This window comes from Hetaerina americana, unplaced genomic scaffold (assembly GCF_022747635.1).
Source record: "Hetaerina americana unplaced genomic scaffold, ioHetAmer1.1.p SCAF_9, whole genome shotgun sequence".
Taxonomy (NCBI): Eukaryota; Metazoa; Arthropoda; class Insecta; order Odonata; family Calopterygidae; genus Hetaerina; species Hetaerina americana.
The window spans coordinates 47483713-47544660 of record NW_027287538.1 but is presented as its reverse complement, the minus strand read 5'-3'; the positions used below and the strand labels follow the sequence as shown (position 1 = coordinate 47544660).

At 37.2% G+C, this 60948-nt stretch overlaps 2 protein-coding genes across 2 annotated transcripts in view; both read right to left on the bottom strand.

Annotated features, from left to right (window-relative positions):
• Positions 1-913: 913 nt before the first annotated feature.
• Positions 914-27669, bottom strand: LOC139699066 (P2X purinoceptor 4a-like). The gene is made up of 6 exons (XM_071598066.1): positions 27577-27669; positions 9702-9842; positions 7120-7248; positions 2911-3044; positions 2390-2537; positions 914-1066 (listed from the first exon to the last, which is right to left on the bottom strand). Exons 1-6 carry the CDS (start codon positions 27667-27669, stop codon positions 914-916), a joined length of 798 nt encoding a protein of 265 aa, XP_071454167.1.
• An 8122-nt stretch (positions 27670-35791) lies between these two features.
• Syt14 (Synaptotagmin 14) overlaps positions 35792-60948 on the bottom strand; it is a 494521-nt gene continuing 469364 nt past the window's right edge. The window contains exons 5-9 of the mRNA XM_071598065.1: positions 51661-51769; positions 50367-50524; positions 47080-47243; positions 40573-40714; positions 35792-39292 (exon numbers count right to left, since the gene is read on the bottom strand). Coding sequence (XP_071454166.1) covers positions 39095-39292; positions 40573-40714; positions 47080-47243; positions 50367-50524; positions 51661-51769 — 771 coding nt within the window. The 3' untranslated portion in view covers positions 35792-39094. The remainder of the gene's footprint in view (positions 39293-40572; positions 40715-47079; positions 47244-50366; positions 50525-51660; positions 51770-60948) is intronic.

The following is a 60948-nucleotide window of genomic DNA, read 5'->3' as shown; positions in this document are numbered from 1 at the left end:
TTTTGCCCTCTGTAACTTTTTTTTGATTTTCAAATTTGAAAAAAAACTCAGTGGAAAATGATTCATGTTAAATGAAGAAGTCATCACCAAGATAGATGCCTATTATGAGAACACTCCGAAAATCCTACCATAAGGATGGGTTTAAAAATGGGAAAATTGCTTGGAAAAAGGATATTGAGCTAAAGGGAAACTATATTGAAAAATAAAAACAAATTACCCAAAAAATATTTTTTTTCTATGGGCTTATTGAATGACCTAAGTATTTAAATACATATGCAATGCAAACAAATATACAATGGTCACCAGTTGAGTGATGAGATTATGTGTGTGAAAATTATGACAACTCTTCTTGGTGCCTTGAAAATTCTCAGACCATTTGCAGATGCAACCAAAAAGGATAAAAGATATGACAATTCAAGCTGTCTGTATTTGTACATTTTCTATTCTTCTTTCAATCTCTCCATTCAATACTTTTATTTTAAGTACACAGGCAATGGATAGATGGCTAATTTTAATGCATTAATTTTCACCCAATAAAATTGTGAAAGCTTTTATTGTATAAGGGGGTATGGTAAACTTGGTAAACTCATAAAAAACATTAAAAATAATTGGCATAGAAACTTAATATTTATTTGTTATTCTTTTGACTTCTCTACATAGTCACTATCCAGAGTTATACATTTCTCCCAGTGTTTCTTGGTCTTTCAAAGGCCATCATTGTAGGACTCAGCAGACTGTGTCAAAAATTTCTTGTTCCACCTCTTGAATGGCATCATTTGTGTTGTCAATTCTCCAACCCTACAATGGTTTTCTGAGTTCTGAGAAAAGAAAAGGTCACTTGGGGGAGATCGGGAGATTAGGGTGGATGTGGCAAAATTTCAAAAACACAACGTTTTGATTCCTCAACCACACCTCAAGATGAGTGAGCAGGTGCATTGTCGGCAAGTGGACAAATGCCTTTGATGATCCTACCGTGCCATTTATTTTTTAGAGCATCACACAGTTTGTTCAATAGTGTACAGTAGTAGGCACCAGTGATGGCCTGACCTTTTTCCAGACCCTGACACTGTTAAGATGACACCATGACAGTCCCAAAAAACAGACAGCAAGACCTTCCCTGTAGACTTTGGCACCTTATACTTCTTGGGGAGAGGTGAATCGCTGTGTTTTCACTCCCTCCTCATCTCTTTGGTCTCTGCATCATATTGATAGATTCAAGATTCATCCATTGTAACCAGGCAACCAAAAATATCCTCTTCATCTTGCTCCAAAAGATTCAACATCTCCCTTGACAAGTCACGTCGTGTTTGCTTCTGAAAAGGAGTCAGTAGTCATGGAACCCCAGGTGCTGACACCTTTGACATGTTCAGTTCTTCATGAATAATTTTGTAAACGCTATTATAGCTAAGATAAGCCTCGTTCATGATCATTTGGATGGTTGCTCTTCTGTCTAATAGGATTAAATCCTCCATATTACCCCACTGTGGTAGCATCGTCCATAAGTGATAGTCTTCCACTTCTTTGACCATCTGTGGGCAGTGGGCTATGTGGGCAGTTTGAAAATTTCTTTCCCACTTCACAATTCGATCATATGGCAGGCTATCATTTCCATATGCAGCCATCATTTCATCGTGTATATGCCAGGCACTGTGACCTTTCAAATAAAAGAACTTAATCACATTGTGTGCTTCTGCCTTCTCCATACTGCAAGCTAGTTCAATCTGTGCCTTTCTTCAACTAAACAAATCAACCTTAATAACTGTAATTCACAATATTATATACTTAAGTATCTATTAATATGCAGGATAAATTTTATCCAGACATCTTGGTAATTTCTTAGTTATAATTACTTAAAAACGATTCACCCACGGGTATAAATTTTGCATTCTTTTAATGTACTAGCGAGACTTTAAGGTGAGGACTATTGATGGCAGGAAGGGTTGTCTGTGGCTCTTCATGTTTCATTTTGCTCATATATATATTAATTTTATGTTGGTACTTATCAAACATTTTGTAGGAGCCTTTGTAGTTTTTGACATATACCTTAATGAAATCATTAGTTACCCCTGATATATATATATATATATATTGCTTACCAAAGAGTTATCAATTTCTTCAACACTCAAGTATTTTTTGCTTTTGAAAAAATTTTTTGATTTGACGACATATAATAATATTATGTCACTGAGATATGAAGCCTGAAATGCAAAAAAAGATCAAAATCATTATTCTTTCTTACTTTCAGGAAAGATGGGGATATTATTTGTTGCTCTCCATTAAATTACTTTGGAGGAAGGTATAGAAAACATATCAGAAAGATGCAATAAGAAATGCATAAGAAATGAATGCTAATTTAAAGGTAACTCATCATATAAATTTTTTTACTCACCAGCCCCATTAGTGCCAATCCGGTTCCGATGTTTATCATTGTTGGGAGAAATGAAAATCTTTGACCCATGGCATTAACTTCAACTGTAAATTTAACTCCATACACCTTTAGCAAGGTTCTCCGGTCAAGTTCATGCTGATATGCATACCTGACACAATGATGACATTAATGATTCAAATCAATGGAAATAGTGGCACATTTAGTCTTCCATTATGTTTGTGCATTTATTAATTTGAAAAATTCAACCCTTTGTATATTAATTGAGACAGATCAGAATTTGTTTAAATATGGAGATGTTTCACAAGAATACTTGTATTTTATTAATATATGTTAAAATAATACTATTCGGTTCATTCAGTGTGCATTAAATGGTATATATTTATAATCTTATCAAATTTACAAATCCTTGGGGGTTTAACATCATATATCACTTTTGAGCTTTCGGCAGACATAAACTAATTAGAGTAAAAATATTTATTTCATCATGAATAGGTGGTAAAAAAATTAAAATTAAAAATTACCTAAAATTCCAGCCTTCAAAGTCATTTAGGTTTGCTTTATCAAGCCTTCGAATGGTATATTTTGGAATGCAATATTCATCGAAATCATAATTAAGGTTGCAGTCCCAGTTGATTTTAAATGTCATTATGGCACCCTATGAGATAAAAAAAATTCATTATTAGCAATAAGATGCAGTCAGAGAAACATTCCGTAGAATTCTGCCCTCAATGCTTTTATATCGATTATGCTAACTCTAATTTGAGATTTCTACTGCTTTGTGATGATTATGAATTGCACATCTTGTGAGGATGTGTGAAGGACTTGGATTTTGTGATCTCACATTGTGACGCTTACGAGGGCGGTTCAATAAGTACCCGTGTTTGATAACAAAGGGCATTTCTGAGGGAAGTTTATGTTATCATTATGTGCTGTCATCTATCAAACGATGGTGAAACAAATTTCAGACTGATTGAAAGGTTAGTTTGGATTTGGCAGCCATTCGAGTAAGACGTGTTTCGTGATTTTCGCTAGGATGGAAAAAGAGCAGTATCGATCAGTAATTCGCTTTTTGTTTTTGGATGGGAAGAAATGCGAGGAGATAAAAGAAAAGTTGGATGCTGTTTATGGGGACACTTCGCCATCTATGACCACAGTTAGATGTTGGTTCAAAGAATTTAAACGTGGGCAAACATCTGTTTTTGATGACGAGCGACCAGGACGCCCGGCAGCTGTGGTTACCGAGGAAATAATTCAAAAAGTCCACGCCATGATTCTCGCTGATTGACGAACGAAAGTACACAAAGAAGCAGAGGCCGTGGGTGTGTCGACCGGAACGGCAATTAATATTTTACATGATAAGTTGGCGATGAAAAAATAGTCGGCCCGATGGGTGCCGCGATTGCTCACGGTGGACAACAACCTGATCTACATCTACATAATACCCCGCAAGCCGCCGCAAGGGCGTGTGGCGGGGGCTGATCCGGAGTTGTCGCCGCCAAACTGCATGAACTACGTCATGAATTGCTGCCACACCCCCTGTATTCACCTGATCTGGCTCTCTGCGACTTTTTCTTATTCCCTAACATGAAGAAATGGCCTGCGGGAAAAAAAGTTAGCTCAAATGAGGGAGTTATCGCCAAGATAGAGGCGTATTTTGGAGAGTTCAACAAATCCTATTTTTTGGAGGGGTTAAAAAAATGGCCTTAACCTTGGGAGAAGTGTATCTTTCTAAAAGGGGACTATGTTGAAAAATGAAAAAAATGTTTTAGAAAAAAATGGTTTCTTCATTTCTAGCCCGGGTACTTATTGAACTGCCCTCGTATGAAGCAGAAATATTGAAGTTAGTGCCTTATTTGAGGGCATATTACTTTATTATTATCTACTGGTTAAAGTATATATTAATAAATAATTATCTTGTCTCTCCTAACAAGACGCAAACCAAATCCTACTCTACAACTAGCCCTCTCTTCATCTCCTAGTTTTTGCCCTCCTATTTTAATGATAAACTTAGCTTTTCTCCTTCTGGAAAACATCAAAACCTTTCTTTTATTTACATTTATTCTCATCCCATATCTATCACATTGAATTTCCAATTCACTCTGCAATGATCAAGTTTGAGATGGAAGTATAGAATTTATTACCATTTTGAATTAAATGGCAGTATTTATTGCTCGTGAGGTTTTTCATGCAGATGCTGTTTTAATTTACCTTGCTGGATACATCAGAAAAGCTTTCACCAGCTTTATCAAGCAAATATTTCAGCGTAAATATGGGGCATAGTGGATCAGTTATTTCATCATATCGACATGTCTTTAAATAGCTTGCATTTGAATGTGAGAGAATGTTATTCCTGGAATAAAGAAAAGAAAAGAGATATATATATATATATATATATATATATATATATATATATATATATATATATATATATATATATATATATATATATATATATATATATATATATATATATATATATATATATATATATATATATATATATATATATATATATATATATGCATTGATGGATGTTACAATCTGTAAAATATTCTGTACAAATGGATGTCCTTCATTTAGTGAACAAAATAAATGATTTTATTTTCCATTATAATGCCAATACCTTCGATATTCTGGTCCAAATTCACGGAAATAAATGCTATTTCTGATGAAAACAGTGAAATTTTCAGCTCCTTTGATCACTGGCTCATTGTTTTTCCTGTTGAAACAAGAAGGGAGGAATCTAGTAGTGGTTCAAATGCAGACATATATTTAGTAGGCGTTAACTCTATAGCAATGCAATTGTGATCATACTATCCTTTATCATAGCATGCACCACTTAATAGTCCCAGACGCTCAATAATGTTCTATATATTACCAGTGGGACAATGGTCTTGCTAAGTTAGGATTAATTTCCGATGAATTAATGAAGAAATTGCTATAAAGCAGTTGATCCATCATTTAAAACAATACATACTTGAGCATGGCAAGAATTTTAATTATTGGGGTGATAAAAAATATAATATTATTGTCATGACTGTGGTTATAAATAGTGAGAGGTTAATTCCTATTTTTTTTAGACTTTATAAATACAGAATGGCTTTGCAAGTAGAAATATTTGTTAATCAGCTGTCTTAAAACAATTTTTTACTGCACTGGTCAATTACAAGAATTTTTTGATCATATCATGTCTCTAAGGTAGCGAACATGTACTGAAATATTTCTATGTAATCGACACTGGTGTGGAAAATGAACTAGTCTTGAAATTTACCAAAGTTCACTATGTGTGGCGAAAACTTCAGTAATTTTCACTTTAGTTATAACCATGAAAAAGTTATTTGCTGTAAAGAAAGCTTTCAAAATTTTGATGAATACTTCCCTGTATACTAAAATTATGATTGATACCAAATTTTACCATAATCCACTAATTGTACCTAGGTAATTGGAGTGTTAACATCAATCTCCTTAGTTGGACTATGGTGATTGTTAGTGAGTTCACTTTGCCAATGTAGATATTTTGAAAATTAATCAATTTTGTAACATTCAACACTTTTTGTGGAATGCATACTTCTATGCTAAACTCATAGTGCAATTTTATCCTGACATTTTGGGTATTAAGGTGCCTAACAAACAGTTTTCAAATCAGTTACTCTAGATCAGAGGTAGCCAATCACTTGGTATCACAGATAACCCTTGAAACACTATTTGAATAATGTGAAATGCTCAAATGAATTTCTGAATTGGATAATAGAATTTTGAATTGAAATATATTTTTAAAATTTGATTGTCACTTTTTTTTGGGTGTGTTCAAGAGCAATCAAGGCCAGTCTAGACCCATTGAATTCCAATGGTTTCACAAACTCTGTAAACTGAAGAGTGTTTTTATTTATATATATATATATATATACACACACACACACACACTGCATATATGTACACTGCATATTCATGTGTGAGTGTTAATAGATAACTAAGCATGGATATACAATGTATGTCCATTACCTATTCTCTTATGGATTGGATACTTGGTGTATGTTGAGGGGTGTCTATTGGACAACCATTGGATATTTTCTGCTGTGTGGGAATGGAGGGATGAAAGTGCAATCACAATAGTGCAACGAACATAAAAAACAAGACCAGAAGTTACCAAAAGAATAATCATCCACTGAATACCAAGGTAAAAATCCCAAGAATCTATCACGTTTTGATATAAGTGTAGTTAGCCATATTTTGCTGATAATGGTTGATGATTAATTGATCTCATTCCAATACTCTCTAAGGACTCTCTTGATTTTGCTGCGGTGAATTGGTTCACTGATAAAAGATTTGGTCTTGCATTTTGATCATGAATTGTACATCTCGTGAGGATTTGTGAAGGACTTGGATTTTGTGATGTCGCGTTGTGACTCTTAATGAAGAAAGTAATTAATTTTTTTTCATTTTAACTTCTGGTGCTCACAAATCCAGAGATAATTCTAATCCTTTTTCGATTCATGATGGATTAAATTGATTAATGTTGTAATAATAATAATAATAATAATCTTTATTTGCCCAGAAGACACTGACACAGTGTAATAGATACATCATATAAGTGTATAGGAGCATAATGCAAAAAATAATTATGAATTCAACCTGCTTTCGAGAAGGAAAGATTGACACATTGAGTGAAGTGATACTTACAAGGGTAGAACATTGTATTCAACTGGACACCATCCTTCGACCTCACATACTTTGATGCCTGGTTCATTACTGCTTTCAACACACTGTCCAGTGTTCGCTCCATGACCTGTATTTATAAAAGCTCCAGGCTCACAAGGTGGTAGATGATCACCACAGTGTGCTTCTTTTATGTGTGGATCCTTTTGGGGAGAAACATTAAAAATGTAAGTCATTAAACACACACATTATGGAAATGTTGAAGTTGAACAGGGCATGTTTTTAGTTTCCAACTTAATTCTTATTCCACAAGACCATGACATAGAATTGGGTTTTGAAATAATTCAGTTTTACCTATTTAATTCATCTCTTACTAACTGATTGGGCTGTTTATTATGTAATGCTCAATTGAACAGAATATTCCTTAATTTGATTTTCATTTAAATTTAGGTCATTTTGTTTTTTTTGCAATGATAAATTTATGAGAAAAACATAATTTGCACTTTTCCATAGATTTATTTGATAAATCTATGGATATGGATTTGATAAGTCCAGGGGGTAGAGCATTGGACTGCTGATCTGAGGGGCCCGGGTTCGATTCCTGGGCAAGGCACTCTGGGCACCTGCACCTACACCCAAGCGAAAGTGATTTGTTGGGTACCAGGCCTTCCTGGGAAACCATAACCGGCACAGGGAAAGGAACCGGCCCCCCTACCCTGATGTGTGAATTTCACACGCCGTATAGGGCTTAGTACTGGGTGAACTCTGCCATCACCTACCAAACCGACCTTCGGGTTGATTACTGTGTTTCTGGTTTTTTTTATAAGGAAAATGTGAATTAATGGTTGATGTTAATATGAAACTATTGCAATTTGTATCATTACTTTTGAATAATGTATATTGTTATATAATGTGTATGGTTCTCTAGGATTTGTATGGTATCTCTGGAGAAACACAGACTGGGTAATGTTTTGATCAGTTTAAGTGAGTCCAGTTGATGAGGATTATACAAGTGCATTGTACATTATTTGATTAATACATGTAAATTGAATAATGAAGAAACATCCTTTTCTTCTAAAACAGTGTGCCAAGGGAAAGGGCTTCATCAGGTAGCATCTAATCTCCCTTGCATGCTGAGCTATTCCGAAGACTTATTGAGATAGAAATTGAATGAATGTGTGAGTACTGCATTACAATTCTTATAGTTTTAATATCAGATAATATCATTTTAAAGGAATACTATTTATTACTGATGATAAGAGGCTTAAAACCAAGTTGATGTATTTGGACATGAAAACCAAAGGACATATTACCTTGTTATAAAATCTCAACTTGTAATTATTATTTTGAGGTAGTCTACACAATTCAAGGTAGGTTTTGTATGACATGGATTGGACAGTGATACCTTTCTTAGTCTCTTTGAATGAACTGAAACATAACATCCAACATTTCAATTATCAATTCAATTATTCTTCTCTTATGCACGCTTCCTTCCACCCTTCATTCAATCCAACAGTCATATCCTTTTCATTGCCCTTCCTTGCCTGCGTTATGTGGAGTCATCGTAGTCTTAGAAAATTCAGTTTCAATCAAAATACTCTTCTCCACTTCCCTATCTCAAAAACCTCTGGTATACCCCTGTCATCTTGTTTCAGTTACCATTTTATCACCCTGTAAAAAACCACATTTTAAGTCAATGCTTTCATTGATCTTTTCCTAACTTCCTTATTCACAGTCCCTGTTGTCAACTCCCTCCAACTTATGACCGCTCTTCCCCAAAGCAGTTTTTATTCTAATTCTCCTATAATTATTATTATTATCCGTAAAACTTTGACCATCTTGATCCACAAATGCCAAATTAAGTAGACCTACACCTTCTAGATTATGAGCTCCTATTTTACAAATAAATTAACCATTCCCTTTTCTGAATACCTCATAACGTTTGTTTTGCTTACATTGATTCTTATCCCATATCTACAGGTATTATCGCACTGATATTTAAATGCAATCAACAAGAAGTGTAACTTTATGGGTGACTGGATTACTAAAAGGTTTGTCATTTGCAAACCTAATTGATTATGCCAATTCAACACTTACCCGACATTTCTATATCCCATTCTTCCTGTGTCTCTTACTTTTTTCTCCACATATCTAAGTTCTGAAATTTGAAAAGCTTGAGTGATAATGGATACACCACTATTACCTAGGTTACCTCTCTTCAAAAACTGCCCATGTCAAGTCTTAAATCCCCCATTGAAACCTTAGCTGTCTGAAACATATACATGTTGAAATTTCATTAAAATAATATACTTTTCGAAAAGATGATTTTGCTCTTCAGGCCATGGAAGTGGCTCAGGAAATGATGATGATTTGACAAAATGTATTTTACCTCTGAAAAACATTTATATCCTTAGGGTATTCAAAATATAATACGCCAGGGAATCTGATTGGCATTTCCAATTTACATATTTTTATACGTGTGGCGGCTAACTTCTAAAAGTAAGAATTTTGTAGAGATGCCAATTTTATTGGTTGGAGATAAACTGATTTCATTCCATGAACCAAAAAAATTGTGTGTGGCATTACTGTATAGATTTATGATTCATGCATTAAAATTTTAATTGGCGAGTGAAAGTTGAAAAAAAATGCTGCTTACCTCATCACATTTTGTTAATGTTTGATTTGGTGTTATCAAAATGTTTGTCATAAAAAAGAAACTTTCCCCTGACAGCGGGACAATGTTTTGATTTGCTTGATCCCAAAGTCGATTGTATAGGTGGGTGTAAGACTCTTTTATCTGAAAGGCAAATGGTGAACAAATTATAAGAGTTGGACAATTTTAAATTTATGAAATGAATAATATTAGGCATGATATTTTAGCAGATTGCATACTAGTGAAATAAGTTGAATACTGAATCACATAGTTTTGTAAACATTTTCTTAAAGAGACAGGTTTTCATTTCCGTTTCCATCTGAAATATTGGCTAAGGAACAGGGGCGTATTTACCATTACACCTACTACGCCATGGCATAGGGCGGCAGCTCCCAGGGGGCGGCACAAGTCCCGGAATTTCATCAGTTTTTTCAATTTTTTTTTATGCTAACATATCGATTCAAAATCCCACACGTTTTCTTTTTTAGTAAAAAGGTTCCACCATAGGCCGCCAGGAGCGATGTTTACATTAGTCATTGTCTTGCGAATGATCACGCTATTCCTTTTTTTGCAAGTTCCCGTTGTTAGGTGCGAGGACTTTGTGGACACATTGAATTTGGTTCGCATAATTGAACATTGATACATTCTTTTTATTAACGTGAAAATGTAGAAAATTAATTCCTTAAGGGGGCGGCAGATATTGACTATGACGTAGGGTGGCAAACGGGGTTAATACGCCCCTGCTAAGGAAAAATGTATGCATTATTGAAATAGAAAGAAAGACTCGTACTCGTACGAAAAATGTATGCTTTACAAGATACGAGATTTCTCAGCATTTTATTGTTTCATAATCAGATTATGAAAACATGGGAAAAGTAACTGTTGACAGGATACACCAGGCTTGAACCATGATAAAATGAGTTACCAATGATTTGAGAAGAACAATAAAATGGCCATAATAATGCTTTTGAATAGTCCATTCCCTATTGAAATAGGGCAAATTTGCTGTATATAATATTCTTCAACGACCTTCACGTCAACCAATCATGTGAGACAAGGTCGGTTGTCATGAGTCTCAATGATAACCAACCTTGTGAAATAGGTAAAATTACCAAATTTGCATTTGCATTCATCGGTAAAAAAACATCAAGTCAGAGGAAAAAAATGTGGAAAATATAAGAAGGAATATAATTGAAGGTGTTTTTTGGGAAGGTAATTTGAGAATTATTTCTCCTGCGGTGCCCTTACTTCCATTTTTCATAGAATATAAAATTGTTTGAAAACACATGTTACTTAAAGTGGTTCAAACCTTCTTCACTTTTCATTTGGCATTATCATTGTATGCCAGCTGGGAAGTTTCCATATCGCTCATAGGAAGAGAAATAATCAGGGAGTTTCATTTCTTTACAGTTGGGTTCGAAATCTTGATATGTTTTCTTGTTCTGTGTTTATGTTCTCACATCAATATGTATCTGACCAGATCGAGCTCCTTCCGGAAGACCTAAGCAGTTATTGTGCATTTGAAATGCTTCAAAATGAGCCAGGAAGCCATCAAAAAAGCCAGATTAATTGCCCATCATATGATAATCTAGTAATAAAAACTTCATTGCAATTTTCCACAGTTAACTATGGAAAATTGCAACGAAGTTTTTATTATGTCTCGATTCCACAACATCACGCCTGACTCTTCACTTTTCATATGATAATCCATCACAATATAAGTAACTGATCAATCTCAGAAGCTCTTGCCAGTGATTTCACCTATATTTATGCTAGTACTGGAGTTAAATTTCGATAAAATCTGAGGAAATGAACGAAAGAATGAAATTCTTGCATCAGGAATCTTTACACCTATAGACCTGAGTTGTTTTCAGACCCAGTAAAATACCTTGGATCACAAAATCATCAGATCTAAGGTGGAGAAAACACATTAAGAACGCCTGATGTGCCACGTTAAGGTATCTGGGGATCTCCAAACGAATACTGGCCTGAATTAATCTTTTGGAAATTTTAAGGAAAGGATTTATGTTGTGTTGGCTCGACCTTCAATGTATGTGTCGAGTATTTGGGACTAGTTGTATAATGACTTAATTTCAGAATTAAAGAGGATATTAACCCGTTTTGTGAAGAACTGTAATGAACAAACTGTGAGAGTGGCATAGAAATGGTAAGGAATTGGTTGTGAGACATTAGAAGCTCAAAAGATTACAGCTGGAATTACAGCTGATGATGACGTTCAACGTCGAAACCTGGGTCGTGTGTTTTTAAATAAAGTGTGTGGAATTACAAAGTCAATTATTTCATTACATTTCAATATGTTATGCAAATTCCACAAAGTTACGCCTGAGACAACAAATTTTATTACAGCTGGAACTTAAACTTTAGGAAAAGTGAAAATCATTTGAGTTTAATTCTGCTATGGAAGGAATGACCTTAGGAATGACATTGCTTTGGTAAGTGAGAGCTCAGAAATATGTTAAGGAAAATAAACCATGGAAGGAATCGATGCCACAGAATATTTTTTCCCTCACACATGCCTGGACAAGAACAGTAGCAAACACATGAGTCAAAATTTTTCTGTTATGGCTCATGGCCCAACGTTGCCTGCCACATGCCCTTCTGAGAGTTCAGAAGGGCATGTGGCAGGCAACATTCATTCAGTTCATTTTTCAGTTTGAAGTAAACATTTTCATCAATGTCACTGTTTGAGAGTACTGGCAATACACCTATGCAAGTTTTTTTGTGTGATTCGAGAAAAAATATGCGGGTTTTACTTGGAAACAAATAAATTCAGGAAATAATTGTAGATGAAAGCGGATTGCTTTGTTTTCTTAAATCATTTTTTCAGTTTATTTTCTAGCAAAGAAAATGTGGCTCTAAAGCCTGTAACAATTTAAATCGCTAAGCATGCTTTACAAGGTTCATCAATTATCAAAATTTTATGTCAGTTTCATCAATCTTAGGTAGTACGAGGTATATAGGTACGAGGTTATTACATATATAGGTAATCCTATGATCCTAGCAGTAGTTCATCCATCGGATGTAGTAGTCCAGGGATAGAGCTTTAGACTACTGACTGGGTTTAATTCTTGGGCATGCCTCTGGCCAGTCCCAGCTCCACCAGAGCTTTGTGATTTTTCCGGCACCAGAACTTCCTGAGAAACCTTAGGGGCACAGGGAAAGGATCTGACCCCTCTACCCTGCATGAATTTCACTTGCTGTTGGGTTTACTACTGGGAGAACTCTACCATCATCTATCAAACCAACCTTTGAGTTGATAACTATGTATATGGTTTAGTGGTGTGGCCATTTTTGAAGTCATGACACCATTGTCTAACCTTTCCTTTGCTCAATCCTGTATGTCAGTAAACTAGACTTAGCACCAGATGACTTTTAGCAGGTGATGATCCTTATGAACACAAAAATCAAAGCATGGCAAGCACTTCATAAAAGATTGGAACAACTATTTTCACAGACATTGTTATCTGCATTCATCAACAGGCAAATGACCACTGAATCAAAGCAATTACCTCAGTGTTTTTGAAAACAATCAATAAATACATGCAACTATGTAACTGACCCGCCAATATTTAAATATAAGAAAATGGATCTTACTTTTTGAATAACCTCATTGATCTGATTAGAAAAAGTCATCTGCAGAATGATCAGAAGTTGTTACATTTGGTCTTTTGCCATTCTTTAGCCAGTACTCACAAATGCTAGTAACATCCGGTTTATGAAACAGAATCATTTTATCCAGACATAATATCTTATTTCCGAGCCACTGAGCATTTGAGTACTCTACCTTGAGAAATATAGTGGATAAAAGATTACCACCTCGTGGTCAAGGGAGGAGAATAGGTTGGCAGTGTAGGATTGGGTGACATGGTCTCCTTCACACTATGAAGAGGAAGGGGACTGCTTAAGGAAGGACTAGTAGAATGATGCTTTGTGACTATCTCCGAGGATGACTGCATAATGACTGAGCCTTCTAGCTGTAATCATGAGGGTTTAATATGAAACTCTTGACCATCACCATATTGTGGCTCTACATGGCATTGGCATCGTTTTATACCACGCCCAAACTCTTGACCAAGAAAAAGCCAGGGGACATGGCAGTCATTGAACGGATGATGAGAAAAAATATGAGAGAAATTGGGAGAGGGAACTGTGAGTGAATTTGAAGAGAGCATAGAAGCAGAAGTACTCCCCACAAAGGGTAGATGTAACATTTTTAAATCAAGTAGAATTTTCGATAACTTTGAAATGAAGCCATTTTGGGTATGGAGGCTGGAAATGTGCTTGGATCGAAATACAGGTACCTGTATTGTTCAATTTTTCGACCGATTACATGCACACTGATAAAATAAGTTCCGGGGGAATTTGAAGGATCTTAATGAATGACGTAAATACTGATTTGGAAGTCTAAAGGGAATTGGAGGGAATCACTCTACGAAAAGAGCCCGCAGGTACGGAGATCTCGCGACAAAACGCGATTAATATCGTGAGATTTCATTGTGAACAGTGACATTTTAAAATTTATTTATATACCCAGCAAGCCACCGCTAGGTTGTGTGGCAGGGGGTAAACACACACTAGACCAATTTTGACCCGATCATTTTACCCCTACTGCGGTCGGACAGGTTATTCTGATCCCTCATCATACGTGGAAAAAATGACATCTTAAATCTATCTATTCTACACCTAATCTCTCTAATTTTACTAGCATGATGACTCGTATCGTAGTACGATGGGGGGTAATAATACATTTTCGACATAACTGCAAAAGAGAGGCCCTTCCAATTTATGCAAGAGATTCAATCTGTAATTTAACCTTCGCTCCGCGATTATTCCCAGCCTAGCTGCTCTATATTTTGGATACGCTACTAAGAATATCATAACTGCGTTTCACAAATCTAGCTCCTCTACGCTGAACGCGATCCAATTTAGCAATTAATCCAACTTCGTAAGGATCCCATATACTCTTAGTATATTCTAAATGAGGCTTAACAACGACAGAAAATATTTCTCTTTGACCTTTTCATCACATTTCCCTATTACTATTCTAATAAATCCTAATTTTTTTGCTAGCTTGTCCACATATTCCTCGTATGTATTTCACCCAGGAGAGGTCGTGAATGAGGGTAACGTCTAAGTATTTAATCGAGTCTAGACATTCCATTTCGGTGCTCTCGTTGCAGTAGGCGTTCGGGAGGGAATATCTCTTTTTCTAAAAATTCATCACTACACACTTTTTAAGTTTGATTCTAATTGCCAAGTGCCGCAACAGTGCTGTATAGCATATAGGGCTTCTGATAAAGCTACTGTGTCCTCAAGATCACGGATATCACGGTAAACCACAGTATCGTTGGCAAATAAACGTATCTTGCTAGTGACTACAGAGTCAATGTCATTAACATAAAGTAGGAATAAAAGAGGTCCGATGGCACTTCCCCGGGGACCACGTGAAGATACTTCTACTGCATTCGAGCTATCTCCATCTATTGCTACTCTTTGAACTCGACCATTCAAAGAGTGCAACCCCGGATATTTTTATCTTTGCCATATGCTTCTAGCTTTGCGAGTAGTTTACTATGAGGTATTTAGTCGAGGGCTTTCTTAAAATCTAGAAAAATCGCGTCCACTGGAACATTAAATAAGAATAATACGAACAAAATAAAAATATATGAACAAATAAGAATATAATGAACTGTCCCGAAATAAGAATATGATGAACAAAAAGCGCAAATTTTGTCTCGCAGGATCTACCTTTTCGGAAAACATGCTGTTTTTTCCTCAATAACTACCGACTATCGAGGTCTCACGATGGAATTAGCAACTATATGTGCCATTACCTTGCATGAAATGGACGTGAGGGAAATAGATCTGTGATTGCTCGGTTCCTCCTTGTCTCCGTTTTCAAATATTGGTGTTACGTTAGCTGTTTTCCAATCTCTAGGAACTTTGTTATCTACCAGCGACTTCTTAAATATTATTTCTACACACGATACGGCGCAATTTCCGAAGTTACATCCTTAAATATGTATACGAGCGGGTATTTAATCGGGCCCGAAGGATTTATTTAGGCTTACTATTTTTCAGCAAACGTTCTATTCCATTATATGACATTTCAATTTTATACTTCGGTTGACCGGCACGATTTGGTAAGTTATCGGGGGTATTCTGTGAAATATTAGTGAAGACCCTCCGAATTTGGGGGATCGGGATTGGTGCGGGGTTAAAGTACAGGCTTCCCACCGAGATGGCCCGGGTTCATATCCAGGCGGTGTTGAATATTTTTCAGAGCGAAAGATGGCGAATTTTCTCCAAATCTTTTGCATTTCCTGATTAACGTTCTCTCCCGTGGGTCCGAAATACTTGTTACCGCATATTCCAAATGAGGACTAACTAAAGGTAAGTAACACCTCCCTCTTACCTTCTCTTTATACATGGTTTGTACAAAAGGTATCGGGAAATATTTGGAAAAATAGATGTATTTCATATATTGCTAAAATGCCTCCAAATTCTTTAAAGTACATCCCTTGAGCGTTGACAAACTTTTGCCAATGACTTTTCCACGACTTGAAGGCTCCCTGTCAGGCGGATTCCGGAAGGTCCTTAAGGGTACGCGTGGAAGCTTCTTTTACGCCACATAGGGTCCCAAGGGGATCGAGATGGTGCGGGGGCTAACGTACTGGCTTCCCGCCCTGAGGGCACGGGTTCAAATCCCGGCGGTGTTGAATATTATTCAGAAGTATCTCGATCCCTACTTGAGGTGCTTTGTGGTGGGAACTTTGAGTGAGTACGCCGTCCGTCGGATGGGACGTTAAGCTGCGGACCCCTTGGCGCCTTTCGTAAAGAGCATGCTAATGCCGACGCCGGGTTTTTCTCCACCCTTCATCCTTTCCTGTCCATCCCTAATGGCGCAAATGACTTTAGCCGTCGGTCGTCTCCCCTAAATACTACTACTACGCTTTGAAAGAAGGTATTTAGCCTTTTCTAAACTTGTTGGTTACTCTTTCGCCTTTATCTTTTTTGAGTGAATTACCAGTTGACTTATTTGCCTGGAGCGTATGACCAAATCGCTTTTGGATTCTCTTTCAAATGTTCCGCTAACGGTTTCCTTTTGAATTATCTTAACGCTTTCCGAAATCCACTCTTGGCCTTTTCTCTGGATATCCATCTCATTATTTTTTTCGCTACAAAATTCATCCGTAATATTTTTAATCTTGGCGTGATACAACCTTTGAAGTCGTAATACCTTTATAACATCCGTGTTATCTCTAATACATTTCCTGGGAATGAACTTGTTCACTGATGAGCGCATGATCTCAAAGAAGTGATTCCACGTATCCTCAGTGTTTCGGTGATTACAATGTTTTTTTGAAACTTGCAAATTGATTCCGTAGCCCGCACTTTGGGCCATTATAGTCCCCTTCATAAAACAAGTAAATTTTCCTTTTAGCCTTCTTATTTCGGACCCCATGCAGCGAAAACTTAGAATTTACTAACTATTATAATTAAAATCAAAGCATATGCTAAACGTGAGTCAAACGATCAATCCGTGTAATCTACCCAATTGCAAGGTATCCAAAGCAAAGATTTATTTCCAAGTACAATGGGAACTTCTTTTTCTTCCGTCCTATCTTCTTAACTTCTGTCTGTCTTCGTGCTATCTAAAAAAAAACTACTCTCCCCCTTCCTCTACCCCACTTCCCCTACAGTCTCCCTTTTATCACGACCTTATCAACAAAAACAGAACTTCCTGGAAAATCGTAGGCGTTACAGGTAACGGAACTACTGCCGCTTCCCGATGTGTGAATTTCACACCCGATGTACCTAGCCAACCAGCTTTTGGTTAAGTAGAGTGGTGGTTACATAAAATGTTATTGCATTACTTTTAATACTCCGTACACACCTTTCTTCTCTGAAATATGCGTAGAAAAATTACTGGCGGTGATACTTCATCTAGAATCTGACAAGCACCCTCCTGTTCTACTTCTGTTAAGTTGGATAATTGACAGCAAGCTAAAGGCAACTTTGAAAAAAAATATAGTATAGGCCATTCTACAATGTCGCGTATGATCGCGAATTTTAAGGGCTATGTCCCAAAATTTGAAAATGTATAATTACCCCCATTGTACTACGGTTAGAGAGATCATGTCAATAAAATTAGAGAGATTAAGGGTAGAACAGATAGATTTAAGGTGTCATTTTTTCCACGAATGACAAGGGATCAGAATAGCACTGCCCGACCGCGGTAGGGTCATATTCGGGTCAAAATTAGACTGGAGTGTATTCGCACCCTGTCACACAACCTAGCGGTGGGTTGAAGGGTACTAAAATATCTAAATTATTCCCCCAAAGTTCCTAATATGATCATTTTTGATTACTTACTGCTCATAGTTCATCCTTGGAAATCCTTTTAATTCTTCCATTCTATGAAGGCTACGAATATAATGTCCACTAAGTTATAATGCCTTAGAATGTGTCTATGTGGGTTGTCATTTACCCTATTCTCCCTAAGAATTTCTCCTCACACCCAGCCCTCAGTACTTCTCCATCTGTTATTTAGGTCATGGCATTATTTAGGTTATGTCATTTATTTCACGAACGAAAAGGGATCAGAATAACTTTGTCCGACCGCGGCAGGGTGATGGGTTCAGGTCCACATTAGTCTGGTGTGTATTCACCCCCTAAAAATACATTAAAAAAAAGACACGAGACTTCGTTCCGACGGCTATAGATATTGATATTTTAGTACGCTGCAAGTCACTGCTAGGGTGTGTGACAGGGGGTGAATATAAACCAGATTTATTTACCAGCTCCTGTATATCTGAAAGTCCAGCTTTTCAGTGATACCAGCGTTTCCGGCCTTCTTTCCAACAGTTTTCAGAGGCTTTACGAATCGCCAATTCCTGAGCAAAAATTTCCCAATCCATGTTCTTTCTGGATCAAGTTTCTTGAACGGCAAATGGACCCCTACCTTGCTGTCCGATGAAATGTACCACACATCGATACACATCCCTCGACTCTGAATCTAGACTGCAAGCGATGCGCTGAATCCAAATTTTTATTTCGGTCTTTTCTTAAATTTTTAAAACAGTGCCACTGAAGCGTTACCCAATAGGAATTTCCCAATTTAGACGGCTCACCATGCGCATTTGCCAGCTACGTCCGCGACAATTGATTCTTTCCTCTCAAGTGGTAGATAATAAAGGTTTTGGAAGATTTGATATAACGCCTTATATGCCTGGCGTATGTAAAAGCCTTCAGCACTTACCGAATGTGCTCCAAATGATCTGCTGTTTCGCTTTATCAATTTACACGAAAACTAAGGCAAAATAATCAGGATGTCTTTTTGTCTCCGTTCGCTAGTTATTTTTATTCGTCTGATTCCGATACCGCTTCTGTGTAACGAGGTTATACGTCGTCTTTGGGTATATTATTCTGGTAGGTGAAGTGTTAAATGATCTGAAGAACTTCCACTGGTCATCTCAACCTGCCTCAGTCTTAGTGATCATCAATCTTTATATCAGGACCTTGTATAAAATCACCTGCTGAGGTAGAGTACCGTTATCATTTCTCAAAAAACCACGATTCATCCTGATCGATATCATTTTCCACATGTGTGATGCCTTGCTTTGGATAATCTGCATGCTTCTTCTATATCATCCAAATACGAGGAACAAAGTCATGGTTTTAAAAAAATATTTCTATTTCTATATTGAGTATATATAGGTTGTTAACTTCATCCTCATTCAAGTTAAGATGATCGTAGTGATGCAAATATTCCGCGATATAAGTCGTGTCCGTCTATACTTATAATCCGAGCGAGAAAAAATGTGCAACACAGAAATATGACGAAGGGCTTCATCGTCTTCTTCTCCAGGCTAACATATTAATGACGTTCTTTTTACTCGTGGGTCTTTATTCAAGCACAAAAGTTGCGACTAATATTTCAACACAATGCAATGTTTTTTTTCATTTGCGGTGCACCATCGATCTATGTTTGGCTTTGCCCTGGATTTATTATAATTCTCTTAAAATATGTATCGATTATCCCAGGAATCGTATTGTAGGCCATGTTTTACTAATAATGCTGGTTGAAATATTTCCTAATGCGATGTAGGCTGGTTTATATGCTCCTCCTCTATTAACAGTGCTACGCAAGGACTAACATGGAGATTCTCAGATGGCTGTGTCAGTCTTTTCCATTTCAAGGTTAAGAAGAAAGTTTGCTCCGGTTTTAGCTATATTTACATTTGACTATATGCTTTATTCCAAGTAAGTTTCACATTAGAAATTTTGTAGCGTCCCCGCGCAAGCGTATTGATGTAATCTTTCAAATGCTCGTTTATCACCTTAGCAAACCAAGGCCACGTTATCCATATATATATATATAGTGTATAGCTGAAGCACTCTTTTCAAGTGCCTCTTTTGGTAATCGATAGAATTATCAAAATGCTCGCTCATAACCATTGAAAGGCGGACACTTTCTGATTACTGCCCCCAGCACCTCTTTGACTTTCTTCCCTGCTGTAGGTAGGTATGACTACAGCTTACTTCTTAAGCCAAAAAATTGAATAATTATTTCACCCTCGCAACCATGTTTTCTTTTACCCATGACATATCTGTGAATGTAAGGAAGCAAGGGTGTGACGGAGGATAGTTCGTATTAGGGTACTATGGAAGTTAAGTTTCAGTTTTAGTATCAAAAATTAGTCCATCAGTATTCATATGTTTGAGGTATGATTGCGAGCCGGATTTTACAAGAAGATGATTGTGGAAAAATCATAAGTTACAACTTTGCTTAGATCTAAAACAGCCTAACTTATTTTAGTAGGCGTATCCATATTTAGCGTTAAATTACGTCTGTTAATGGCTACCAGCTTCTACGTTAAAATTTTCCAATCAAGTAGACTGGGACTGATGTAATTATTGGAACATATATATTGAATTTCAAAGAGATCAAATTATTGAAACTGAAAGCTGGTTATTCACTGATATAGCCGACTGTGAAATTTTCCCACATTCTATTTCCGTTTACAGAAATGAGAGAGAGAATAGAATCGGTGGAAGTGTCTCCATTGAAGTTAAAAATTATTGCGTTAGCAAGGCTGAGGTAATTCCGAATAACGCTTTGCGAAGTGCTTGACATAATGATAAATCATGAATCCAAGAGAGTCAATATATGCTCATTTTATGATAAATCATGAATCGAGTCAATGTATGCTCATTTTACAGGCCGCCGGCCGTCAAAGTTAATTCAATACTTGGACTAGACCAGCAAATCAAAAGTGTCTCATTCCAAAACAACGATGGAGACATTATAATCGGTCAATATTTCAATGTCTCATCCATTGGCTGGAACACGTATAGTTTTTAAACAGGGGCCAAGACAAAGATACCGGCGAATTGCTATTACATTCCTCTACGTTTAACTCTATACATGAAATTGTCACTTCACCAACTATGGGTGATAATATTCTTCATTTGTTAGTGACGAAAGTACCCGAAAATATCTTAAATATAAATGGAAACTATTAAAGGAATTAGTGTCCACAGAGTGGTAAATGCTAAGTTTTCGCTGCATAGGGTCCGAAATAAGGAGCTCAAAAGAAAAATAACCTTGTTTAAAGACGGATATTGCTTAAATTGCTTAAAATTCGCGTCGCATAGCTCATCTGTAAATTTTAAGACATATAGTAAACATCGAAATAATGAGAAAATGTGGAATCAACTCCTTGACATCATTCGCTCATTAGTCAATTGGTTCATTCCAAGTAAATTTATAAAAGATAACACGAAACCTAGATGGCACAATGCGGAATTAAGAAAACCGTCAACACTTAAAAGGCTCTGTCACGCCAAGATGAAAAATATACGAAAACTCTGCTATTGATTGAAATCTACACCTCAGAATAATTTAGCGATCGAAAGGCCGCCCCGAGTCCGATCTTTTGATGGGGGAGAGGTACCGTTCCGGGAACCGGAGGATTGGGAGGTTCTCTCGCGCGGTAACGGGGGAAAGTTAACGCTGCGACGAGGGATGGGAGATGCGAAGGCAAACCTCATCCCCGTCTCCAACAGGTATCAGGTGCTATTGGAGGAAAGCCCAGCTGTGTCTACAGCCCCTACCTCCGCCCCTGTGAGAGCACCACCCAGAAGGAACCGTCCAAGTGGGAATGGGGGGATTCTAGTAGTACGAGGGCGGTTCAATAAGTGTACCCGTGTTTGACGACAAAGGGCGTTCCTGAGGGAAGTTTATATTATCATTGTGTGCTGCCATCTATCAAACGACGGTGAAAGAAATTTTAGACTGATTTAAAGGTTGGTTTGGATTTGGCAGCCATTCGAGTAAGACGTGTTTCGTGATTTTCGCTAAGATGGAAAAAGAGCAGTATCGTTCGGTAATTCGCTTTTTGTTTCTGGATGGGAAGAAATTGGAGGAGATAAAAGCAAAGTTGGATGCTGTTTATGGGGACACTTTGCCATCTATGACCACAGTTAGATATTGGTTCAACAAATTTAAACGTGGGCGAACATCTGTTTTTGATGAGGAGCGACCAGGACGCCTGGCAGACGTGGTTACCAAGGAAATCATTCAAAACGTCCACGCCATGATTCTCGCTGATCGACGAACAAAAGTGCGCCAAGTAGCAGAGGCCGTGGGTGTGTCGACCGGAACGGCAATTAATATTTTACATGATAAGTTTGCGATGAAAAAATTGTTGGCCCGATGTGTGCCGCGATTGCTCACGGTGGACAACAAGCTGATCTGGCTGTCAACGGAGTTGTCGCCGCCAAACTGCATGAACTACGTTATGAATTGCTGCCGCACCCCCCGTATTCACCTGATCTAGCTACCTGCGACTTTTTCTTATTCCCTAACATGAAGAAATGGCTCGCGGGGAAAAAAGTTAGCTCAAACAAGGAAGTTATCGCCGAGACAGAGGCGTATTTTGGAGACTTCGACAAATCCTATTTTTTGGAGGGGTTAAAAAAATGGCCGGAACGTTGGGATAAGTATATCTTTCTAAAAGGGGACTATGTTGAAAAATGAAAAGATTATTTTTGAAAGAATGGTTTCTTCGTTTCTAACACGGGTACTTATTCAACCGCCCTCGTAGATGGGCAGCAGTAGCGCCAGACGTGTTATGGTCCCACTGCGGGAGAGGGCAGACCATGAGGGTGTGAACCAGTGCCTAACGGCCCGGTGGATTCCTAGTGGCGGCGTTCCCCAGGTGACGAAGGCGGTTGGAGAGGCTGCTGCGGACACGAAGTGTTCCAAAGAACCGTGGATCTGAAGAGATTCCGGATTCCTTCAGAGAGTTGAACTCGAAGGTGAAGCGGGTGGGAGGCGTCGAGGGGGTTGACGTGACGCTCTCGATCTGTGACCTTGTCCCGAGAATTGATCGTGGACCTCTGGTTTGGAACCGAGTGGAAGGCATCAATCAGAGGTTGCGTGGTTTCTGCAGTGATATCGGGGCGTCCTTTGTCGGCCTTCAGCCGGCGATCCAGCCGTGTAGGAACCACCTGAACCATTATGGTGTTCACTACACGCTTAGGGTCGCCAGTTGTGTGGCGGGAAAGATTTTCGAGCACTGCAGGGCTTTTTTTTTTAGATTAAAGTGTAGGTCAAATAGTGGGTCTCTTAAAGTATTTTTCCCCAAATTATTTAGCTTTAAATGAAGTGCGGGTCAGAGGAAGCAATAGTTCATTTTACACGAATCAGATAGCATTTGACGGAGATTTTTATAAGTGATTCAATATAAATAGGAGAGCGATCCTCGTAAAAAAAATTCAAAAATCCATAATGTCAAGGAAACATTATCTGTATTGGTAGTTTATTACCGAAGTTTAAAAAACAAAGTCGCAGAATATGATCACCTTATTCAGAGCAGAATTTCGAAAAGCGTTAAGCGAATTCAAAAGGCAAAGATTAGCGGAACATTCGAAAGAGAATCCGAAAGCATTTTGGTCGCACGTAAGAGAGGTTAAAGGAAATAAGTCAAAGGTTGATTAAATCAAAAATGATAAAGGCGAAAGATTAACCAGCAGTTTGGAAAAGGCTAACTTATTAAATTATTTCTTTAAAAGCGTCTTCACCAATATCTCACCGAATGTCTTTGATAGCTTACCGAATCTTGCCGGCCAACCGATGCCCAAAATTGAAATCCCATGTTATGGAATAGAACGTTTGCTGAAAAATATTAATCCTAATAAATCCTGCGGGCCCGATGAAATACCCGCTCGTATATTTAAGGATCTAGCGTTGGAAATTGCACCATATGTAGAAATCATATTTAGGAAGTCGTTGGTAGATCACAAAGTTCCCAGAGATTGGAAAACAGCTTACGTAACTCCAATATTTAAAAACGGAGATAAGGAGGAACCGAGCAATTACAGACCTATTTCCCTCTCATTCATTTCGTGCAAAGCCATGGAACATATAGTTGATAGTTCGATCGTGAGATACCTCGATAATCAGGAGTTATTGATGAAAAATCAGCACGGTTTCCGAAAGAGTAGATCCTGCGAGACACAACTTGCGATTTTTGTTCATGATATTCTTATTTCGGGACATAGTTCATTATATTCTTATTTGTTCATATATTTTTATTTTGTTCGTATTATTCTTATTTAATGTTCCGTTGGACGCGATTTTTCTAGATTTTAAGAAAGCCTTCGACAAAGTACCTCATAGTAAACTACTCGCAAAGCTAGAAACATATGGCACAGATAATATATCCGGGGTTGGATGAAAGACTTTTTGAATGGTCGAGTACAAAGCGCAGTCATAGATGGAGTTAGCTCAAATGCAGTTGAAGTTACTTCAGGTGTTCCCCAGGGAAGTGTTATCGGACCTCTTTTATTCCTACTTTACGTTAATGACATTGATTCCGTAGTCACTATCAAGATGCGTTTATTTGCCGACGATACTGTGGTTTACCCTGATATCCGTAATCCTGAGGACACAGCAGCTTTATCAGAAGCCCTAAATGCTATAAAGCACTGGTGCGGCCCTTGGCCATTAGAATTAAACTTAAAAAGTGTGTAGTGATGAATTTTTGGAAAAAGAGAAATTCCATCCCGAACGCCTACTGCATTTCGAACACCGAAATGGAATGTGTAGATTCCATTAAATGCCTAGGCGTTACCCTCACTCAAGATCTCTCCGGGGTGAAACACATACGGGGAATATGTGGACAAGCTAGAAAAAAAATTAGGATTCATTCGAAGGGTATGGGCAAAAATGACGGGAAAGTTAAAGAGAAATGCAATCTTTCGCTAGTTTGGCCTCATTTTGAATAAGCTGCCAGTAAACGGGATCTTCATGAAGTTTGATTGGTTGCAGAATTGGATCGCGTGCAGCGTAGAGGAGCTAGATATGTAAAACGTCGTTATGATAAACTTAGTAGCGTATCCAAAATATTAGAGTAGCTAGGGTGGTAATCACTCACCAAGCAAAGGTTAAATTACAGATTAAATCTCTTGCATAAATTGGAAGGAGGTCTTTTACAGCAATGACGTCGACAATGTATTATTGCCCCCATCGTATTACGGTTGGCGACATCATGTCAATAAATTAAGAGAGAGAGATGCCAATTTAACCACGAACGATAAGGGATCATAATAACCTGTCCGACCGCGGTAACGGTAAAATGATCGAGTCAAAATTAGTGAGTTTTGTATTCATCCCCAACCACACACCCTAGCGGTGGCTTGCATAAAATATCCATCTAAAAAATTAAGCTGCTAGTCTGTATGGATGCGTCATGAAGTTGGATTGATTACCCAATAAGATCGTATTTAGCGTATATCAGCTAGATATGTAAAACGTCGTGATAAGCTTAGTAGCTTATCAGGATTGATATAAGAATTAGGTTGGGAGTTACTCACCGAGCGAAGGCTAAATGACATTTAAAATCCCTTGCATAAATTGGATCTCTCTTTTGCGATGATAATGTGAAAAATATATTGTTTTCCCCATTAACCATCAGGGGTTAGAATAACACTATCCGACCGCGCTATGCGGGGAACTGTTTTTATCTGAGGCATTATTAGTAGCCTAGTGTGTTGTCTTCATATCATCTAGCTTTAATTATTGTCCTTCTTTTTGCTTACAGATTTTCTCCTATGTGTTGAGAATTGTAGCTCACTTAGATAACATGATACATGTACCTGTAGTAATTCAAATTAATCTGGATATTCCATGTTTGAATTATTTGACAGCAATATATTTCATTAAAAATTAAGAAAAGTTTATTTTTTTATATTTCATACCCGATGGGTAAAAAACCCTCCCACGCCTTAGCGGTGGCTGGCAGGGTGCCATGTAAAATAGAAAAAAACTTGTTCTAGACATAATGGGACCAGATTGGCTGTTAGATACTACGCTAGTCGGGAGAAGTATATTTTTATGTATGTGTATTAGTATGTGACCATTATTTCATCTTATATTAGTTTACTGAACTTTTTGTTGTATTTCATTGAATTATTTTACATGTATATTGTAATTAGCAATTAAGTCAGCCATATTTTTTTACATGACATGCCTATTTGTTGAATGCCCCCTTGCCATACACCCTAGTGGTGGCTCATGCAAGTGGAGCAGAGGCGTGAGACGTTGAGTTGAACGGAAGAGAAAAGAATTGAAGCATTCTAAATATGGGCATGGAGATGAATGGAAGAAATAGAATGGGCAGATAGGGTGAAGATGAATAGTTTTTACAGTGTGAGGGAAAATTTTTCAATAAGGCCACTGCAGCTAATTATAAGAAAGAAAATAAATGATTTGGCTGAGAAGACACGAAAGATATGGACCGTGAAGTTTGAAACATTAGACTGTGAAGGAAGGATGTGGTGAAAAGGTTAAAGAGAGATGTTGTCTGTCGTTGGGCAGGCCTCATTTAGAATATGTTGCAAGTATATGGGATCTTGACGAAGTTGGATTAATTGCCAAATTGGATCGCGTGCAGCGTAGAGGAGCTAGATTTGTAAAACGTCGTAATGATAAACTTAGTAGCGTATACAAAATATTAGAGTGGCTAGGCTGGGAATCAATCGCGGAGCGAAGGTTAATTTACAGATTGAAGCTCTTGCATAAATTGGAAGGGCGTCTCTTTAGCAGTGATGTTAAAAATGTATTATTACCCCCCCATCGCACTACGATAGGAGAGATCATGCTGGTAAAATTAAGGAGAGATTAGGTGTAGAACAAATAGATTTGAGATGTCATTTTTTCCACGAACGATAGTGGATCATAATAACATTTTCCGACCGCGGTAGGTTCATGTTCGGGTTACATTATTCTAGTGTGTATTCACCCCCTGCCACACACCCTGGCGGTGGTTTGCAGGGTTAATATAAATAAATAAAAATCAGGGTCTCGCCGTAAGGTAAAGTTTTTATGCCGATGGCATTACACAGTAAATGTATTTTGTAAAGAAAGTGATTTATGGAAGGATTCATTTACTTATTTAAGGAACTGATCATGGTCGGAACGAAGAGACGGAAGTTTGAATGTGTTAGATTTAATTTCTAAGTCTCATGTTTGTCACGCTCTCACTTAGTTTCATTTTGCCATTTAAAAAAATCATGAAATCGATTTTTGACCCAATAACTTCCCACACTTGATTGTAAGTCTGTAATGAAGTCGAGCCTCTCCCTTCACAGACATCGACTTTTTAATTTTAAAATACAATGAAATCTATCGCTATTAATGCCGCCCAATAGTTGCAGTTGGTACGAGCAAGGAAAAATGACAGAACTTTTCATTCGCCACACGCTGAATACCAGTTTTCAGGGTGATTAGAAACAGGACTTAGTGCTCGTTCAGAATATTATGATAAATAAGGAATGAACTACTCACCTGGAAGTCTTCTTTGGAGATATTCGTTAACACAGCCCCCTTTACCTTGATCGACACCGCGCTATCTGCTGTCTTGAATTCTTGGTAACCCATTTTGTATATCAAGACGTAACTGAAAGAGATAAGTCGAGAACATGAGAATCTTCACCGCCAGTAATGCCGACGCTCGTGGAAATATCGGTTAATATTTCACCAAAGCTATATAAATTGTATGGTTGGTGTTGACCTTGGCCATGAAATTCGTAAACAAACGCTCCTAAGGTTTACCCCGCAAGAATACGAGAGAAGATTAATCACAGCCGACGTAAGTTCCGCCTCATTCTAACGTGCACAATTTGAAAATATCCCGCGAAATTTACCACTTGAAATCACCAAACGTCTGTACAATTGAGACTACATCTTCTGGCTGGATGTCAATTAAAAGAACTGAAATTGATAATGGACACAAACCAACTAAAATAACCTATCCATGCGAAAAGCAAATTGTTACACCTTCGACAATATAACCAAACATTCATCGCCTCCTACAACAATAATGCTACTGATATGTCTACTGATGCAATAGCTTCAAATTAAATCGCTCAATTGTCAGAAACTAGTTCTCACATTTAGTTATTAACGACCAAATCCTCCAACTGAGGTCGGTAGTCTGAAAAGAATTTGTCTTGACCTAGGTCATTGAAATAAAAATATTATTCACGGCTATAGTTCTAAGATATCTTCGTGGCTCTTCCTTCGTGCGTCCTCGGAAAAGATCGGGGGACTCCGATATTACTAGGTTTGGGCGCGCCGCTATGAATGATCCATGGAATTCAACGTTGCCATTTATACCCTATTTCGGATACACGTGGTGGCTGAACTGCCATTTGATTGTTCTTTGTAGCATTTCAAGGAAATCTATCGAGAAAGCTACCCGGTCACTCATCTGAAGAGCTCCCCACGATCGACAGGACTTTGCCAAGGCAGCTGAACAACGAGTAAGGCTATTTGGTTGCGATTATATTCTCGGGGTGGGGATTTTGTTCAAATTAACGTGATTCTTCATGGAGACGTTGTTTTCTGGAGAAATATCCTTGATTTTTATCAAGTGGACACTATAAAACTAAAGATAGCGCCTTTATTTTTCAAGATAATCTCAATAAAGTGTTTAGAAAATGTTATACTCATCTTCCTTGTTGATTCGATGCAAGACGGCGCACAAATACGCTGGCTGCGACTAAATTGTCTCGATACATTTTATAAAGATCCTCCGTGAAGCCCCTGAAGAAATATGCTGGTGTGGAGGGGATGAAATGAATAATAATGGTGTAGGCAAACGGACAAGAATGAGGATGGCTAACAGTAAAACATGAAGTGAGAAGGTGAAGAAAAAGTGAAGAAAATAGGTAGATGAGAACAAATAGGATTAAATATAGATATAAAGACCAGGAGAAATCGAGCAAACGAAAACAGAGGAGCCTCGACCACATAGCACGTAGATAAACGAAGCAGCGAATACAACGGAGCTCTCGGAGCGACTTAAGTTTCCAAAGTACTGACCCCGCGAACTACATCATGTCTGGTTTCTGATTAAGCCTTGTGCCTTAGTTGTCCTCACCTCAAATGAACAGGGTCAACACCTTAATCTCAAGGATAATCGAGTGTGATGAAAACTGTCTATTCACTAAGGGCTATATAAAATAAATACCCAATAATATAGAGCAGAATCAATATCTGCATTGAACGGTTGAATAGTGCCACGGTATGGTTGTGTACGCTCACGATCTTCAGCGTGTTGTATGTGAAGATTGTCTTGAGGATTGATCCCAGAGCGTCCATATTAAAAGGCATGGCTGTGCGACCGTCGAACGACTGTACTCCGGGGGGATCGCCGTTGCTGTCGCCATGAACCGTCCGAGTAGACTGTCGCCTTCTATGGAGTGTGCTCTAAGAGCAACGAATCTTATCGCCATTCTCCGTAATCTCCTTTCTCATCCCATTCGATACTAGTATTATGTCGAGGGGAATGGAGCATATTATCTTCAAGGTGCAAGGAGGGAATTTCTAATAACTTCTTCACTTCGAAATAAATAATTGCATTTAATCAACAAGATCGTTTATGATCAAACCTCGAGATTGAGCTCAATGAGTATCAGCTCAAGTGTTCCATTGGCTACAAGTATTCTCCTGAGGTCTACATATTTCGCCTCAGCGACGTCTGCCAGTATAAGTGTATCATAAGTTCATATTCCCCTTAAACTATTCCCTTTTCGATGATGTGATCGGAAAGGTGCTGTTTTCTGGATTAATTTTCTATTTCTACATTTTACCCTGTCAAGCCAACGCTAGCGGTGCATGGCAGGGGGTGTTTCGGAGGCAGGTATGCAACACAAAAAATTAAGTTTTTCTTAATTTTTATTTACTGTATATAAACATGTTGCTTGGTGACCCATATACGCACGTGCACACGCACACACACAATGTGGATCGCGGTTGTCCAGAGGTGGAGCCTTGGATTACGGACCGGAGGGCCCGGGTTCGATTCCCGGGCAAGCCTATCTGGGCACCTGCACCTTCACCTAAGCTATGTGGTTTTTCGGTTACCAAATCTTCCTGGGAAACCATAACCGGCACAGGGAAAGCAACTGGCCGCCCTACCCTGATATGTGAATTTCACACGCCGTCGGGCTTAGTACTGGGTGAACTCTACCATCACCTACCAAACCGATCTTCGGGTTGATTACTGTGTTTATGGTTTTTTATGTCATACTATCTTCGGTAAATATACTGATAGCAAGTACAGGATAATCCTTTTAGTTAAGTTATTTGACTTGGCAATCATTGAATAGCCATTTTATCTTGTGCCTATGTCCAATTCTCGATTTTGTGAATCAATTAAGTTATAAGATTGATTCACTAAAAGATGCTCTCATGAACTTTTTTAATTGCCACTACGATAATGTAACGACACATCCACATCTCTTCTTATTTTTTTCTGATAATAAGCAGTTGTTCACACAAATGTTTTATCTATGGATAAGACTGTCATTATCACTGCTAATGGTGGAAGATACAGTGACTCTTGATATTAGAGATAAATGATCTTATGTACATACTGCAGACAGTGAGAATCTAATTTAGAATGGCGATAATTATTTAGATTAGGATAGGTTGCGCTAATAATATCTGTGGATAATCTGCAAGGCCGCATAGTAATCTTTTATTGGAAAACTGAACTAAAACCAAACCCAACGGACTACCGTGTTCTAAACTGCATTTGATGAGAACTAGGTGTGGCTTACCAGTTCTACCGTAAAAAAATGATGAAATACATATGTATGATCAATACAGATTCAGTTCAGCCAGGTTTTTACTTTAGTTGTCCTGGCAGGGAGAAGGACACTTTTTCTCTTGTGGCTTTTTGGAAGAATTAGCCACAATGAGGATAGTTCATGGCTAAACGTAAACATTTGATTAAGATCAGATATAGGATAAGTGTAATGAACGTGGTGTAAGGAACTTGGGTTGGAATTAAATTTGAGAAATGTACGACGCTAAAATTTTGGATTATGACAAGGGAAAGACAATGCGTAAATTTAAAAAAAATTCACAGGATCCTAGGTAGGAGTTAAATATTTCAAAACAGTCATCAAGTTCTTAGGTACTACTTCGTCTTCTAACCCGATGATGGGGAAGAATTTTGGTTGTCAGCCTTAAATATACTATATTCCATAAGATTATATAAGGTTTGTATAAAAAGTATCAATTTTGAATAAAATTATTTTTGTATAAAAAGTATCAAAAGTGACAATTTTATTCCTGACGTGTGTGCGTGAAGTGTTGAATTCACAACCGTCGGTTAAGTGTACGCATGATCGTATTCTCGTATATTGGCATTGATAAGATGACTGCGCCCACCATTATCACTGAAAATTTAGCGTTGCGAAAGATATGCCCTAAACTCGTCCCGGAGGTCTTGACGGACGACCAAAAGAGCAGAGTCGAATGTCTGCTTGCGAAGATCTTCTGCAAACAGCCAAAGTACCAAAAAGGGCTGTTTTAGGACTAAGGCTAAATAAATAAATAAACTAACTTGACGCGACGATTCCCAAATCCTCTTTCAGTCCCGACTTTACACTAGCAGATTCTATCCTATTCCTACAAGTGAAATCCTCCCTCAAAGGAGACCACAATGGGACCCTAAGTAGTAGTAGTAGTATTTAGGGGAGCCGACCGACAGCCCAGGTCATTTGCGCCATAGGGGATGGACAGGAAAGGATGAAGGGTGGAGAGAAACCCGATGTCGGCATTAGCCTACTCCTTACGAAAGGTACCAAGAGATCCGCAGCTTAACGTCCCATCCGACGGACGGCGTACTCACACAAAGTGTCCTCCACAAAGCACCTCAAGCAGGGATCGAGATACTTCTGAAAAATATTCAACACCGCCGGGATTTGAACCCGTGCCTTCAGGGCGGGAAGCCAGTACGTTAGTTATTCGTCTGAAAAATACAGGGATTGAAGCTTTTTTCTGTTGCACATTTGAAAGCGTGATTTCGCCTCTTGAAGGATGATATCGAAATATTTGGTAAAACGTTTTACCCGAAACAGTGACTTAATTTTACTTAGTGGCGCGTCGCAGCACATTCAAGCTATTTGGTGTACTGAGACGTAATTCGGACTGTCTCATAGCATTCTCGGGCACTCCTTCCCGTTTTCTCACCGCTGCAAAGTTTTAAATTGCTTTTAAAATACATGCATAGATATTTAGTCTTCCAGCCAAACACCTTGTCGTCTATTTAAACCGGGAAGACATTCGATGTAGTCAATCAATAACTTTTGGGAAATAAACCATTCGCCAACTCAAGTTTCGACCGCTTATCACAGTCATTTCCCGCCGTAATGAAGCACATCAGCATACTAATTCGTGAGGTAATAATAGTTTTAAATGGATCTGCCGGATCATCGGCCCAGGTGGGGGAGGACGACTCCGATGCATCCGTCTCCTTGGAGATGGACTCTTCCCCAGACTCCACTGGCACCACCCCGCACCCTGCTGCCTCCCACCGTATCCAGCGCCGTACTACTCCGCTGGAACCTCGGTCAGTCAAAATGTGGCGAACTTCCCTCTCAACCACACCTCTATCCCTCTTCCGCTGTGCAAATTCTCCTCGTGCCGCCAGGTGCAACTTTCTTACGGTCCAGGTGCATTCATATCTTGCATGAACTCAGATAACGCGATTTATTCAATTCGCCGCGACCAAGCGCTCGAATACATATGCCGTTACCTACAGAAGGCCGACAGTCGGAATTATATTATTATTATTTATCATAGGTAATCTACCGGTTAAGGCAGGTTTTGAATGGGCAAAAACTACCAAATAATTATGTTGTCTCTCCCACTTTAACCACCCAACATCCTACTCTACAATAAAAATCTTTTCATCTCCTTATATTTCCTTCCTCCCTTCATTTCATCCAACATCCATTTCCTATTTCTGCCACTTCCACGTTTTCCTAACATTCTCCCCATGTCACTGTCTTCAACATCCTATTGCCATTCAAAACGCTCTGCATCCATCTCTCTGACCTCCTTTGGATTTCTCCCAAAAATCCTCTCTGCTCCCCCGTCATACTTAACACTTCCTCATTTGTTTTTCATTCTTTCCACTTCATTTTCTTCATCATTCTCCACTTCCACATTTCATAATCCTCCAAATTCATCCTGCTTCAATGACCATGATTTTGCGCAGTACTTAACCACCCTCCTAATCAAAGTTTTAATAAAAAATTTTCTTAACATCCTTACTTAATATCCCTGTCATCAATTCCCTCCCTCTTTGTGAACACTTCTTTGCCAAGTGCAATTCTTCTCGTTATTTCCCTACTCCTTTGACCATTTTGGTCCAAAAATCTTTCAAGATACGTTTGTAAACTGTTCCACTAGCAAAAGTTTTTCCCTCACATTTTAACATTTAACTTATTCTTTCTCTCTCTGAGAAACACCATAACCTTTGCTCTATTTACATTTATTTTCATCCTATATCTGTCGCAATGAATTACCAATTCACTCAGCAATTCTTGCAACCCCTTGGCTGACTGACAATCTAAAACTTAAAGCATCAGGAAACCTAAGTAATTTTATGAATTGTCCCCAGACTTTCATTTATATCTCTAGTTCTTCCCATGCCTCTTTAATCATATGCTCCACACACAAGTTCAACAAAACCGGTGATAATGGGCAACTCTGCCTCCCTCTTCTTCCTAACACTACCCATCCGGACTTCCCGTTCCCCAATTGCACCTGAGCAGTTTGAGACATATACAGGTTGCAGATTAGTCCACTATCCCTCCAATCTATTCCTATTTCCTGCAGTATATTCATTAATATTTCCCAATCCATTCCCAAATGCTGTTTTGAAATTATTGAAACAGGCAAATATGTCCTGACTGTATTCTATATTCCTCTCTATTAATGGTCTCATTACTGCAATGGCATCACGCCTCCCCTCTTCCTGAACCCAAACTGATCATCTCCCTAGTAATCATTTGCCCTGCTCTCTAACTTTTTGTTTATGATCCTTAGAACAACTTTAGCTGCATGTGAAATTAAATTTATTGTTCTGTAGTCCATACATGATATAGCCTTTACCTTTTGTGGAATAGGAACTAACACTGATCTGTGGAAGTCTTCCGGCCAATTTTGTCTCTCATAAATGCTACAAATTAGCCAATTAAGACTCCTCCTCCCAAATTTTCCTAAGCTTTTAATTTGTCCCGCAGGAATGTTCTTTACCCCAACAGCCTTATTTTATTTCAATATCCGTAATGCTCTTTCTATCTAGCCATCAAGTAAGCCGGGATCTAAGCTCTGCTCTTCTATGTCATTTAATCTTTTTATGTCTCATCTTGCTGACCTAATCTCATTATCATACAGTTCCTCAATGTATTTCTTCCATCACTATTGAATCTTCTCTGGTTTACCTAATATTTTTCCTCACATATCTCTGATTTTTATCTAAGATTTTGCTTTTGTATGCATAGTTCCTAACAATGTTTTGACCGTCCTGTATGTTATCCTTTAATTATCTCTTCTGTAATTCCAGCAATCCTTCATCAATCGCACTTCATATAGCCATAAAATATCTATAATTCCTCTTCATATATTGTGCTGCTTCTAATTTCTCTTCTTGAACATATTTCTTACATTCCATGCATTCAACTCAGTTAGACCCTCTTCTGTGCCTTTTGTGCTTCTGCTGTCGCTTTGCAAAGATTTCAGGTGATAATGTTCGCACAAGTCTAGCCTTTCCTGCTGCCAGGCATGACACACAGCTGATTGGGCTGAATCCCGTAGTTGTCAGGGCTCATTCTATATTCCTGGCTCCTAGTACTAAGTTGTATATGACTTGTGAATTTCACACATCAGGGTAATGAGGTTGACCATTTTTTTTTCATTGCACCTCATTTAGTTTCCCTGGAAGATCTTGTACCTGAAAAATGACACAGCTTGGTTGAAACAGAGTGTGTCCAAAGACATCCTGTGGGAATTTAACCCCGGCCTTCTAGTTAGTAGTCCAGCACTCTACCCACTGGGTTAGTACATTCCTGCATCTTAAGTATAAAAAAAAACCATAAACACTGAAATCAACCTGATGGTCGGTTTGGTAGGTGATGGTAGAGTTCACCCAGTATCGTACTAAGCCCGACGGCATGTGAAATTCGCACATCAGGGAAGAGGGGTCAGTTCCTTTCCCTGTGCCGGCTATGGTTTTCCAGGAAAATCTGGTACCTGAGAAATCACATAGAGCTGCTCACAGAGGCTTGCCAAGGAATCGAACCTGGGCCCTCTGGTCAGTAATCCAATGCTCTACCCCCTGGACTATTGCGACCCCTACCTTGAGTATATCATCCTGCAAATGGTTAGAGATTTTATTCAATTTTCCATTTCCACAGGCGACTGAATAATTTAAATACATCACTGAAAGTGATGCCTCTGTGCTTCTTTCATTTGAAACCAATGGGAAATGATATTTATGTGTATTCTAGGTAATTAACACATTTTCTTACTGAGGTTTTATTGCCAACTGTTTAACATTTGTGAAGGCAGTTTTTTTCAAATTGGCATAAAGTAAACATTTATATTGGATAAGGGTAGTAGTCAATTGATCTGGTCAAGAATAATAATAATTTTTTTTTCACAGTTTTATTTGAAAAATATCCACTGTGGTTATAATTTGCAGTAAATGCATTGTACACTTCCTAAGGTACAAAATTGATTCATTAAAATACCATTGTTATACATTATACATGAAATATAAGAAATTTTATGACATTACACTTGTAATGAAATGATTTGAAAAAGTAAGAAAATTATATTTAATTTAAAATATCAGACAACATTAGTTTAAATCATGAATATGCTATGGTTGCCTCATTCCATTATTCGTACTGTATATTCATAGATAAAAATCATTTATGCCATTACATAAATGTACCGATTTTAATACATCACATTTGTTATGTGCCATGTCTGTTGTTAAAAAGCCAGTAAGCTTCTATGGTCTAATTTTTTACCTTGGGATATTATAAAGGATAGATGTCATTCTTCGTTAGGTAACCATTCATTGCAAACCCAGACATAGCACATACCTTCTTACCATGGATAATTACAACTGTCATGATCCATCAGTATAATTGATTTTGGATATTACCTAAGATATTCTAATGAAAGGTATAGGAGTAATCAAGAGAGCCAGATTTTATAATCATTATTTTTATACAATGTTCACTACAACATCAATAAGCTTTTTGTTCCATACCTGTACACTCAATGTTTTTGAACAGTACCATCAGATAAATTTGATCTTTCTTTACGCTCCTCATACATTTGTACAAATGAACATTACTACATGGGTCCCATTCAACAGACATACATTTTTTGTGCGACCTTTAAAATTTCATATGTGTAGTTAATGCAATGGGGGGGGGGTGAAATGTTAGATTCGTAAAAATAATCTTTATCACTGGACATTATCTAGCTGTGCAAGAGACAGCAATATGTATATATTTATGTGTAAATCATTGTTAACTATTTCCTAAAATCCCTAGCTACACTTGTGCGATCCATTCGACAGTCTTGATTTTTTTTTTTTAAAATGTTCAACCATGTTGATGTAAGGATGTTTCAAATACTTGTTTCATATAGCAAATAGTCAGTCACAGAGGACTTCCGAGCCAAAAGTTGTAAGGATGAAAAAAATTAATGTCCTCATCAGCACAGAATGTGAAGAATTCAAAGTAAGTGACGAAAAGACATAGGTGCTGTTAAAAGTATATAAAATTTTCTGTAGTATGGAGGTCAAAGCCTTTTTTTTTTAAATTTGCAATAAATGTAAAATATTAACAGCTAAGCCTTATGAATTTTTTAAAGCTTGATGGTGCAATAACTGCTCATCGCTAAAGTTTAACTAGGCATGGAGAAATGCATTAGATGAAGCATAGATAAATTGAAGGCTATCTTTCAATTTTTCGGGTCTGTGGTCATTATCCTCCCTAAAATTCTGCAAATATTAATAAAACTATATTGCTCTGGACTTAGTACTCTCTCTTTAGCCAAAATAATAAAAATTCAATGATAATTAATCAAATGTTCTGATATTTCAGTGAGTAGAACGTGAATAACACTTGTTGCAATTTTAAATCTGCATAACGATTAAGGAAATTAAGATTCTGTATAACTTCTTTCCCATTAGGTGCTTTAATCACAATACTGAACACATGGGTAAAAGTGGAAGTGTAGAAATCTGGGCCGATACAAAAATAATTCTTTTATTAATTTTGCAGTGAAGGTGTATTAATACTTATTTACATTTAAAATGCATAAAATCCTTGGGGATGCAATGTATACTTGAACAATATTAATAAGCATCTTAAACTTTAGGTAAAAGAAAAAGATTGTAATCATGACTAGCGTTTTTGAAACTCAAAGGAAAAATTAGCCTCTTTTTGAGTTATTATACAGCTCAAAACTGAAATCAGTTTATAAAAGTGCTACATAAAATTTAACCCTTAACAATTATTCTTGGTTGGCCTATGTTAATACTTCTCAATAGAGCATATATATCAGCTCTGATACACACCGAAAACAAATAATGAACAAGTACGCTTGTTATCTGATTTTGCAGTACCTATGCTAACCTTAACACTGGGGCAATCTAATAATTGTAATTTTCTTTATTCAACTTGGCTTTAATGCCTTAAGTGATACATTCTGCCAAATTAATGGCTTCAGTTACATCTTTACAGAAAACTTGAAGAATCTCCCTGTATTTCCACCAAGTTAATTCCATTGCAATCAAAGGGATGAGATGCTTTGGTATTTTTTAAAATTACATTGTCAACAGTGCACACGGATGTTTATATTTTCATGCATTCGCAATTCTCATTCATTGCTTAGATATATCATTTGGTGAAATTTAGGTGGTAATCATATTCAAATGATTCCAAACATGTGGGAAACATTAATTGTCATGTTTTTGTCAAATTGCCAAACTTCACAATGGATAAAATAAAAAAATTAAATTATCAGTTCATAATTTTATTTGTGCTCGAGAGTCTGTGTGCAGCATATATTAAGATACGATAACTATGATGAGTCACCTTCAAAGGATATCACAATTAATAGCCATTGAAATGCCATAGAATGGGATTAAGCTGATTTTACACATTTTGATCAGCACTTAATCTCTTTTATCTGCATTAATGATTCGGACAGCATTATGACCACATGCATATTCATATGTAGATATGGGAATTGGAGACTGCTTGAGTCCTGAAAAATTGATAAAATTCTTTGGCATATAACCACAGATATTGACAGCAGATTACAACAAGAATCTCTTTGGATAGAAATTTGTAGATAATAACACCCAATAAAACATGTTCGTTTAACCATCAAAAACCTCATTATACTTCATTCAATAATCTTTTACAAAGTGGAAAATATTTCCTCTCACAAAGAAGCAAGTTAAAAGGTGGAATTAAACCATTTCTGGCAATAGGTACACCTCTTTGAAGAGGGCAAGAAACTGGCAGAAATGGTATTACCGGCAAATACCCTTCCACGCAACGTCTGTTCATGTCAACAGAGAAGCAAATTTCCTGGTCTCTTTTTAATACCAGGATGAGGGTCTTGCCATTGACTTGGCCCAAAACCGTGCACCCAAAACACTCAATCGTGGTCATCATCAAATGGACGAACCACAACCTCAAGCCCATCTCTCCAGAGAGTAACAGAGGTTACAGAGAATTTTTTTGCCCTTGCAGCAATTGCTCCTGGCTGAGCAAAACACAGCCTCCAAGCATTAGACAGCAAGCACAATTAGATAGAATAAAGTGTGATGTGAGATGGGGGGGAGATAAGTGTTTAAGTCGGCTAGTTTTTGGGAGCAAATCCCAAGTGGAACACTTTATTTTTTTCAAACATTAAAAGGTTCCCCTGCGATCAAAGAAAAATGGGATGATGATGTTGCCTTCCCCTATGACTCCAACAGTACATGCCATCTACAGATCTGCTCCCCCTTTGCATCCCGCATGTCATTCCAATGTGCCAACTCTTCTTCCCCAGAGCTGTTCAAGCCGAGGGAAAACCAGCCCACCATCTCTTTGCGTTTCATGCTGCGCTTGTTGTAAACGGATACCATCAATGTGACATCAGGTAACTGGAAAAGGGCGACCTGAAATACATGGTAACATTGTGTTGTTCTTCTATCAAATTTCTGTTTCATTGCATTGAATCAGGTGGAAGATAAGAGGCTATTTGAATTCATCAAACCTTTTTTATGGCGTTAAATCATATATGGCACACTTTTTTCCCGAAATAATCTGTCCAGAAATCACTCCAGGATCTTACATGTGAAGCTGTGGTCTTCTGCAGGTTAACTTTATCCCCAAATTTCACAAATTTAAGACTAATTTTATGCTAAGCGGGCACTATTTGGCACAACTCCAAAATATTATAAGTTACGCAAAAGATGTTTTGGTTGGTGTTGTAACGTTGATATATAGTATTCACTAGTTAATAGATAATATAGTAATATATATCATTACTTCTGATACCAGGGATTACATATAAGGTACTTCACTGTACCGAATGGAAAAAAAAATTTCTTAAACATACCTTTTTGAAAGAGGTATTGGTGGAATTTACCACCATTTCATGCATTTACCACCAAATTCACAATAGTTCCTGATGCAGTGACATTTGAATAACTACATTTCTGAAGGTTAGGTTCTCATTTATACAGCTTTGATTTGAGTTTTAAGGGGTTTTTGGTGTCATATTATGTGAAGATGAAATAAAATGGTATAGGAAAGGAGTAATTAGGTATGTACAATGGCAACATAAAAGAGGGGAGGAGATTCAACCCTTCCCTTGGCCGCATTCTCTCTTACATTTAAATTAAGGTATCAATTTTACGAACATAAATATTAATACTACTTAGTAGGAATTAAATATATATATATATATATATTTTAAAAATATATAAATATATTATGTATTAAAACATATAAATATATATATATATATATATATATATATATATATATATATATATATATATATATATATATATATATATTTTAAAAATATATAAATATATTATGTATTAAAACATATAAATATATATATATATATTTATTTATTTATTTATTTATATATGTGTGTGTTTATCTTTTATTGCATAATGATGATGACTCATCTACCCACTAACATGTTTCTGTGGTCTACAGGATAAATAAAATTATTATTATGTCACTCACTTTTAAATATTGCTGTCATGGAAGGACTCTCATTGAATTCAAATGCAGTTTGACAGATTATAGAAACTAATGAGCCGCCACTACACTCATTTGCTAGTTTGCGAATCATGATTGAATATTTCTAACGAATGAAGTGTGATTGATCACTTTAATTAATGTTTTGCTGCATCATTGCATTTTGAGTCTTACTAACCTGGAACATGAAAACTTCTTTGAACAAAGGATTTGGCTGGCTCCTTCTTACAGATGTTTTGCTGTGAGCCAGTTCTTGCCCACTACTGCTGACTAGACACAGTCTAACGTGGGTATCAGGAGCTCGGGTCATTGCCATGTCCCTGGAAGGGATATTAAAGACGTTAGATAAAAAATATATACACAGATAATTTCCCTGAACATTAATGGCAAGATGTACCATTATTATATCAAATACAATGAAGATGATGAAGCATTCATTTTATTTTTTTTTCTCTTTTCTATTATTATATTATAAAATAATTTTAATACATTAATAAACTACAATAATATAAAAATATATGATATTTTGTAATTCATGTTTCAAGGAGCCTGCAGCTCATAGAGGAACAGAGTAAGGCAAAAGATCAAATAGAGCACTGCAACTGTTTATAAGAGTTATTTAATATCCTCAATTTATTTATACAAAGTTGTTATAAATGAGAGGAAACAAATTTACTTATTTAAGCTACATAGCCTTAATGATTGCAAAAGAATATAATAAAAATAAATGAGTGAAGTAAAATATAATCATTTAGGACATACAATGAAACAATTTCAGAGTGTAAAAATCATTTGCCTTGACTAGGATTTGAACCCGGATCCCTCAATGTCTGGTCGAGTGCTTCAGCCAGTTAAGCTATCAAGGTCCTCTTAAACTCAGAAATTTTAAGAGGACCCCTCGATAGCTTAGCTGGCTAAACCACTCAACTGGATATTAAGGGATCCGGGTTCAAATCCCAGTCAAAGCGAATGATTTTTAAACTCTGAAATCGTTGCATTGAAATGCACATTAGCGGATGACTCCGTTAAAGTTACTGTTGCGGCATCTCCCGCAGTTTCTTTGGAATTTAGGGCATAGTTTAAGGCAATCTCATAGGACTTTTTAAATTCATTTTAAAAAATATTCTCAGAGAATGAATACATTTCATGTAATGAGGCAGATCATTCCTTATATGTGTTTATAGCCTGGTTCCAAATGGATTTAATGCCTTATTTTGTTGAGAGTAACGTATCAGTATGTATATAATACACTAACCGAGAATATCTTAATAGATTAGATATCATTATTTCTCCAAATAATAATGGCAATGGTACCAATTTATTAGTGTTTCAATTTTCCTCCCTAATATTTGAGCTGTTAAAATTGCACTGGATTGTACTTTGATTCTGCACTCCTTGGGAATCTCAATGTTTAAACTATATGAAGGTATATCATATTCCCATGCCTCTCCAATTGATTTTATAGCATGATCAGCTCTGATTGAAATCCCTTGGCTTGCAGGTTAGCTGTGGTTGATATAACGTCTGCTAATTGTCCTCACTTTCCATCTACCCTCTTTCCCACTGCAAGTCTTTTTTTTTTTATTAGGTATGGAATCATGACTGTATTTAATTTATATATCTGTAAAGCCATGATCCATGTGAAAGTTAATCTAGAAATATTGCCAATTATGATCTAGCATCCATGATTACACCATTAGAAGTATTTTTTACCTTTCTGAAATATCTCCTGGTGATCAAAATTCTATCTGTACCTCGTTTACTATACTATTACTATATTCCATATATATATATATATATATATATATATATATATATATATATATATATATATATATATATATATATATATATATATATTACTATATTCTTAACCCAATTTGATTCTCACCTTTTTGTTGTGTATGATTTAATTCTCTTTAAATTTTTTCTCTCCAACTCTGAGCTTCTAATTCCCTCTCCTCCATATTCTATTATGAATCATGACCTCTTTGCTCTCAATGATTCCGATTGCTTACCTTTGGAATGTGTACCATTGTTGTTGATCTTCCTAAATCTAATCAACTTGTTCTATGGTATTCCAATCAAAGCTTCTCAGTTCCGATTATGCATTCTCCTTCCAATTTCAAATCACATTTCATTCATACACTATAAAGCTGCTGGAATTTTTTAAATTATTATAGATAATTGGTGTGATGAACGTTGCTTTTGTTGTGTTTGTGATTTGGTTGGTATATCTGTCAGCTTTGGAGATAATTTCTTTCATTTCATATTGGTTTGCTGGATGAATTTTTCACAATATGTTACTTCTTTCATATGATTTAGTCTTAGTGTACAATCTGGAAATTTAGTACCCACATAAAATCATTACAAAAGTTTACTTTTTGAGAAATTTAATGTGAGAGATCATGTTACAACCCTTTTCTCCCATGAACCTACTAATTAAAATATAAGATGCATAGTGTTTGAATTCATATAACAATAATTTCTGTTGCAAATAAGACTTAAATAGGATTTCTGACTGCGTGCACTCACTACAAAATATAATATTTAGCTAGAGTATTTGGTGTCTAAACAATAGGTATACCAATAAATGATACAAAAGATAAAAAAAATGTTTCTTAATACAAATAGAAGTGGATAAACATTATCTTTGAAGACTTGTGCATCAGGTAATTCATTTTGTTAGCTTCTCTTTCATTGGGAATATTAAAGAGATGCTCAGGGGAAAAGGAATGTAAGTTTTGGTCACCTAAAGGGTATGAGCATTTTTAGAATAATTCTGAGAACTTGAAAAGATCATGTACATATTGTTTCACTTAAAGCAATTAAAAGGAATTAAAAATTGCTATAAAGTTAATGGAAAATCAATGACTATAATTTTGCATTTATGTTTTATCTCAGCTTATTCTTATAAATGGATACTTATCTAACATTGGGCAGTGCCTGAGTGCTTAGAATCAGGAAAAAACTAATTAGATAGTTGTTATTTTGATTGAAATGTACCTATTTCATAGTCAGATTTATCCTCTGTGCTGTAGATAATGCTATACTTTTAAGTATTTGGTTATTTTTTTATCACATTTCTCATTAAACTGGATATCAGCAAGGATGTTTTGGGTGCAAGTGCTCATATTGATCTTTTCTGTGGGAATATTGATAATCCATTGGCTATTGTCATTATTTCCTAGTGTCCAAATCAGAGCCCACATAACTTTGGATGTTGGATAGTTATTGGGCTGAAATTGGCTAAATAATGACTGGTACCAAGCAATAATGTTTCAAAATTGGTCCAATATTGGTAGCATATGCTGAATTATCATACTTAAACAATGGTGCAATACATGTCTTTCAAAAGCGTCTTTCATATGGTTGAATCTTAAGTGAGGGATAAAGGAGTTGGAGAGGATTTTCTCAGAAGGGAGATTAGAGTAGTACCTTTTGTTTGTAATTTTTGTTTTGAAAATTTGTAAATAATTTCCACTAATTTAAAAAAGGTCCTGGTGATTCATATAATTCATTTGAGAGTACTCCAAAAATGATCTGTTGTTGGAATTTAATTCCCTGTAGGTGAGTTGGTGATAATTAACTTTGGAATTATGATGAAAATAAGGAAATACATATTTATAAACTTAAGTTAAACTTAAAATTATCCAATGCCCATCTGCCCACATCACACTGAACAAATAATAATTATCACATGCAAATTATTTTTCTAATTTTATGTGTAAATGTTTATTTGAAGTGCTGATATATTGGGACAATTCAATAAAGAGGGATCATAATTGTTTTTACTTGTATATATCATTCTTCAGACATTTCATTTTATGTTACATTATTAGCTTGACGTGTAATTTATGTGTGGTACAAATTTCATTGATTTGATTTTGAATCACCTAAATCTGCTTCTGATGATGGATAATACTTTCCATGAAGTTGTTTAGTCTCATTGGGGGACAGGATAAAGTCAAATGAGACTAGCTCTGTACTACACACAAAATGAGCAAAACATTAGATATTAATTTTTATGAAAAAAATCATGATTTTGTGAGATGGGTTTTGCAGAACCCGCTGCTCATAAACATGTCTCACCCATTATTATTTCTTTCATCAACAAGTAAGTAATAGATGATGGACTTTACCATATTTCTGATAGTGCTCTAAATCTTCAATATGTCTATGTCTTCACAATGGCAGCAGCAGTGTTGATGTCTACTCCAATGAAATCAGTGATGTGAGCTATAGGTCCAATTTCCTTTGAAATTGATTGCCTTCCCTCCTTAAACGTTTTTAACCAAATTCTATATGCACTCTAGGGAAGACCAGGCTCTCAAAAAGTGTCACATGGTATAAAATCAGCCTCAGCTGCTCATTGTTTAGGTAAAAGCAAGTTAGTCCATAGCAGTGTTGCATGTTACCTTGATAATTTTTGTAGGAGAACTGAATGTTTCAACCTTAGACAACCTCCTCCACCAAGGCAATATCAGAGTCAAATGAATGGAAATTATACTGCACATGCATACATTGCAGATTAACAAAATAAAATAAATTATGTAACTAAAATAATTATGACCCCTTCTTATTGGATAGAACTAGGGAAAACTCTTTTTTTGATGAGACAGTGCCATTCTTCACATGCTCAATTGCAAGCTGTTTTGTCATGCAAGCATAATTACCTATGGCAGAGGTATGAATAGGGAATTGTGAAAAAAGTGTCATGCACGTAGTAGGATAATTATGTATAAATTTATCATTGCTCTTAGCCCATTCCCTTTTCAATCCAATATTGTCACAGTTTGATGCATTTGCCATCGTTAGTTCTTTCAGAGTTGGGGATACACATATTTATTAATGCCAGAAATCATCTATGACTTTCTGTAAGTGAAACTCTTGACTGAATATTTTTCCATTTTAGTTCATTTCCAATTCCAGTAGGTATTAAGATCCATAGAAACTCTGTTCCTTCTTAAAAAATCTCAAGATTCAGGGATTTTTCCTAGATACTGGGGTCCATTTTATTTTTTATTTACCTCTCTGGTATTTTTCTTGAAACAATGGATGTTCAGTCAGTATTATGTGAAGATGACGCCAATATTATTTTCTCATCTGCTAATTTTGAAAAAGTTTTATATGAAAGTAATGGCATTGTGTCTGTTGACCAAAGCAACTGGTGTTTTGTTAGTCATTAAAACCTGTAGTCCTGTGTGATCTATTGGAAAAAATAATTCTTTGATGATGTCATAGTGGATAATGATTACAAGCCAATTCTGTAGTCATCCATGGTGAATTAACTAAGCTTGTACCTTTATGCAAACTAAATTGTGAGCCTCACACCAGTACCTAGACTTCCAAATTGAGAAATATATGCTTTTCAGTAAGATTAATAAGATCTTCTATGTCTTTGGATGTGATGATTGTACTACAATTCTATGTTGAGTTTTACTCACATCGAAATATGGTACATACTCTGCTCTAGGGCCATTCACCTCATGAATCTGCCATATTATTTAATCTGCGGTAAAGGACCATCAGACTGATTGAAAATGAATTTTTTCTGGTGTCTTATCCTCCCATTTAAAAAAAAAATGTTGCTCTTACCTTTTTCTTCTGTTCATATTTTGTATATCTTTTTATTTAGTTAAAAAATGTTTGCAATTTTGGAAAAATATAGTTTATCACTTTACTTGAGGCCATAATAACCTTTATGATCTCTTTCTACTAACAATATACTCATTTTTTGTCCTAATAGTAATAGGACTTTGGCTGTTCAATGCTCACTATCATGAACTGAAAGGTATTTGTAGCACTTCTGTTTATAAGTCCAAAATCAAGCATCTTCTGCAAAATAAACTATTATAATATTGATGAATCCATTAGTGCTAAGAATCTGTCCACTTTGTTGGTATTTAAACCCTTAAATTATGCTCTACCATACATATATATCATGTTATCCTTATTGGTTGACCAAATAAATTATTATTATCCTTTGATTTATCCTGTAGTGTTACAGCTGCCGAGGATATTCCCTAACTTGGAACTGGTTGTTACTACTACAACCTTAAAACTACTTCTGCTATTCGTATGAAAATAGATTTAATGTTTCAAATGTTATGCTTGTTTTCAAATTTTATATGAAACCAAAATTTTGAAATAAAAATATTTTTTTATAAGTATTCACTGAAGAGTTCAATGAAGCAAAAAAGAGATCATCGATGACAATGGGAGTGAACAACATCCAAAATTATCTTCTACAACTCTGTGGTTAAGATAAAATTCTTTTATCATGAGGAAGAAATCAATCTTTTGGACACCAATTGAAGTAGATATTTCAATGGTTGATACTGCCAAGAAATGGCTCATCGATTAAAAGTGATTCAAGGAAAAAATAAAGCATAGCAAAATTAAACATCTCTTTATTAATGATAATATATTGTTAAATCATGATTTATTTCTATGTCAACAAGTTATTACATGAACTAAATGCAGTATTCATAAGTACATGCGATGAGCAAGGCAGTGAATGCACAACAGAACATAGAAAACATATTTTGTATCAATTAATAACATAAAAAAACAGAGCAAAAATAAAAAAACTAGGATGACTACATTACTTAATTTGGGTGAAGGATTTCATGACAAAAGCAGTGCTTTCTTTACAGTGAAGTGAGAAGACATGATTCTGTACCTGAAGTGGCTCCCTTTTACAATTTCCGCAGACAATCGCCCTGTTGTACCGTTATAAGCAAGACCCAGGAGGAGCTCTGGAACTCCTCCGTGCTGCATTGAATGGGTTGATCCGGTTGAGTCGCTCCGTGCCAGACTCAGTAAGTCAGATGCTGAGGACTGGTGCTGTACCAAAGGGAATCCTCGGGTAATATTCTTATGTGAGAATGGAAGGCCAACATGTGTGAGGGAAATCACTTTCATTTGGAAGTCAAACATTCAAGGTAGGTTTTGGATGGACAAATACTGAACACTGCTCTATCTAAGCTTTGCCCGGCAAGAGACAAGACCAACACCCTTTAACATTATAATAAACCCTTCTTCAATTCTACGTACTCTCTGCCATTCTTCGTTTCATCCAACATGCCCATTCTATTCCTATGCCTACTTCACCTCTGCTCTCCCCATAATAAGATTTTTTAAGTAGAGTTTTTTAATTCCAAGTTTTCATTTCAGATTTTTAAGAATAAAAAAATTGGGTATTTGAGCTTTTTGCTACCATTTATTATTATTATTAGGTAATCTACCGGTTAAGGTAGGTTTTTGGATGGACATAATTACTGATTAAATAATCTGTGACCCCTAGCAAAACACAACATCCTACTCTACCATCAGGTCCCTCTTCATCTCTGAGTACTTTCTTCCTCCCTTCAACCAGTCCAACATCCCTATCCTGTTCCTTCCCTTTCCTCGTTTGCCAAACATTCTCCCCTCAATTACAGTCTTCAACATCCCACTGCCGGTCAATACCCCCTTCAGCCACTTTTCCTGCCTCCATAGGATTTCTCCCAACAAACCCCTCTCTTTGCCCACCATACCAAGTACTTCCTCGTTTGTTTTCTTCTCTGTTTATTTCACCTTCTCCATGCTACCATTTATACTACCTCATATCTGTAATGTTATTTGATGGACATTGTAAAAATTTACATCTGGAAATATTGCATAATTTTCCCCTATAGCATAGACTATGCTATAGGGGAAATTCATGTGCAGAAAATCGATTGGTGAAAATGGTTTAAAAAAATTTGATGGACCAGAATAAAAACTTTGCTTACAATGGGTAAATTACCTTGCTTGTAATTTTGAAGCCCTGCATTGGCATTTTTGAGTCTTTAAAGAATATTAGAGCTTTTGGACTGTGCTTTTGTTTCTGGCACATACCCTTACATCCTTGACTCATCTCCTGTTATCACAGTGTTCAGAAACTCAGGGTCAGTGTTGGTAATGTCCAGCAGGTCCTGTGCAACCTCAAGACACAGTTGTTTCTGTTCTGCAATCAGCAGCTTGGACATACAAATTTCCCAGTTACCTTGCGTGAGTTCAAATTTTCACGGAAAATTTCATGTGTGGAATCTTTACTTATCCGAACCTCTTTGACAGTCTAACATATGGTAAAATTCAAGCACGCACATTGATGCCACTACCAAGCAGGTGTGCATGGGAAAATTCAAGTTTGGATACTTCTTCGACAGACCTCATTGATGAATGTTGAAACTGTCCATGACACCTTTTTAATGCAAGCATTAAGGATATGCAAATTCATCAACAAGTGACAATACAGGTAACATGAGTAGGCAATGTGGTGATAGAGGACAAAATATTCTTATTCCTTGTATTTTGAGGTATTTATCTATTTGTTGTATTCTTGTTCATAGTAGTAAGTGCTAAACAATTACCCTCTCATTTGCGGTGTGGTGTTAGATAGGCAGTTGTTTTGTGGTTTTTGTACCCAGAATAAAATGTATTAATGCTTCTTCATTGCATACAGATATGACACTCAATTCTTTTCCTTCCTTTGGAATACATAAAACACATTGAAATCTGCTAGTTATAAAAAAATAATTAGATTGGTCATTCACATTAAAATTCAAACAAGTTATTTTTTCCTTGCTATATCCACTATCCATGTGTCTTTTAAAATGACATCAATACTCCAAAATTCCAAGTTATACTGCTCAATTGCAGGTTTCTTCATGGAGTTTTTTCAAAGTGAAATTTCATTCATGATGAATGAAAGGGCAACTGCCAAGTCTGAACAAATATTTTCCAAGACTCTTTCAGGACTTTCTAGACCTACAATATAAATATCCATGACTCGTATGTGTTTTTCTTTAAAGTTTCCTGCCATTGATGCATTTCGAGTGTTTTTTTTTTCGGCCCTTTTGAGCAGGGTCACCATGGTAGCTATGTTTTTGGAGCCATTCTCTCTAAAAGTCTGTCACCCTTAGAAGAAAATATGTCTTATAAAACAAACAGCGAATTAAAGAATAAACCGTATAAGGAAAAGATTTTAAGATTATTTCTTCATTAAACCTTTGCAGAGGTACAAAGAAAAAACCTCGAACTAACTGGAGTAATGCAATATGTTTCCGTGTATTTTTAAATGCTGTATTTATCTTTGGCCACAAGAAGGCAAAGTGCATTAGGAACGTAGGTAGCATGCAGGCCACATCTGATTTTTATTTAAATGATCTCATCTTTCTTACAGCACTGTAACAAGACTCCTTTTCAATTTTGCCAATTTCATTAATACCTTTCCTTTAATGTCTTTTCATTTACTAAAGCTCTTGCAGTGTGGGAATAAAATACCCCCTGTATCTTAGTATTCATTAATTGTAAAGAATCAGACTTCAATACTTCCCTGCTTGGTTTCTTCAATTGCACCCTTATTTGATCTATTTTAGTGTAAATGTCATATGTTTTGTCTCCATTTACACTGAAGATTACTGACATATTTGCATGTCACAGGAAGTCTACAAGACTGCAATCACTTAAGATAGGAATTGTGAATGAACTAATGACTAAGCAAATTTTCATGCAGTATTGAAGCATCTTGAGCCACTACACTCCAGGAGAGAGGAACAAAGTCTGATCTTACTGTACAAAATCAAAATTATCTCATTAATTCTTCTTTAATTCTACAGAGCAAAGCATATCATGTTCCTGTACACAGGATTTGAGGCAAAATAGATTATTTGGACCTGATTTTTCTTCTGCTTCTTTCTTTAAAAAACTGTCAGATCATTTTATTCATGATCATTTCTAATAAATATGCTGATATGAACTTCTTTCAATTAATTTTGAATAACTTGCAAATGCAACTCACAAACATGACCATGAATTTTTTATGAATCTGTTATGATTGAATGTTTAATAATATTTTATTGTGAAGTTTATTGGTTCTTTGATGTTATAAAGACTTTCAAAATTAATTCATAATAGGACTGCATCAGTTAGTCATTTACTCACAGCGAGACTAGCTCTAGGTTCCAGGGGTAGCCACAGGGTCGTTTCCAGTTCCAGGTTGATGGCTGCAAAACTCACCATGTATTCTCCAATGAGGCGTTCCCGTCTCATACGCTCGCAACCATAGAGCCGAAATCGAACCCCCATACTGTTAACATCCTCTGAAAAATGGAAGAGGTGAACGTGGACATGAGTGGTAATAAATTCGATCTGATGTAATGAAACCATGGACATTATTTGAATGTTTCCTCATGAAGTACAATAAGGACTATCTTCAATGTATTTGTCTAGGGAGGATAAAAGAAAATAGGCAAAGGAATTAGGTACCTATTTTTGGTGACAATTTCAAATTAATATGAAATTTTTATTTATTTATTTAAGAACTTATATCGTTGCAATTAGGCAATTGTCCTGATGGTCAAGTCTTATTAGTGATCACTCTTACAATGCACATGCATACATACATAAACACACCAGAAGAACAGATAGGAGACAAATACTCGAAATTTCTATGAAGTAATTTTACAAAGAAATATCTATGCATTAAAAACCATAAACACAGTAATCAACCCGAGGGTCCGTTTAGTAAGTGATGGTAGAGTTCACTCAATACTAAGCCCTATACGGCGTGTGAAATTGACACATCAGAGTAGGGGGGCCAGTTCCTTTCCCTGTGCCGGTTATGGTTTCCCAGGAAGACCTGGTACCCGAAAAATCACTTTAGCTTGGGTGGAGCTGCAGGTGCCCAGAGTGCCTTGCCCGGGAATCGAACCCGGGACCCTCCGGTCAGCAGGCCAACGCTCTACCCACTGGACTACCGCGACCCTATCTATGCATTATTGCATTTATAAATATGAATAAAGACGAACCATTGAACAAAGCCTCTCATGGCAAGTTATTTAACAGAAATTATGGTGACTAACATTGAGATTGAAAACATGACTATAGTTTAATTTACAGATTATATTTGTTTGGAAAGGCCCTCTTAGGTACCCACGGTTATCTCCTTAAACGTTGTTTAAACTTTAAACATTAGCTTTCCTTTCTAAACTTTAAATGTTTTGGTCAAAGGAATTGTATCTTTTGCTTGATTTCTTCGAAACCTTTTCATTAAACAATCATTATGTTCAGTGAACTAAATGTGAATGCTAATTATTTCCATAAATATTTACCATTAAAATTATTTAGAAACAGAAATCTTCAATTTTATTTCTTCAAAAAAAAAAAACGGCGCGACAAGTGTACAAACCAAAAATCACTTCATGTAAAATTATTTTTTTGAAAATTTTCGACTTACCAGGGTTTACGCGATGGAGTAAGAAACTTTCCATGTACTGTGGATTATCACCTTGTCGGATTTTAGTCTTGTGCTTCTGCTTTTTGCTCGGGAGTAAAATCATCCGTACCTGTTCAATAGATATTGAAATAAATATCATATATTAAAAAAAAATGTTAAGCAATGGAAAATTATGAAAAAATTTGAATATTGTGAAGGCATTTTTTGATTTCTTAAAACATTCACATGGTACACTACTAGAATAATTGGAAATTTTTTACTTAATATGCAATTGTCTGCTGAAAATAATTAGCTCAAGGACAGCATGCTGTCATCAAACCTCAGTGGGAAAAAGAGGGTTAGTTCCTAATCATTACATATTTCTTTACATCATCCTTCCTCAACCTGCTGTATCTTCATTTCAATCATAACCTCCTTACAAACTCCTTTATCCTTATTTTTAAGACTTCCTTAACAACATGTATAGTTAAACCATAGGCCCAAGCCCCCCTTATCAAACCAATCCAGCTCACCCAGAATAATAGGAACCATCCTAAATCTATGCTCTCTATTGAATGCTGTTATAATTTGAATTAGGTATAAAATAATGTGAATTTTATCTAGCAGCAGTGAAAGCAGTATTATTGCATTCAAAGTAATATGCTAATTAAATAGAGATAAAGACTTGTGTTGTTCTGATTTTAAGAATGATAAATATAATTGATCGACCACTTGACTTAACCCTTTAGCTGAAGGTAATGAACTTGTAAGTATGTATGCTCTGGTACATGTGGGAGAATTATTCTTGTATTTTTGACTTTATTTCACTTCCAGGGCCCTAGATCTTATCTCCTTCATAACCTGAACTCTTTCTTTTTAAGAAATGGTCTGCTCCCTCCTATCCCAAACTGGTTCCTTCCTTGATTATTAGGACTTGCATTCCAACATTGTGAGGTATGAAAACTCTTTCCAACTTTTCACAGATCTAATAAGTACAGGGTGCAATCCAAAAGTAATGAAATTATTTTTCAAAGTAATATGTTGAACAGATTTGCACAAACACTTAAAATTCTCTCAAAGCACTCTCCTTGGGCCTCTACACATTTTTTTCCTGCGACTCTGCCATGACCGGTACACGCCCCGGAAGACGTTTTCGGGGACCTCTCCTCGCGAGGTCTTCGTCACGGCTGATTGGATCTCTTCTATGGACGAAAAACGGGTTCCTTTCAGGGCTGCCTTAATCCGAGGGAACAAAAAGAAGTCTGCTGGGGCGAGGTCACGCCTACAGGGGGGGCTGGGGCAGCGTTGACACCTGGTGTTTGGCCAGGAACTCGCGGACTCGTAGCGCATTGTGGCAAATACCTTGGGCACGAGCTTGGGCCACGCTTTCCTTATCGCTAAATCTTCGGTAACAATGCGAAACACAACAGTAGACAACAAGTTCAGTTCAGTGGTAACCATAATGATACTCAATCGGCGGTTAGAGTCTATCAATTGTCGAAAACGACCCACATTGTTGTCGGTTTTGCTGTTTTGACGGCCGATTAGAGCGTTATTCGTCGTGAACCTCTTCCCGGCCCTCCTTAAAGGCCTTAAACCACCTCGAAACTTATAAGTAGGATAGAGCAGAGTGCCCGCAAGCCTCATGAATCATTTTGTTAGTCTCCTTAAGAGAGTTAGTTTTTCAGTTCAGCACAACCTTAGAAATCGCGAAACGCTTCTCGATCGTCGATTCCATTTTTTTGTGACGGTCGGCGCGCAGAGGTTTGCAATAACTGACGTCCTGCTGCTTCCACAGCTTGGAGAGCACTGAGACCGGTATCGCGGCAAAGCTTAGCGTCCCCCCCACCTACAAAGTGGTTCGATTCCTCCGACCAATCGGAGCGGCGCGGGAAATTCAATTGCATTACTTTCGGAAGAAACCCTGTATGACGTGGCTGAAAATAAATGGGTTTAAATCCCATCTGCTGTCAAATTGATCTTAATACCAAAAGGAAAATTAGTATTCTATGCTTTTTCAAGAAATGTTCCACATTAAAAAAATTAAGAGTAATTATTTAGTGTTGTGCTCTGGTGGAGATTAGAAGCGAGAAAGAGTTTTTAGTCATTGGAACTGTTAAAAAAAATATACCCTGACCGATAGTTTACCATTAGTAATGACGTAACCCGAAAGGATGAGCTCTGGGGGATATGTACAAAAAGTAACCGCGATCAGAGTAGCTGAGGGTCGCGCTGCTTAACAGATTTGGGTTCAAGGAGCAGAGGATGATGAAGGGGAAGAGATGAAAAGGGTGAAAGCAGAGGAATTTTATCGATGGTGTCTCGTGAAAGGGGTAGACTCCGTCATACTCCCCTCGTTCCCCTTCTGCCCCCTCTCCCCATCCGAAGGGATCGCCTTTAATGGATCCACAGGTGGATCCAACCACGCGAAACACCAAGGCGGGGGGAGGGGGGGGTGGAGGTTACTATAGGAGGGAGGGGGGGAAGAACGGGGGCCATACTCAACACTCACAGTCCCGGTCGCGGCAACGACGAAGGGAGGCCAGCTGATCCACTTGGCGTCCCCTTATCATTAGGGATAAGGCAAGCGATTCGATTTTATTAATGTCCTCCCACTCGCACACATTGTGCGTTCTCATAATCCCTAGCTCTAAGCACTAGATACGATACCGTAGTGCGTGTAACTGCAGTTAACATATCTACATTATGTAAAAAAATAAAATTAGCATTTTTCCACAGATTTATTTGTAACATTTGCAACCGCGCGTTTCAGTTCATCGAACCAACTTCAGGTACGAGACAAGATTCAACACGTGTGGAAGAACAAAGTGTTTTCTTTTCCGAAATGACCCTCTTGGTCCCCGCCTACCTTATTCCTCACTCTTTTCTCCCCCTCCCCTCTCCGTCAAACGGGTATAAATATGAGGTATCACAATTTGAAATAAATCTGTGGAAAAGGGCAAATTTTGTTTTTCTCATGATGACAAACTTATGATGTATATTATATATATTTATTTATTTTATTTAGTAAAAATTGTGCACATACAGCAGGATTGCCAATTTATAGTGACACGTATAACAGCAACATATAAGGACACAAACATACAAACATCAACAAGACTATAATTAGCAGTTATTAGAGATAAATTTTCATAGAAATAACAAAAACAGTGAAAGAAAGGAACAAAACCGGGATGTGGGAGTGAAAGGAGAGATTGTGCTAGTTCTTTCGAGAGCGATGTGTCAGAGAAAGGTTTATAAATGTGTTGGCTGGGAGTGAGAGGGGGTCAATGCTTTCGGGAAGGGAATTCAGTAAAGCGGGGAGACGGGAGAAAAGGGAACGTTTGGTGAGGGACAATCTGGGAACGGGTTGGTGGAATATATATATATATATATATATATATATATATATATATATATATGTATAAATACAGACTCGTCAAAACTTTGATATGGAGAGTAGCTATGTACAGTGCGGAAACGTGGTCATTGAAGCAGGAGGATAGACGTAGACTGGAGGCTTTTAAAATGTGGGTTTGGAGAAGAATGGAGAAGGTGAAATGGACAGAGAAGAAAACAAATGAGGAAGTACTTGGTATGGTGGGCGAAGAGAGGGGTTTGTTGGGAGAAATCCTATGGAGGCAGGAAAAGTGGCTGAAGGGGGTATTGACCGGCAGTGGGATGTTGAAGACTGTAATTGAGGGGAGAATGTTTGGCAAACGAGGAAAGGGAAGGAACAGGATAGGGATGTTGGATGGAATGAAGGGAGGAAGAAAGTACTTAGAGCTGAAGAGTGACCTGATGTAGAGTAGGATGTTGTGTTTTGCTAGGGGCCACAAATTATTTAATTAGTAATTATGTCCATCGAAAAACCTACCTTAACCGGTAGATTACCTAATAAAAATATATATATATATATATATATATATATATATATATATATGTATATATATATATGTTTTTATATTTATGTATATAAATGTATATGTGTGTATGTTTGTAAAAATACACACATAATATAATATATAATCTACATTATTTGAATTATTTTACAAAACTTTATTTCTTGTATTTCAACCAAAAGTTAAGGAAAATTTGATTTTTGATGTTGATTGCCTGGTGTACATTCATCTCCTGTCCCACACTCAAGCGTTATATTGCGGGTACCAGGTGTTTACCGAAAGAAATTGCGATTTTTAAAGCTAAAATTTAAAGATATAATCCAAGGTCATCGAATTTTGCGGCAGCTGTTTACAATGTACGAAGCGTCTTCCCAGCTGTCGACATGAATCATAAAAATACGCTTGTGAATGGCCATTTCACTATTTCCCTTTTTCATGTTGTCATTAATTTCCTCGCATCAGCTTTCTATCCATTCTTCCTTTGACCGACCGACCAGGTTTTCCGCAACTGTTTATAGAGGTCTTCTTCACTGTCATTTCTTGGATTCTTGTATTTTATTTTTTCGTCTATGAGACCTCTTATTTGAGCTGTTATCCATGGCTTCTTAGATATTTCCGCCTTACTCGCAAGGAGCTCATCTGCAGTTTTGATAATTATATTCTTCATTTCATTTCTTTCCATCGACCGTCAGTGCTGGAATTTTTATTATTTCCTTCTCTTTTCTTTTCGATGGCCGTGGTGAACTTTTTTCTTTAAGTATCTTTGTGTTCCATCTGGGCTGTTATGTCTCTTTCTTCGTCTTATTCTATCGCAGTCTACTGTCCATGATCACCACATTGTGATCGCTATTAATATCTCCCCCGGGGTAGCTCTTACACTTCTTAACTTGGTTCTTGTGTCACTTCCTGAAAAGGATGTAGTCAATTTGGTATCGTGATTTGTATCCAGGCATTTTCCGTGTGAATCTTCTTCTCGGACATTGATTGAAGATGATATTTGCCACTACCATGTTTTTCTCGTTGCAGAATTCTACAAGTCTCTCTCCCGCGGCGTTTCGTTTTCCCAATCCGAAGTATCCCACGCTACTTCCCTCTCCCCCTCGCCGACCACAGCGTTCCTATCTCCAATCACTATAAGATTTTCCTTCCCTTTTACTGTTCCTAGAACCTCTTCCAGTTGTCCGTATACTTCCTCTATTTCTTCATTTGAATGGATGGACGTCGGCATATTCATACACCTGTACTATCGCTGTATCCGTAGATTCTGCCTCTAACTTTATCATCATTATCCTATCATTAAATTGCCGGTACAATATTATTTTACTTGCCCATTTCTTTGTGAGTATGATACCCACTCTTACAATTTTCTGGTCGTCTCCCGAAAATATCACCCTGTAGCCATCGCTCCAGAAGTCGTTCGCCCTCTGCCCACTTACGAGCATTTATCCACCTTGACTGATATTCACCTCCAAGTAGTCCCTCTACCCGGAGATTCAATTGTGGGACTAGTTTCCCGGGAGGAAAGCCATCTTGTCATATTTGAATGCAAGGCTGCATATTTTAGGGAGAATAATGTGGTAGTTTCCCGTTGCCTTCCACATCGCAGTACTTCGGCTGATACCGTGCACTTCACTTTTCGCCTGCAGCTGTGGTAGTTGATACTGGGCCTACCCGCTCAGTCTGCGCTACCAGTGCCTGATGGTGAAACTGCTGCATTTTACCATGGGTTCAAGGTAGCTTTTTTTAATCACTACTTTACCTCGTTCCGAAATATCATTATTGTATTTTTTTCTGTTAATGAGTAGTTGCCTCTTTCCGAAAAACCATTAACTAATTTTTTCTAAACTGAAAAATGTCCGTCGGTCACGGGAATCGAGCCAGCGACCTTTTGCGTATATATACGTGTATATATGTATATATATTTATTTATACATATATTCATATAGAGGGTGGGGATAGACCAGAGGTAGCGAGTGTGCCAATGGAGCCGAAGATCTATGGTTACCGTTACCGGCGAAAATGTTTCAGGTTAGAAAAAGTTTGTCACGATGAGATTAAAAAATACTACCCTGAACCTACGGTGGAAGGCAACATTTTCACCATTAGGCACTGGTGGCGCCGACCGAGTGCGTCGCCCCGGCATCAGCTGCCACTGTTACGGGTGAGAGTGAAGTTTATGGTATTGGCCGCAGTACTGCGATGTGGAAGGCAACGGGAAACCACCACATCATTCCCCTTAGAATATGCGGCCATATATATATATATATATATATATATATATATATATACACACACAACAATATATATATATATATATATATATATATATATATATATATATACATATATATGTAATACTTGTAACTCGGATGCCAGGTAGTGGGAAAATAATCGTTAGCCTCACGGAAGTTTTGGGACTTGGATGCAGCCCCTTAGGTATACAGAAGACTTGTTTGACAGTGAACCTAGGTCTAGATGAGAAGATAGATTGGTTAAAATTGCGCCCACTTGCAATGACAATCACCATGCATTATTTTGCCTTTGTGGCGCAATTGCGCTTAATATGCACGAGAATTAAAGTTCTTTGAGTTATTTGCGGATTTCTGACACAAATGATTATCCGAGGATTTGTCGTTTCGCGAGCATTAGACTGAATAAATTGAAGAGTGACACGCTTAATTAGTTTCCTATATCATGTTTGTATCGGGTATATTTTCATTTCCACGTGTTGCGTGGCCGTTCAAGCGCTGTTGGAACACGTTCATTCGCCGTTCCATTCCTGGCCCTTCGCCAAATATCCTTACCTTCCAAAATAATCAAAGGGAATCCCTTTTATCTGTTGCTCTATTATGACCCTGGTAATTGTTGTAGTGGAAAGTCGCTGACCAAAGTTTTAATCTACGATTAACCTTCACAGATTTCGGAGATTTTCATTAATAATTTACCCATAATTTTGCGCTAATTAATAAACAGCGTCCCCGCAAGAAATTCACTAAATTTATATTTTATTTTCTCATAGAAAAAGGATCTTCTATTTAATCCATATAAAAATTATATGGGGGCAAAAGTAGCGTAGTCTAAAAGTAGTAGAGAGAAGTCTATGAAATATTTCTCACGCATGCTTTTTCCCGAGAAACACTTTGCTCTTAATATGTTCCCATTAACTTATTTTCTCTAGGGAAATTTATACCAGGAAACATTTTCACGTTTACTCAGCGTACAGTCTTATTCTTTCAAGCGTCTTTTTTCCTAGCACAATTCTTCTCCTGATATTCCAATTACAATGCTCCCTTTCCACAAAAATACTGCAGCATTTATTCCACCATCTCTGGTCAATTTCCTCATACTTTAGCGTTTAACCTAACTTTAATACTTTTCCTAAACATGTTATTACGAGGGTCATCCGGAAAGTAGTACCCGTTCGTGAAATAAGACACAAAAGTAAATATTAACAAACATAAAAAATTTTATTTGAAAGAGGATACTTTAAACTACTTCTCAACATAATCTCCAAGCAAATTAAGGCATTTGTCATAACGTGTGACAAGTTTCTGTATTCCTCCTGCATAGTCCTTCGCCGCCAGCTCATTGAGATACGCGAGGGACCCATCTTGCACAAATTTTTGCATAATGCAGATGGTGTTTAACAATTTCATGAACAATTGTTCGAGAAACATTGGGAAAATGCTCACAGATGTCATCAATTGTGACGCGCCGATCGTTCCTCACGAATTCGTCAACTGAGCTCACCAGTTGGTCTGTAATGACAGACGGTCTCTCCGAACGCTCATCGTCGTGTGTGTTCCCCCTCCCCATGTTGAAGTTGCGACACCACCGCCGAACAGACGACTCGTCCATTACATTGTCTCCATACACCTCCTTTAATTGGCGATGAATATCACATGGGCGAACGTTTCTTGCATTGAGGAATTTAATCACTGCCCTCACTTCACAACTGGCGGCGTTCTCAATTTTTTTAAACATTGTAAACAATCACAGAAACAACACAGGCAATGCTAGCGTCACGCAACTTGGCTCAGAGAAGGCAGACAAGCCACTGAAGCTATCTGACCTCGTCCAGCGGCTACTCGCGTCGTCAGCACTTCATGCGGCACGAACGGGTACTACTTTCCGGATGACCCTCGTATTATTATTAGGTAATCTACCGGTTAAGGTAGGTTTTTTTTGGATGGGCACAGCTATTAAATAAATATTTTTTGACTCCTAACAAAACAAAAAATCCAGTATCCTACTCTACATCAGGTCCCTCTTCATCTCTGAGTACTTTCTTCCTCCCTTCATCCCGTCCAACATCCCTATCTTGTTCCTTCCCTTTCCTCGTTTGCCTAACATTCTCCCCTCTATCACAGTCTTGAACATCCCACTACCGGTCAATACCTCCTTCAATCACTTTTCCCGCCTCCATAGGATTTCTCCCAACAAACCCCACTCTTCGCCCACCATACCTAGTACTTCCTCATTTGTTTTCTTTTCTGTCCATTTCACCTTCTCCATTCTTCTCCACACCCACATTTCAAAAGCCTCCAATCTACGTCTATCCTCCTGCTTCAATGACCACGTTTTCGCGCCGTACATAGCTACGCTCCATATCAAAGTTTTTACGAGTCTTTTCTTAACATCCTTCTCAACGTCCCCGTCATCAACTCCCTCCTCCTTGTGAAAGCCTCTTTACTAGCGCAATTCTTGCCCTTACGTCCCTACTACTTTGACCGTGTTGGTCCAAAACACTTCCGAGATACGTGAACTGTTCTACCTGCTCTAGTTTTTGCCTTCCTATTTTAATGTTTAGCTTTGCCTTTTTCTTTCTGAAAAATCGTATAGCCTTTGTTTTATTGATATTAATTCTCATCCCGTGCCTGTCAAATTCACTCAGTAATGCTTGCAGCCCCTTGGCTGACTGACAAACTAAAGCTTGGTCATCAGCAAACCTAACTGATTTTAGGAATTCCCCGCCCACTTTCATTCCTACCTCCAGTTCTTCCCATGCCTCTTTTATCATTTCCTCTACACAAAGGTTGAACAGCAACGGTGATAATGGGCAACCCTGCCTTAAACATGTTATTATTAACAGCTATATTCTGAATGAAATGCAACCTACATGTAGGTCAGCGTAGAATGAATCAATCACATTAAAAATACATGAATACCTTACATACCTTTGGTCCCTCAACATCTATTCTCTCATCTTCCACACCACATCATATCTTTACCGTATTAACCAGCCATTTTTTTTACAGCTCGGACGCAAAGGAAGTGCCGCCTATGTGTACATCAATTTAGCTGGTCCTGCAGGTGCCAATCTTCGAAGATTCTCTTGCGACCACCGAGAGTTAAAAATTCCCAAATAAACCCTTACCCTTTCCTCATTGTCTATTCCTTGACTTCA

Bases quoted from the DNA above. Each gene is read 5' to 3' on its own strand.
- LOC139699066 (XM_071598066.1), bottom strand. From the start codon at position 27,669: ATGGGTTACCAAGAATTCAAGACAGCAGATAGCGCGGTGTCGATCAAG. The intron at 2,538-2,910 runs GTAATTTTTAAT...TCATTGTGTCAG, and splicing joins TTTGAAGGCTGGAATTTTAG to GTATGCATATCAGCATGAAC. The intron at 1,067-2,389 runs GTGAGTAAAAAA...TCATCTTAACAG, and splicing joins GATTGGCACTAATGGGGCTG to TGTCAGGGTCTGGAAAAAGG.